This window comes from Apodemus sylvaticus, chromosome 5 (assembly GCF_947179515.1).
Source record: "Apodemus sylvaticus chromosome 5, mApoSyl1.1, whole genome shotgun sequence".
NCBI classification, from domain to species: domain Eukaryota; kingdom Metazoa; phylum Chordata; class Mammalia; order Rodentia; family Muridae; genus Apodemus; species Apodemus sylvaticus.
Genome location: NC_067476.1, coordinates 112,886,049 through 112,958,137, shown reverse-complemented (window position 1 = coordinate 112,958,137; position 72,089 = coordinate 112,886,049). Strand labels below are relative to the sequence as shown.

Here is a 72,089-nt window from a genome sequence, read left to right as displayed (position 1 = left end):
AAGCCATGACCTCAGCCTTCTTTATTTACAGACAGTGTCTGAGTTACCCACTTTCGCTTTGAATTTACTTAAATCCAGACAGACCTTAAATTTCGTCCCCTTTGCCACTTCCAGAGTAGCTGGGGTTGCAGGTTTGTGCTGTCAAAACATCCTCAGATCTTTATAAACATAATGACAAGTGAATGTACCACTATTAATCAGTTCTCTGTGATTGGACAGTAACTTATTTTTTCAGTAACAATGATATAGCTGAATCTTCCATAACTATTACTCTATATTTGGCTAATTAAATGGAATTTGAGTCAAAGGATGCAACATTTTAATTATCAAGAAAATTGATTAATTACCTTGAAAGTTTGAGTCTTTTTGCCCTGTTACATATTAGACACAACTGACAGTTTACTAGGTGCTCCTTAGAATTGTTAATTATCAAGAATAAAGTCTACTGTGGCAGTTGAAAGATGGTATGTAAATTATATATGTATTGTTCTTATTTTGTAGTATGAAGTTAATTTCATCTGTTGTGTTAAGGAAAGGATTGTGGAGACAGTCACCATGCTGACTTGTGTTTTTATGATCACCACTGGGTAGATGACTCGTTCAGGAGCGGGAGCACTTTGGGAATTCCTATTCTTGATTTCTTTTTAATAACCACAAATCAGACAATAATGACTTAGATTGTATGGAAATACTTTTCTTCGAATTTTCCAAGTTAGTAGGAGTAATATTTATGATTTAAAGTAAAAAGTTAGAAGGAAATTGCTGAGTCCAGGTGCACCTACCAGTAATCTCTGTCTCAGGAACTAGTTGCTTATGGGAAGAGCCTGCTCTGAAAGGAACAAAATGAAAGGGAAAATTTGCACTGAATATCACTTGGAGCCTTTTAAATATCACCTAGTTTTGAAAATCAGATGCATTTAAAATGATGAACTTGGTCCACATCCACCAGGAGGAGGCAGCATTGCTCTGTGGGGAAGATGTGGGCCGCATGTGTGTGCCTGGATGCCAGGGCTTGGGGTTGGTGTCTGTCTCCACTTCTCTTTTCATCTTTTTTCCCTTCCCTCCTTTCCTTACAACATTTTTTCCCCTTGCTTTAGGAGTCAGATCTGTAGCTTTAAACTTAGTTATGGAGCTGGTTACTCTTGTGTATATTATATCTTTTTTCTGTTTAGTAAACCAGTGTTTAGCTGGGTGTCAAAGGAAAAACACACCCATTGCCGGAATTCCTTATTAAGGGCTATAAGCATTGCTTCACTTACAGAGTGGGTCAGACTAACAGACTTAATCAGTTTTGGTGTGGGATTTTTTAGTAAAGTTGAGCATACACATATTCTGTGATTTAGCATTTTCATACTAAAATATATGCCCAATAGAAAACTGTTGACATAGTCTCAAAAAGACATGAGAATATATACAATGCTGTATTCACAAATTGGACACTGCCTAAATACATGTCAATATTAAATTAGGCAACTTGTATATTTGTACAGTGGAGTATTTTACACAGTGGGTTTGCAGCAAGTTTGAATCTTCTCTACAAATCAAGTAACAGATGTCAAAGTCCAAACTCAAAACATGAACAATGAAATTCTTTGTTTTTAATATACACAACAGAAAATTTATTAAAATTTCTTTTTTAAATAATTTTTTATTGAATATATTCTTCATTTACATTTCAAATGTTATATCCTTTCCTGGTTTTCCCCCTCCCAGAAAACTCCCAACCCATCCTCCCACCCCCTGCTTCCAAGAAGATGCCTTTCCACCCAACCCACTCCTACCTACCCCCCTCTCGATTTCCCCATGCTGGGGCATCTATCGAGCCTTCATAGTACCAAGGACCTCTCCTCCCACCAATGCCTGACAAGGCATTCCTCCACCACAACTGCGGCTGGAACCATGTGTGCCCCTTGGTTGATGGCTTAGTCCCTGGGAGCCCTGGGGCATCTGGTTGGCTGACATTGTCGTTCTTCCCATGGGACTGCAAACCCCTTCAGCTCTTCCAGTCCTCCCTCCAACTCCTCCATTGGAGACCCTGTGCTCAGTTCAGTGGTTGGCTGCTAGCATCTGCCTCTGTATCTGTAAAGCTCTGGCAGGGCCCCTCAGGAAACAACCGTAACAGGCTCCTTCCGGCTCAAACTTCTTGTCCATAGTAGTGTTGGGGTTTGGTGACTGTTTATAGAATGAATCCCCAGGTAGGACAGTCTCTGGGTGGCCTTTCCTTCAGTCTCTGCTCCACACTTTGTCTCCATAATTGTTCCTCTGAGTATTTTGTTCCCTCTTTCTGAAAAACCAAAGCATCCACACTTGGGTTTTCCTTCTTCTTGAGCTTCCTGTGGTCTGTAAATTGTATCTTGGGTAATCCGAGCTTTTGGGCTAATATCTACTTATCAGTGAGTGTATACCATGTGCGTTCTTTTGTGATTGGATTACCTCACTTAGGATGATATTTTCTAGTTCCGTTTGCCTAAGAATTTCATGAATATTGTTTTTAATAGCTGAATAGTACTCCATTGTGTAGATAATGCTACATTTTCTGCATCCATTACTCTGTTAAGGGACATCTGGGTTCTTTCCAGCTTCTGGCTATTATAAATAAGGCAGCTATGAACATAGTGGAGCATGGGTCCTAATTACAGGTAGAAGCATCTTCTGGGTATATGCCCAGGAGTGGTATAGCTGGATCCTCAGGTAGTACTATGTCTAATTTTCTGAGGAACTGCCAAACTGATTTCCAGAGGGGTTGTACCAGCTTGCAATCCCACCAGCAATGGAGAAGTGTTCCTCTTTCTCCACATCTTCGCCAGCATCTGCTGTCCTGAGTTTTTAATCTTAGTCAAACAATGAAATTCTGTTCACAAGGTATAAGAACTAACTTCTATAATGGAGGAGCCTTGACTGTGGGTATCATGACACAGCACATTCAGGGGGCTGATGATGCTTTATTCTTTTTTTAATTTTAATTTTAATTTTTTTGGTTTTTTTGAGACAGGGTTTCTCTGTGTAGCCCTGGCTGTTCTGGAACTCACTCTGTAGACCAGGATGGCCTCGAACTCAGAAATCCACCTGTCTCTGCCTCCCAAGTGCTGGGATTAAAGGCGTGTGCCACCACTGCCTGGCAATGCTTTATTCTTGATCTGAGTCCTGCCTCCCCTTTGGGGGGAGTGTGTGTGTTAGTCTGTGATGGATGGTTGGTTTGCTATATAACTCAGGTTGCCCTCAAACTCATCTTCCTGTTTCAGCCTCCTGAGTGCTGTTCATTTTTGACATGAATACATTTCTGCTGGTACAGAAGCCCTGTAGGGATTGAAGAGCATGACATCCTCTTGGGGCAACCTAAAGAGGATGACACTGGCTGGTAGTTGTCTGCTCTTGCTATGTGCTCCTAATATAAAAGAACACATTTATCCATGCGCATTTATTGAGCACCTACTGTGTGTGCTAGACACCATTCTTTTCTAGTCAACTCTGCTGGGCACACAAGAGTGAACAAATAGAATTCCCTGTGCTCGAGGAGCTTGTGTTTTAGTGGAAAATAAACAAATATGTAAATGAGCAGTGCTGAGTCATAGTGATCACCGCGGAGGAGATGGATGGTCTAGAAGACAGTTCTGCTTCATTAGAGTGACTGGAAAGGGCTGTCTTCACGAAGAACAAAATGAGCAGATGCCTGTAGGAAGCCAGGGGACAGGCCATGTGTGTATGAGCGGAGCTGAGAGAACTTTTCATTCAGTGTTTCCTGTCAGCTCCAAATCCATGCACCCATTTTTTTCTTTTCAGGGCAGTTGTTCAGGTTTGTCAGTAGAGGGTGCTGGAGAGACGTTGTCAGAAGAGACTTGTCTCTTTGCAGCCTGGGTGATTTCTCTGGCACCAAAATTTGGCTAGAAAGGGAGCTTTTGTAACACACAGTGGGCACCGGCACTAGGCAGCGTTCCTTGGCACACTTGGGTGGTGGTGTCACGGGGTCTGTGGGAGGTCCCTCAACAATGCTTTTCTGGCAGATTTGCAGCAAGTTCTGATAAGGAGATGCCACAGTGGCTTCTATATTGAGCCACACACACAGCCTCCCTGTCCAGCTAGGCCTGTTAGTGGTGGACAGGAATATGTTCTTCCTTGGACACTGTCAGCCACAGCCACGGCAGCTGCTCTAGGGACCTGCACGTTTCTCTTCCCTGGTGCTCTCTCTTTCTTACTAATGAATCACCATAGAGCTCCTGTTTCCCGAGGACCCCTGGCTGAGGCCACCACCCAGCTTCACGGAAGTAAAATGATAGGCACAGCTGAAGTCAGAGGAGCCGGGAACCATGAGGGCGTGCTTTCCCTGCGAGTGGGATGGTTACAGGATGGGTACCCATGAGATAGAGTTTCCCAAGAAGGGATGGGGAGGCTGAGGGACACGATAAGGTCCGTTGATGAGGTCACTGTAAAATTCCCAGCATGCTGATGGCATGGGTCCCAATGGAGGTGGTGATGACAGATGGGAACAGGTTCTGGGTGTCTGAGAAGGTAAATGGGCAGCATTTACGGTTGGAATTATTGAGGTGAAGAAAAAATAGGGACAGTATAAACTCAAGGGTTTTCACCTTAGCAGATGGAAGAATGGAGTTTCCATTTGTATTTAGATGGGACAGGAATCCAAGATTCAGTGTTGGATAGATATAGGATCTTCATCTTAAAGTGGGTTGACCTGGGAGTTTTGGATTTTTTTTTAACTATTGTATAAAAGCCATGTGTTTAGTAAAAATGACACTTCAGATTTCAAATTTTGACCTGCTCCTAGTCTAGTGTGTGATCCTGTCTGAAGTGTTGACAGCCTTCAGCTGCACAGTCACCAGGGCAACCAACCACGGGGCAGCGCACCGAGCTGCATGCCTGGGCTTTGGAAGTTAGGGCATTAAATGTCTTTTTAATTTCTGAAACAAATGGAAGCAAAGTTGAAGTTTACTAATGAATAGTTCTAAACAGATTTAAAAATGAGTGCACAGGTCAAGAGCAGCATGATCTGGTGATATTTTTGCCGTGAATTGCTTGGGTGGTAACTGCAAAACAACTTGAGGGACATTGATTTACATTCCACATACTAGACTGGGGAGCATTCATTTAAGGAATCCTGTTTGACTTTGGTAAAAACAATGAAAATGAAGGGTGGTTTAGGCTGGAGCTGAGGTCTCCTGGGCAGACTGAGCACCAGCTGTGAGGAGAAAAGGACACAGCACATGGCAGGTTCAGAGCTGGGAAGATACAGAGAAGCCAATGTCACACCTAGTCTAAGGTTTCCATAGCAGCTGGGACAACTAGATAAACCAGTCAGCAATCTCAAAGAGCTGGAAGAAGAAAGCCAAAGAAATGCTTGTTTATACTGAAGATAAAGGGAACTTCATCCAGCTCTACTGCTGGGATGCATTCTTAGTCCACAGATCTCAATAAGTCTGTGAGACTGTGAGCTGCCTTGAGTCTCTTGGTATACCAGTTGGCTACTCCTCCTTCAGTAATGTGAGGTCTTGAAAGTAAGAAGGAAGGATGATGTCAGCTGGGAAACAGCCTGAACTTTAAATGTGTACTTGAGACCTAGCAAAGGATGTAAGATTTACTGGCTGTCTTCAATTATACACTTGCCTATATACGTTATCATCTCAGGCATTTTTGTCAAAGCAACAGAAAATTGATTGACATCAATTAATACACAAGTCTTTTAGCCACCCAGGATTTTAGAATTAGCAGCCAAAGACTTCAGTTATTATGAATGTGTTGATCTGCCAAAACTATAGGACCCAACCACAGCATTACACCCATTCTTCTAAAACACCCATGGGACATTCTTGAGAATAGATCATGCTAGGCACTCAAATAAACCCCTATTATTTTTAAAAATTAATGTTCCTGTTTTGAAATGATTATAAATTTACATTTAACTGAAGGAAAAAAAAAAGGAACTCCCTAGTATCCGTTACACAGCTTGGCCCAGTGGTGACATCTTAAAGCTGAGGACTATTACAGCTAAGGTGCTATGTTTGATGCAGTCAGAGTAGGATAGTCCCAGGAGGCTCCTTTGTATCCACACACACTCCTCCCACTGTGTCATAGACCTGGGCAGCTGGAGTCAGTTTCCATTCCTATTATTTTCTCATTTTAAGATGGTTTTATTTTTTTAATTTTTTTATTGAATGTCGTCTTTATTTACATTGCCAATGGTAAAACTTTTGTCGATTTTCCCCCTCCCCAAAGACCCCCAACCCCTCCTCCCTCCCCCTGCCTCCACATTTATGCCCCTCCACCCGGCACACTCCTACCTCCCCCGCCTCGGTTTCCCTTTGTTGGGGCCTCTGTTGAGCCTTGACCTGACCAAGGACCATTCCTCCCACTGATCCCCAACAAGGCCTTCCTCTGCCACATTTTTGGCTGGAACCATGTGTGCCCCTTGGTTGGTGGTTCAGTCCCTGGGAGTCTTGGGGTGTCTGGGTGGCCAAAATCACTATTCTTCCCATGGGGCTGTAAACCCCTTCAGCTCTTCTGGACCACCCTCCAGCTCCTCCATTGGGGACCCCATGCCCAGACCAATAGTTGGTTGCTAGCATCTGCCTCTGTATTTGTAAGGCTCTGGCAGGGCCCCTCTGGAGACAACCATGGATGGCATGCTCTTTTTGGTATACACTTCTTGTCATCCATAGTAGTGTTGGGGTTTGGTGACTGTTTGTAGGATGAATCCCCCGGTAGGGCAGGCTCTGGGTGGCCTTTACTTCAGTCTCTGATCCACATATTGTCTCCTTTATTGCTCCTGTGAGTATTTTGTTCCCTTTCTTAGAGGAACCAAAGCACCCTCACTTAAGTCCTCCTTCTTCTTAAGCTTTCTGTGCTGAGTGAATTGTAACTTGTTTATTTTGAGCTTTTGGGCTAACAGCCGCTTATTAGTGAGTGCATGCCATGTGTGTTCTTGTGTGATTGGGTTACCTCGCTCAGGATGAAACTTTCTAGTCTCATCCATTTGTCTAAGATTTTCATGAATTCATTGTTTTTAATAGCTGAATAGTACTCCATTGTGTAAATATACCACAGTTTCTGTATCCATTCCTTTGTTGAGGGACATCTGGGTTCTTTCCATCTTCTGGCTATTATAAATAAGGCAGCTATGAACACAGTGGAGCATGTGTCCTTATTACAGGTAGGAGCATCTTCTGGGTATATGCTCAGGAGTGGTATAGCTGGATCCTCAGGTAGTACTATGTCTAATTTTCTGAGGAACTGCCAAACTGATTTCCAGAGTGGTTGTACCAGTCTGCAATCCCACCAACAATGGTTTTTCCCCACATCCTCTCTAGCATCTGCTGTCCCCTGAGTTTTTCATCTCAGCCATTCTGACAGGTGTGAGGTGGAATCTCAGTGTTGTTTTGATTTGCATTTCCCTGATAACTAAGGAATGCTGCACATTTCTTTAGGTGCTTCAGAGCCATTCGAGTGTCCTCAGTTGAGAATTCACTGTTTAGCTCTGTACCCCATTTTTTAATAGGGTTATTTGACTCTCTGGAGACTAACTTCTTGAGTTCTTTGTATATATTAGATATTAGCCCTCTATCAGATGTAGGGTTAATAAAGATCTTTTCCCAGTTTGTTGGTTGCCGTTTTGTCCTATTGACCATGGCCTTTGCCTTACTGAAGCTTTGAAGTTTTATGAGGTCCCATTTGTCGATTCTTGTTCTTAGAGCATAAGCCATTGGTGTTCTGTTCAGGAACTTTCCCCCTGTGCCCATGTGCCCAAGATTCCTCCCCACTTTCTCCTCTATAAGCTTCAGTGTGTCTGGTTTTATGTGTAGATCCTAGATCCACTTGGACTTGAGCTTTGTACAAGGAGATAAGAATGGGTCCATTTGCAGTTTTCTGCATGCAGATCTCTAGTTGATCCAGCACTATTTGTTAAAAATGCTGTCTTTTTTCCACCGAATGTTTTTAGTTCCTTTGTCAAATATCAAGTGACTGTACGTGTGTGGGTTTAAGATGGTTTTAAATGGTATCATAAAGGATGTAACCTTTTAGAAATTTTTTAAGGCGGGATCTCAAATACTCCAGGTGGCCTTGAACTTGCTATGTAGTCAAGCATGACCATGCAGTTATCATTTTCCAAATGCTAGGATTACAAGCATAGTCGTGCTGCATACATCCCATGTATGCAGGACTAGAGAGTAAACCTAGGGATTTGTGCATACTAGGTAAGTATTCTATCAACTGAATGGCAGTCTCAGGTCTAAGACTAGCTTTTACAACAAAACTTGGCATAATTCTATGTCATTCTTTTAGGTGTTATTGATGTCAATAGATCCTTTTCAAGGCTGAGTAATATTCCACATCATGGGTATACTACAAGTAGTTTAAAACCACTTAACTTAAATACTTGAAGGACAGACACGTAGATTGTTATTCTAGTTTGGGGTTATTTTGAACAAGGTTGCTGCAAGCATCCACACACAGATTTTCGTGTGAATACCATTTCACACTAAACAAACAGAATTACAATTGTTGAGAATTGGTTCTAATGCTTTATCTTAACTTGGCTTCTAAAGGGCAGTGGTGGTGCACGCCTTTAATCCCAGCACTTGGGAGGCAGAGGCAGGTGGATTTCTGAGTTTGAGGCCAGCCTGGTCTACAGAGTGAGTTCCAGGACAGCCAGGACTACACAGAGAAACCCTGTCTCGAAAAACAAAAAACAAAACAACAACAAAAAAATTGACTCCCAAAGCCATGCTCCAGTCCTGAGGGTCCCTGCCTCCAGCTGGCTTTGATTGGTAATAAAGAATTGCCATACAGCCAATGGCTGGGCAGGAAGATGGAGGCAGGACTTTTAGATTGCACAGGCAAGGGACCACGAGAGAGAGAGGAGAGACAGAATCAGCAGAAAAGATAAAACTTAAAAGGCCTGCTGTCATGTAAGGATCCTTCCCTGTTTGAGTCTGGGTCAGAGATGAAGTGTAGATTTTAAAGGATGTTAACTCAGGAATATCAGAGGGGAGTGTTTGCTAGCCTTGGGGAGGTTTAGAAGTGCCCAGTCTTTAACTCGGCAAGGCATATCAAAATTAGCTGACGAGCGTGTGTGTGTGTGTGTGTGTGTGTGTGTGTGTGTGTGTGTGTGTCCTTCATTCGAGAATCCAGAGAGCTCTTGGGCAGGTACAGCACGTGTGCAACCCCCCGGGAGGCAAAGCAGTTTAGCTAATTCACCACTACATACAATGGATAGGCTGTTTGTGCGAAGTTGGGACTTTTTCTAGGGCCCTGGCTAGGCCTGCAAATTCATCCCCCTCCCTCAAAGACTCAGCTTTAGAAGAATGCTCACAGGAAACAAAGACCCAGAGAATCTGGCTCTTTCCTCTGCAGCTCAGATCTACCATTGAGCACCTGGAGCAAAGCATTCATCTTTAATTCTTGCTTCACCTCTAGATTTCCTGTTGACTTCTAGTTTAGAATGCTTCCCCTTAGTGGTAGTTTTTATCCTAAGGTATTGTTTTCATTGTCTTCTAGCTTTTTATATATTTCTTCTGTGTGTACACATGGTGCATGAGTGTTTGTGTGTGTGTGTGTGTGCACGTGTGTGCGTGCGCGCACAATGGTTGGGATGATCCTCAACCATTCTTCATCTCGCTCTTCTGACAGGGTCTCTCTCTGAACCTGGCTGCTGCCCTAGAGTTGGTGTTGCAGGCTCATGCTTCTTGGTCTTCATGCTTGCACAAGTGCTCCACTGACTGAGCGTTCTGTCATCTTTCAGTTGTTCGAACATATTTAAGACAGGATTTTGTGTGGGCTTGATGTCCAGACTTCCTCCAGGGGAAGGAAGGTTTCTGAGGCTTTTGTTTTGGATTTGTACCATATTCTGTTGCTTCTGTGTCAGCCCTTCTTCATCCCTGGCCCAGACTTTTAGCTATATCATGGTGAATCTGGCACAAGCTCCCATCTCCCCAGTGTATACCGCTGTAGGTTTTTGTTGCTAGTTCAGAACTTTCTTGACCTAGTTCTGCCCAGCCGTGTGTAGAGATCCTGGAACCTTGCTGTATCAGCTGGTATGTGCCTTGGATGGGGCAACTCCCAGGTTTTACTGTGGTCCTCTGTGAGCTGAGGCACACCTTCATTCTTTGGCAGGAAGACTGCTACTTTTCATTAGCCCCTACTTCCTGCTTGTGCACACCTGCAAGGTCAGCTAGAGGTGGGGTGTTTGCTCAGGACTTCCTAGTCTTTCCTGGGCGGTGCCCAGTCCTGAGCTTTTGTGCAGTGCTGGGCACGTTGGCTCCCCATATCCCAGGCCTATGTTGGAGCGCTCGAGGGTCCCCTATGGGCAGCTGGTTTCCATCGTTTTGCTTTTAAAAAATTTGATCCGATTTTTGTTGATTCCAGCTTTGGGTAGCTGCTGTGCTTTCTTATAAGAAACAGTAATGATAATGCAGCTTTTCCTTGCTTTCAGCTTTTCCTGGGCACAAATGTAGGTGGAAGTGGCTCACCATCCACTGCCATTGGACTAGCTCAGGCCCGTGGCAATGGAGGAACACAGCCACCACAGAAGGCTCGAGTCCCAAGTGTAACCTCTTTCGGCTCACACACTCTCAGACTGAAGCTGTTCTGCAGACTTTTCCTAGGGGAAAGTGAGCAGGGGACACTGCAGACTGGGCTGTATCCCTTAACTCTGTCCTAGTAAAGCAGGAGTTTGGAACCTAACCTCATCCAGAGATATCTTAAAGTCTGAGGGATTCTTGGGGCTCCATTGTTGATAACTTTAAATTTGAGAAGTGCTCCATTGACCTAAATTAAACACTTCTGTCTGCCCCGGAAAATGTGAACCCTGTAGGAAGAAGGAAAACAAAGTCGCAGCCATTGCAGTCTGCAAGTATCACATGTGATAACCTGCCCTACACATGTGCCCATAGGCTGGCATGTCCACCTAGCCTCAGTGACCAGGAGAGCTCACTCCATAGACACCTATGAAGAGATAGACATGTACCCTCTGGTGATGTGCATGGGTTCTGGGCCTAGGCAACCTTAATTCATTGGCTGCTCCTCGGCTGGGAACCTCTTACCCTGTGGGAATCTGGCCAACAACACCCATAGGATGTAAAAGAGAAATAAGAGTGTGGCCTGTCTATTTGGCACGTGGGAAGCATGGAGTGCTGTTGTTACACGGTTCATCGTCTAGCCTTCTACGTCTCTGCTGGTGCAAATCAGCTTTCCAAAGCCTAAGAGTCTGTCTACCTAACATGGCTTCTACAGGTCCACACAACAGGCAGCCAACTGCAGCACTGTGGTGGCTCAGGTTCAATTTGACTGGGTTTTGGAGTGCCTAGAACTCTGAACAAACATTCTGGATGCCTCTGGTGAGGTTTGAGTCTGTGGACTAAGTAAAATAGGCAGCCCTCCTCAATGTGGGTGGGCTTTATCTTATGAGGAGAAGGTGTTGGGTGGGACAAAAGGACAGACTGAGTAAGAGGGCAGCCTCTTGAAAGACTGCCTTTGGGCAACCAGTTGCCATGTTATGAGGAATCGATTCCCAGGACATGCGGAGGGATTGTGGGGTGTTCAGCTGGGGGTGGGGATCATCGGCCCTGCCCCAGTGGTTGCTGAGCTGAGCAGAGAACATCTCTCCCCTTCAAACTCCGTCTAGAGTGCAGATGTACGAGCACTTGGTCATCACTTTAAGCCTTAAATTATGGGTTGCTTTGAAGACAGCAAATGGGTCATGGCAGAAGTCACCTAGCTGGGACATTAGTGAGGGTTCTGCCATCACAGCAACACTGCTAACAGCCTTTCCACATTTCCTCCATTCTAATCTCTAAGGGCAAAGTTCTGGCTCATGGCTATCTGGGTCAGGATGCTCCACCTGGGCTGTGCTGGGGCACACTATAGAAGGCTTAGTGGTTCTCAGCCTGGGGAAGAGGGAGGGATGTTGAGATCAAAGATTGCCCAAGAGTCTCTCTGTGGAAAATGACCTTGCTATCCAGAGAGCCCCTGTGAGCCTGCCACACCATTGGGGGCTCTAGAGCTTTTAAGGCGTGGGGCTTATTTGGAAATCTGGCAGACCTCCAAAGTGGGTGAGATCCTGGTCTCTCTTCTTACCACCTTTTCACTTTCTGGTCACCATGAATAAGGAATTTTGCTCCATCATGGGCTCCCTCCCATCATGCACTGGCTCAGCACGGGCCCTAGATTGGTGAGGCCAAATGAACATGAAGGGAAATTGCCAAAACCACCAGCAAAGGTTAGTGTCTCCTTTTCTTAAATTTTTAAATTTTATTTTGTCTTATGTGTTTAAGTGTTTTGACTGCATGCATGCCTGTGTATCATGTACAAGCCTATTCCTTTTTGAGGTCAGAAGAGGTTATTGATCCTTTGGAACTGCAGTTACAGATGCTTGTAAGTCAGAGTTGGTGCTGGGAATTATACCAAGGCTGTTTAGCTGATAAGCAGCTTGTGCTTAAATACTGAGTTATCTGTCCAGCTTCCAATCCCTGTAAACCCCCCCCCTTCTCTCTGTGTGTATGTGTATTGATTATCTCTGGAATTTTTTTATAGTACAGGAAACTAAGCAAACCCTAAACTTTCCTCTGCCTGGAACAGGTTTCCTAAGTCTCTGTGAAGCCGACTTCTGACACCGCAGACTGCCTTTTAGATATGCTATAGGTCTGGGGTCACTCAGAGATTCACTAATCTGACAATTAATAAATTTTTAACAAGTAAGAGGCTTTATTAAATACGGCCAGCACCATGGATACTGGCTAGGTTCACACGCTCAGAATATGAGGCCGAGAAATACATTAGTTGGGTGTATAAAGGCAAAACTCACTAGGCTACACACTTCCTGCCTTTGTGCAATCAGAGACAAGCAGTCATCCCAACATCTTGCCCACATGTGATCAAGCACACATCCTGTGCCTTTGGGGCAACCAAGCTTGTTTACAGAAGCAAAACACAAGGCTTGTTATCTTACATGAACAACAGCCCCCAGGATTCCAGGAAGTCATCTGTCCTTGGGCAAGTGGGGCTTACAGGGTAGAGGCATTTTTGTTTTATAGATCGCTTAAATACAGTAATTTAAACTTAAAACACAGCATTAGCTGTCATAGGTGCTGTGTGATTCTATGCAAGTGACAGCCATTTTCTACTGACTTTTTCTCTTCTCGTTTGCAAAGCGAGAACAATAGGACCTTCTTTATAGAGCTGCTATGCAGGAAAGGCGAACATTTGTAAGGACCCTGAAGTAGCTCCCAGCATGCACACTAGTTCAATCACTGCTTTTATCGTAATTGAGACTCCAGCCTTCTCAGAGTCTTTCTCTGGCTCTTCTCTCTAAAAATGGGAGGGACTGCCACACTCAGGGAGGGGCTGTCACTGTTCTCTTTTCGACATTCAATTATTTGATTCATTCCAAATTCAATTCAAAATTCTAAATCCAATTAGTTGATTTATTCAATGCTTTGTTTATGCGTTTACTTTTATTTCTAACTTTGTGTGCCATACTGTGGAAAACGTCTTGATTGAACACCTGTCTCCATGGGCTAGAGAGTGAGGGACATTCAGAACTATCTTGTCCTTGGATTTACACAGCATGCAGTGTGGGGACCGGACACAGCCTAAACCGCTTTCACTGGGGATAATTGCTCTCTGGTAAGTCACACTGAAGTAGATGCAGTTGTCTATTTAGGGACACCCCATTTGTAGAGCCCTGTCCTACTCAGCGTCATGTTCCTAGGCAAATCAGTGATGGCTTCCATCAGAGGAACACAGCCCTGCCAGGCAGCCCGGTCACTCCTACAGCCATTCTGGCTCTGGAGCTACCTGAGGTGAGGTGATAGGGATGCATTGCCCAGGGCTGTCATAGGGCCTCCATTGGGGTTCGACTTCTCCCTCTGCTCAGTCAAGCTCTCCCAACCCTCGCCATGTGTGTTGGACCCCAGGTTACTCCTTAGTATCTTGTATCCTAAACTCCACCTTTGAGTGGCTTCCTGGGAAGCTCGACCCACAGCAGCTGAGCTTGGGCACGACTTGTTGGGGATCCAGGAGACCTCTTCCACTGTTATGCAATGACCCCTGCTGTGGAGGGGTGTCCCTTTCACTAGGAGTGGCAGGTGACCTACTGTTGAGGGCTGGTACTTTCACAGTTTCTCTCTCTTTGGGGACATGCATCAGAGAAGAGGACCCCATATGACAGAAGAGACAGGCCTGCTGAGATGTTTTGTCAACTTGCTACAAACCTAGGCATACCTGGAAGAGAGAATTTTGAGGAGCTGTCTTGATCAGATTGTTCTGGGAGAAGTCTGTGGGACATTTCCTTGATGAATGATTGATGTGGAAGGGCCCAGCTCACTGTGGATAGTCCCACCCCTGGGCCAGTGGTCCTGGGCTGAGCCAGCCTTGAGAGCGAGTGAGCAGCACTCCTTCACGTTCTCTGCTTTATTTCCTGCCTCCAGGTTCTTGTTCTCCTTCAGCTGCAGCCTTGACTTCCCTCACTGATGGGCTGCAGTGTGGAACTGTGAGCTGAAATCAACACTTTGCCCCTGTGTCGCTTTGGTCATGGTGTTTATCACAGCAATGGAAGCCCTGACTAAGCTACTCTGTGAGGACTACATTGCAGACATGGCTTCTCTCAGTGAGAAGGATGGGGGCAGGCAGGGGAGGCAGCATGTTTCTTCAGTATTTCTGCCCCATGTCCTTCAAAAGAAAGGAAGGTAATGCTTAGAGACTTGGTCCATGACACCCAGTGACTGGGACAGCAGGTATGGGTCCCAGTCTGAAGTATTGATTTGAAGAGAACGGCTAAAGCCCAGGCCTAGAACCAGAACTCACTGAGGCTAGGACTCAATCTAGGATTGGGATTCAGTCAAGGGGTTAGAATCAGATCCTTGTGCGAAGTGGGAACTGTATATAATCTGGTGTCAGAACTGTCTGTGGAGAGTGGTCCAAGGGGCAGTATCAATATGGATTCAGTTTGGTACTAGCCAGGGCTTGATTTGAGGGCAAGAGCTAGGATTTGCTTTAATATCAGGGTTAGGATCCAGCCCAAGATTGAATCATGGTTCAATCTAGAATCCTTACACAGCTGGGAGTTTATTAACCCTAGTCCTGGTTGAGCTGGATCCTAGCATTTGAGTTAACTTGCTGTTCTGTGGAAGACTTGGCCAACTCTAACCCTGGATAGACTTGGCCGGAAGTCTGTGGTTTTTGTTTTTGTTTTTTTCCTTTCTAACTCTGTATTGATTCTTTGTGAGTTTCACTCCATGCATCCCAGTCCCACTCATCTTCTGGTCCCGTCATACCTTCCCCTTGCCCTTGCAAAAAGAAAATAAAAAACAAAACAAAACAAAGCATAAAAAAATCTCATTGTAGAAGCTGTAGTGTGACACAGTGTGTCCCACAGTATACCCTTTTGTTCATACATCTCTATTTGCAAATGTTCACTGCAGTGAGTCCTTGGTCTGGTTCGAGGCCTCTAGCATCTGCTACACCATCAATACTGCTCCTCGCTGGGACTCCTCTTGGATAGCCTGCTGTTGCCCTGTGTCATGGAGATCCTGCAGCTTTGGTTCTGCAGGACCGGCCCCTTCACGTGCTCCAGCCGTTCATAGATGTTGGGGTGGGCCAACTTAAAGCCCTGGATCTAGGGCTGGGTGGTAGCTGAGTTGGTCAGCCACCTTTTCTCTCTCACCGGCACCCCCAAAGCAAGCTCTCCAGCACAGTCCTGGCTAACTCACCCAGCAAGGGGCGGGTCAGCTCTTCTGCTCTCATGTCCTGAGGCTGGCTCAGCAGCACCCATTTGACTGGAGACAGCTCTACTGTGCTTGCTGCCTGTGCTGCAGGGGTGGGGCTAGCTCTGGCACTCTCACAACCTGACCTGGGTCCAGCTCTCCTGACAGCCTTAGGTAGGTAGAAAGAGGGCAGTGTTTCCCCTACCATGCCACCTCACAGCAGGTGAGTGGCAGGGCCAGCTCTCCCATACTCATGCCCTTGGAGCTGGCTCTCTTGTGCCCCTGCCACCAGGGCCACTCTACTGTCCTGTCTAGGAAAGGTGCAGGGCCCACTCTCCCGAATGCAGTCTGCAGCCTGTTTTAAATGTTTGTTGTGACACATATTTGTTTGTGCACTGTTAACTTCAATGCTTTTGAATCAATATTGAATAGTTATAACAGAGGCCTCCTGACTTGCAAAGTAAAAAAAAAAAAAACCAACAAAAACAAAACAAAACAAAACAAAACAAAAAACCTTAGGCTGGGCCTTCACATTGGCTTAGCAACCTCTATAGTAAAGCTTTCAGAAGGGAGGGGGCTTGGGTGTGTGGAAGACCAGATACCTCACTTATCTCAGTGTTCAGAGATTTCACGGAAGCAGAAGGTCTTCAGGGGATAGAATGACTTAAAGGAAGCAGAAAGCCTGAGTCTCACATAAAGTCTTAGTCTGGCCAGTCAAGGCTAGAACATTTCGAGAGGCCAGTTTGGCCCATCAAAGCTCTATCTCAGGTCAGCTGGAAAGCACCAAGGGAAAAGGAGTTGTGTGGGAGAAAGCACCCGGCAGGGGGTCTTTGGAAGACAAACACCATCCTGCTGAGTTCAGTTCCAGGACTGTGTGTGCCCCCACCCTCCGGCTGGCACAGTCCTTCAGCAGGGCTAGGCAGTTTCCCTGTTTACTCCGGCCCCCTTGGCCTCTACCAGCGTGGATAATAACCAGGTTACTAATCAGTCAGGTGGATAATAACCAGGTTGCTAATCAGTCAACATACTGTGGCTCAGGTTGGCCTGGAACTCATTATGAAGCCCAGGTTGGGCCTTGAACTTCTTCTTTTTCAAGTGTCTTGAAACATCTACACATCTGGTCTCCAAGTCTCACCTCACACACCTCACACTTTGTAGAGTTGTTTGAAAAGTACCTGTATGGAGGGACCACAGGAATGACAGAGCGAATGCCTGTGTTTGCTTGACTTTCAGCATAAACTATTCTCATCTGTGTTAAAAAAAAGATTTATTTGATTTTAATTGCATGTGTTTGGGAGGATGCAGGTAAGTGTGGGTGCTCACAGACCGGAAGTGTGGGAGCCCTGGAGTGTGCTAGGACCCAAACTCAGGCCCTCGAGAAGATCGGAAAGTACTCTTAACTGTTGAGCATCTCTCCAGTTCCCTTATTTTCGTTTGTTTTTTGTTTTTGTTTTTTGTTTTTGTTTTTTGTTTTTGTTTTTTGTTTGTTTGTTTTGTTTTTTCAAGACAAGGTTTCTCTGTGTAGCCCTGGATGTCCTGGAACTCACTCTGTCGACCAGGCTGGCCTCGAACTCAGAAATCTGCCTGCCTCTGCCTCCCAAGTGCTGGGGTTAAAGGTGTGTGCTACCGCTGCCCGACTCATCTTCATTTGTATCCAAGCAGCACTGAGTTGCAGATGTGTCTGTTCTGTTGTTCAATGTTCTTAAACTGTAGCTTAATTTTAATTTGTCTGTTTGTCTAGAAAATTTCAGTGCTGAATTTCATATCCAGTGTCATATTCTTCATGGCCTGGTTGTGTCTACGCTGGTCTTTATTCCAGGCATCCATGTCCTGCTTTGACTCCAAGTATAGAATCTGCATAGTACAAGCCATTCTAGTTCCAAGAAAGAGTGGCTGAGTGATCCGGGGTGGCCCTGTGAGCTCCAGGATGGCCAGAACTGGAGTATAGCCATGCTGCCGAGTTTGAAGGAGAACTCCTTTGTTTCAGCTGTTTTCAGGCAGTTTTAGCCCCACCACCCAAATCCAGAGTCAGTGTGTTCACTTAGGGAAGAATCTCCTGTTGCTTAAAATCCAATGCTTTTTAAAGAACATGAGTTTGGTGGAACACTTGGGTGAATCACTTGTTCCTCAACCTTGCTTCTGCTTTGTCTTATGGCTTCAGAAAGGTTCCTCTATAATGGGGTGCTTTGGCTTGGAGAATTCTTAGGTCCAAATGTGGCCAGGACATTTGAAGAGATGATAGGAAAGCAAGAGGTGGTGAGTTACCTGGGCTGAGCTGGCAGAGCTCTCGGGAAGCTGGGACATGCCACTCTTCCAGCAGAAGGGTGACGAGAGTTGGAGGGTCCCTCTGCTCTTACATCAGCCACTTGTCCTGAAGGTGACGTACTACTGAGACCAGCACCTCCATCCATGCAATGGGAAGGACCTTGCCTAAGCTCATGGAGAGCAAAGGCAGAAGCAGGGCTAACCTGAGACTCCTGGCTTTATAGGAGGAGCAAACAGATGGACAGAGTCCTCCCCCAAGTTCCTCGTGGCCCATCACTTGGCTGTAGCCACATGGATAATCACAAAGCCCTTGATGTCGGGGAACTGTGGGCTGACAAGGTCCACCTGCAGCTGCCTTGGGCCGCTCTTGGAGGGGGTTATGTTGAATTGGATCAAGGCCTTCTCCTGAGGCTGCAAGCTGGGCACCCTTGAGATAAGAGTAGGGAAAGGCCGTCAGTTAGTCCTCCTTCCCTGAGTCAGGCTGTGCACCCCAGACCCCCAGGGTCAACACTTCCAGCTTAACCCTCCGTTTATCATGCACATTCCTCCCCTGCAGCCATGTTAGTCTCCTCCCTCACTGGCCCTCACACCTCGTTCTTCCCTCCTTGGCTTTGGCTCTAACCTTCCTTCCATCTTGCCACCCTTCTTTTTCCCAGCATGCCAGGGGCCCAAAACCAGAATTCTCTTATTAAGGACGCCTTCTCTTTACATAAGGGACCTCTGCCTGGGAACCCTGTCTTCCTTCTCCAAGCCAGAAAAACTCCTCACATTATCATTTAGGGACCAGCTCAAATGTCAGTGGCACCAGAACTTTTCCCTCACCTTATCCCAATGTCACCCAAGGGCTGTCTGTGGTACCCTAGACCATGAGACTCATCCCTTATACTCTTCTCATGGTGACAGCCATCTTAGTGTCCCTAACAAGTCCACATCATTCAGAGCACAGATGGGCTCATTCACACACATCAAGGGCTGTATGAATGACATAAATGAATGCATAGGTCAATGAGGGAACACATTTAACAATGGTTGGCTAGATGAATGAACCAGTCAAAACTGAGCTGAAGGGGTATATAACTGAGGAGTGACAATATGAACCAAAGAGTGGATAATGAGTGAATGAAGGACAGCACACGGGGATGCAGAGCTGGCTCAGAGGCTAAGAGCACCGGCTGCTCTCTAGAGAGTGTGGGTTTGATTCCCAGCACTGCTGTGGCTGTTCACAAGCAAATGGGACTCCAGATCCACGGGATCCGGATTCTTTCTTCTGGACTCTTCTGGAGACCATGCACAAACATGGCACACAGGCATGCAGGCAGGCACAATGCCTTTATATATAAATAAAAAATAAATAGACAAAGGCAGCAAGCAAACATAAAGCAAGTGGATAAAGACTGGAGCAGTCATATGCATGAAGGACAGATCTGCTACGTAAGTTAAGTAAGGGTGACAAGGACAAAGGCTGATGTCAGCAGCAGGTGTGTCCCTGAAGCCCAGAGTCCCCCTGCTACCCTCTCAGTACCTTTTTCTTGGCCTGGCCCTGTCAATCAATAGCCCATCACTTACTTGATACTGAGCTGTCCTTGGAGAAGGCCACTGCCTTCTACCATCAGCATACAGTCCTTTACGCTCTCTGAGAGGGGGTTGGTCACCAAGACTTCAACAGTGACTGCCACTCCTACCACTGCTGGCCCCAGCACCTGGAGAGGCAGCACCCACAAGTTACCCAGCATCCTCCTCATGCCCACCTCCCTAGAGTTCATGGTTCTGGCTAGACCAGAGAATGTGGGCTTAGCCAAAGCCACCTCTGCCTCCACATACCCTGCTAGAAAAAAAGTCACCTCTCCCTCCACATACCCCACAATCATCATGACCCTGGAGAGACGAAGCTGGTGCCCAAGGCTCAGACCACAGGCTTGGATGTCCTCCACCAGCTTTGCCAACAGCAGGGTGGTAGATGTGGGCGGAGTTACCTTGATGGTGAGGAAGTCTTCCAGGGTAATATCCTTCTCCACCAGGAGCTTCTCCCCTTTACTGACAAGGCACATGGCAGCCAACAGGATCTTCTTATCCTCTGTCAGGTCTTCTTTGTATTGAGAGTAAGATATTGTGACTGGGATCTTCATCTCTGAAAGGTAGAGCAGTTAAGAATGCTAACTCAAGGCTCAGAGAAGGTATTCTCTTACCTAAAGGCACACAGCAAGAAAGACCCCTCACATACAACTGGATTTAAATCCAGGCCAGTCAGTACCACATGTCTCTCCAAGAGTGCCCAGACATCTGCACAAACTCTTCATATTTAGCCAAGATACACCATCTGCCCATCCCACTTGGAATTTATTCATTCTTTATTGAGTGCTTATTATATATCAGGTCCAGAGAAGAGCAAGATCAAACAATGGCCTTCATCTTCAAGCTCATGGGGGCAACTCCCCTGTAATGTCTCCAAATATTGCTTGAGCATGAATGGTTGGCTTTAGCCAGCCCCACCTGCTATGGGCAGATGTCACTGATTTTCCTTGCCAATTCTCTCAAACTTGACCTTCCATGGCCTGGATCTTCTGTGTCTCTCCCTTATCAATCGCACACACCTTAGGCATTCTCTTCTTGTGTAGCTCACTACAAACCATAGCTAACTCTTGGTTCTATTGGATTATCTTGACTGCTATATACCTCATGTGTGTGTGGGCATGTTTACATATTCAGCCCAGACTATAATAGATTATTGTTCTGCTGCTTTATTTTTTCCTTTATTTCAGACCCCAGAAACATTTGAGATTTCACATAGGGAAGGTTCTTAAATGTTTCCATTAGCTCAAAGCTTTGCATATAGCATGCTGCTCCTATATGCTAGGATTTAGTTGATCTGTATATTAAGATACTGTAAGGTACATTATTTTGGTAAATTGTCGTGTGTTCCTTAGCTACTGAGAAGCTCGCTGTAGAAACTTGGTTGTCCCCTTCCCATTTCAGACATAAACATGTTGGTCTCAGAGTGTCCTTCAAGGTCTGGAGTGGCTGCCCAATCCCTCCCTTGTGACAGGGAGCAGGGAGAACAGCAAATTATCCGAAGAGTAAAACACAGTGTCTTTGAGAAGACGTGGAAGGCAAATCATTTCCAACAGACATTACCACTGTTTATCACGCAATCTGAAAAAGCCCGGGTGGGAAAAAGAAGCCACACACTCAGCCATGGGTCACTCAGCCATGGAGAGAAAGCACAGCTGGGCACTTCACTTGTCAGCCTCAACTTCCCCAGTTGGTTTCTGCTGGATGTTGTGAGCATAAAAATTGGTGCCGGTGTCTCTATCTGCCACTATTTGTTCTTTCATTTGGACACCTTGTCAGAGGGGACAATATTCTGTCCTAGACTCTCTTGATTGGGTATTCCAGCTGGTCACCTTAAAGGGGCTTGCTCAGTTGGTTTCTTCTGGATGTTTAAAACATTTTTTTTCAGGTTTTATTTACTGTGTATGGTTGTTCACACCACTTGCATGCCTAGTGCTGGCCGAAGACAGATGGCATCAGATCCCCTGCACCTGAGCTACAGATCAGTATGAGCTACCATGTGGGTCCTGGAAATCAAACCTGGGTCCTCTGGAAGAGCAGCCACTGGTCTTAACTGCTGAACCAACTCTCCAGCCCCTTTGCTGGGATTTTTTGAGTATTTAATTTGATCTCTCTCTCTCTCTCTCTCTCTCTCTCTCTCTTGCTTACTTAATAAATTCACTCATTAAAACAGAAAGTACGCTATGGTAGATAACTCTGAACTACACAAAACAGATGCTAACGTGTTTTCTGGCTCCCTTACTTCATTGGGTTACTACTAGAAGAATCTTTGTTACAGCAATAATAACACTTTTGAAAAAAATTATTAAAGGACTAAGGTACCCTGGGAACCTAGAAGCACTTTCAGGGATAAACTAATACAACCCTTAGAACTGACCCTGGGCAGATGTTATAACTATTATGTTCAACTTACAGTAATGTCTAAAGAACATATGTTCATTAGATAGTAGGCATTATGCCAAATACTTTATATTTATCATTACTTCTTTCATGGTCATAGGTCATGGCTCTCCAAGAGTGGTCCTGAGACCAGCATTATCAGAATCAACTGAAAACCCATTGGAATACAAATCCCTGAGCTCTGTCTTGGAGAATAAACATATGCCACCAATGACATGTTTGGGCAGAGCATTGACATCAGTCCAGAACCCTGAGAAAGGTGGCCCCTCACAATGTGCAGCCCCCCTAAGTCATGGACTCCACCCACAGCTAAGAAGTGCCGAGGCTTTCCCCCAAGCAATGGCTCTCCACAGCACCTCAGTCAGCTGGAAGTCATAGACAATTATTTAATATTCATTTAACACAGCAGATACACTTTCTTCTCAAGCTCGTATAGAACATTCACCAAGACAGATCCTATTCTTTGCCATCAATATCATTATTAACTGTATAAAATACAGATAATGCAGTGTGTGCCCTCAGACCATGGGAAATCTAACAGAAAACAATAACAAAGAGAACTGGAAAAATCTAAAATGCTAAGAGATTAAATGAGTTATTACTTAAAAAATTAGTCTTGCTTAAAAATAATCTGGACGGTGGTGGCGCACACCTGTAATCCCAGCACTCTGGGAGGCAGAGGCAGGCAGATTTCTGAGCTTGAGGCCAGCCTGGTCTACAGAGTGAGTTCCAGGACAGCCAGGGCAATACAGAGAAACCCTGTCTCGAAAAAAACAAATCCAAAAAACAAAAACAAAACAAACAAAAACAAAAGCAAAAAAGTCTTGCTATTTAATTCAGGCTGGCTTTGAACTTATGCTCTTCCTGCTTAAGATTCCTGACCACTAGAATTATATGTTTTCTCCACCGTGCCCAGCTCAGTACTCTTCTAAAAGAACACTGGTCAAAGAAGAAATATCAAGATAGACTTTAAATAGTTAGAACAAAATGAAAATGAAAATGCTTTGTGAGGAATGTCAAAAGTAGTGCTGAGGAGGACATTTTTATTATTCAGTCATGAAAAGGGGCAGATTTAAATTCATTAATCTAAGTGTCCATAGGAAACAAGAAAATTAGCCCATATATGCTAGGAAAAAAGAAAAGGAATAAAAAGAGCTGGGCCTGATGGGTCTGTAATCTTAGCTGCTTGGGGGCCTGAAGTAGGTGGCCCACAAGTTCAAAATGCTGTTGGACCTATAGGTTTACTCAAGGATAGTCTGAGCAAACCAGCTCATGGGAACAGACCCTGTTCCAAAATAAAATGAAAACGTGGAGGGGCAGGGGTAGTGCTCAGTGCAAGGTTCCTGCAAAGCAGAAAGCCCCATATTCAGTCTGTAGCATTACAACAACCAAACAAGCAAACAAACAAACAACCAGCCAACCAGCCAACCAACCAGCAAGCCAGTCAGTCAACCCACCAACCAACCAACCAACCAACCAACCAACCAACCAACCAACCAGCCAGCCAGCCAGCCAGCCTGAATTATACAAAAAGAGAACAGTACAAAGGAAAGATAAAGAGAATGATACTAATTAGAGTAGAAACCAATGAACATTAAAGCTAAAAAAAAGTTAGTATTGAAAATCAACCAAACCTAAATTTAGTTCTTTGGGGGGAAAAAAACCACCTTGAATTTATCTAAAATTTTAAACCAAGTAAAGTGATATCTATGAAGAGCTTATAAAATGAGCTATAATTTAATATGAAGAGTGCACAGCATGGTGATATTTAATTAGGACTATGCTTTTCAAAAGGCAAACAGGCAGTGCACATTTAGAAGGAGAGCTTGCCAGCAGTCCATAGGTAGGGGTGAGATAAGAGGCTATTTTCTCTTTTGCTTTTTAAGTTCTTTAATGAATATGTATTATTTTGAACATGAAAAATGCTAAAAGCCAGGAGATGCTAATTTATTCTATTACAAAGTATTATTTTGTGATTTGGATTTTGTGAAAAGAAATGACAGAACTAAAGCTGTGTGGCACCCTTCGTGGCTTTTTATGCCCGTCTAAGCCCACAACAGGAGCTGGGCCAGAGAGGTGACAGCAGCTGACTTTGTATAGCTGTATCCTTAGACTTCAGACAGCATGTGAGAGAAGAGACAGGGACTGACACATGATACTCATAGACACACACAACACACGGTTAGGAAGGGTGTGGGGACAGACACAGACATGGGAGGCATACAGAGACGGAGAGAGCAGTGACGCCTAGCTAGGGTGACAGGGACCATATGTGGGTAGAGTCAGGTAGAGACAGGTGACATGAGGGGGAGGCGAGCAGGGATGGAAGAGTGAGCAAGCAGGGTCCAGGCCACACAAGAAGCATGAGGTGTTCAAGGCTCACGAAGAACATCCTTGTCCGATTAACGACAACAAAAAACAAAACAAAAAACAAAAACTCAAACAACACACACACACACAAAAACAAACAAAAAACAAACAAAAATAAAGAAAAGGAAAAAAAGCAGCAATGAGGCCAGTTAAAATTATTAAATATCTTCTAAAGGCCCAGGGCCCATGATGGCATTTCTCAGTGAAATGTCAAGTGTGGATCTTAGGCAAATACCCATCAAGGGAGCACCACTGGCATGGGATGGGCCACCCACTGTGCAGCCTGTAGACGAACAGCTGAGTGCTGAGGTGCTGGGCTCTGGCAGGTTCTGGGCCTGGAACTCGAATCTCCCAGGCCTCCCCTCCTCCCCCGGGTTCCACTAAGCCAGGCTGCCTGGGTTTGGGTCATGCCTGCCACCACCTGTACCAGGTGTGAATGTGAACCCTGGGTGAGGGCTTACTTCTCCAAAGGATGGAGTTATTGCTGGCACCTAGGATGCCTGTGGACACTAGAAAAGTGACACAGCTTGTCCTGGGCACCGTGTCGTGCTCCCACCATGTGCTCGTTTGGTCTGTAAATAATCACATTAGTTGTGATGACTAGGGCATAAGTCACCTCACCCTCAAGGCCAGTTTGTCACCTGTCACTTGTATTGCCATCATAATACAGTGAGTCACATGACCATGATTTCCTCCTCTGACACTCAGTTTTCTTATCTGTAAAGTGGGGGCAAGAGGCAAGCACTGACCACAAAGTTTAGGCTGTTCTTCCGGGGATGAATGTAAATCTGGGAAACCCCTCGCTGCTGCTCCTCCCCCAGTCAACCTGGAAAAGGAGGCATTGGTCAGAGCCCACTAGAACTCCCTGACCTTACCTTCCAGCGGTCCCAGCTTCACGGTGTGGGATTCGCGCAGGATCTCTGCTACCGGCTTTCGGGTATAGAGAATGGTGGCCCCGCTCACATTGACTCTGACCCGCTGGGCCCTGGCGGTGAGGTTGGTCAAGCACAGAGCCAACTTCAGGTCCTGGCCGAGCAACGGTGGCTCTAGCACTTTGAACTTGCCGGTGATGCTGGGTTTGGTGACAGGTTCCAGGAGGTCATCGCGCCAGACCCCACGCACGCTGGCCCTGCGGATCCGCCGCCGCCTCCCCCAGGTTTCCACGCTGAGCAGTTTCTTCACAGCTTTGCTGTACACCTGCCTCTCCTTCCGTGACCCTGCAGGGCACCCTCACATTAGGAGCAGGCTGGACTCTCTCTTCCAACCCGGTCCAGGCTTGGCTGTTCTAGGAAAACCCATCAACTGTCACCACCTTAAATTCCCTAGGCTCTTGGAGGGCGCAGACAGGAAGCCCAAGAGACATAGGGAGCCCTTTGCCAAATGTCCACGTTTGCTTCTCTATTTAAATATACTCACAAAAAAATTTAAATAGTTGTTAGTACATCAGATCAGGAAATTTCACACACACACACACACACACACACGAAAAAAATCAGATTTTTCAGCATCTCTGACAGCTGGATGTCAAGAGACTCAATTGCCATCATATAATGGGATGCTGATTTCAGGCTAAGGCCAACTCAGGACAAAAATAAATAATAAAAAATAAATAAATCCCAGGATTGCACATTTTTGAATTCCAGAAAGTCTTTGTAGAGGGCCGACCAGCTTTTCTTGCCTTCCCTGATGGTCCAGGAAGAGGAAAAAGGGTGGTGATCCCTGCAGAGATGGTAACTAAGGTGATGCTGGTGTTGGTGGGATATGGATGCTGGTGTCTGTGGGATATGGATGCTGGTGTCGGTGGGATATGGATGCTGGTGTCTGTGGGATATGGATGCTGGTGTCTGTCGGTGGGATATGGATGCTGGTGTCTGTGGGATATGGATGCTGGTGTCTGTGGGATATGGATGCTGGTGTCTGTGAGATGGATGCTGGTGTCTGTGGGATATGGATGCTGGTGTCAGTGGGATATGGATGCTGGTGTCTGTGGGATATGGATGCTGGTGTCTGTGGGATATGGATGCTGGTGTCTGGGAGATGGATGCTGGTGTCTGTGGGATATGGATGCTGGTGTCTGTGGGATATGGATGCCGGTGTCTGTGGGATATGGATGCCGGTGTCTGTGGGATATGGATGCCGGTGTCTGTGCGATATGGATGCTGGTGTCTGTGGGATATGGATGCTGGTGTCTGTGGGATATGGATGCTGGTGTCTGTGGGATATGGATGCTGGTGTCTGTGGGATATAGATGCTGGTGTCTGTGGGATATGGATGCTGGTGTCTGTGGGATATGGATGCTGGTGTCTGTGGGATATGGATGCTGGTGTCTGTGGGATATGGATGCTGGTGTCTGTGGGATATAGATGCTGGTGTTTGTGGGATATGGATGCTGGTGTCTGTGGGATATGGATGCTGGTGTCTGTGGGATATGGATGCTGGTGTCTGTGGGATATGGATGCTGGTGTCTGTGGGATATGGATGCTGGTGTCTGTGGGATATGGATGCTGGTGTCTGTGGGATATGGATGCTGGTGTCTGTGGGATATGGATGCTGGTGTCTGTGGGATATGGATGCTGGAGAGAATGGAGCCAAGGTTTGGGGTGTTTTCAACAGCAGAGTGACTGGTAAACATCAAACTCCCCACCACAAGAGGGAAGAGGCCCCATGGCAGTCTCAGCCGATAAAAGGAGCCTCAGATTATCTGGTCGGGGGCACTACCTAGAGGACATGCTACACGGACACAGCAGCTCTGGAGAGACTCCAAGGCCAATCTGCCCTCCTTTCCGTAACTAGCTAGTGTCACTGCTCTGGTTCATGTTCAGGAAGCAGCAGAGACAAACTGATTCTAGTTTGAAGAAGATCTTAAATCACTCAGAAGCATGCCTTAACAAGCAGGCATGGCTAGGCATAGGCCAAATTCACCACCCTCTCCAGGTTTGCTTCCCTGGGAAAAGGAGACCTTCAGGGTACAGTGTTGGAGGCAGCAATGGAAAAACAGCCATTTGTCTTGGTTGTTGTTCAAGAACAAAAGGTTCTTCCATAAACTAGGGGCTAGGCTGTGGCAGAGGCCTGGGAGGTGACAGAATCCAGTGTCACTAGGCCTAGTCTGTGTCTTCTACATGTGCCATCTCTAGCACCTGCTACTGTCCCGTGATGACTTTCTGCATATACCTTGAGGAAACGTCACTGGTACGACTGTGCACGGGAACCTGACCCAGAAGAGAGGCACAGCAGGCAGGGGAGGCAGACAATGGCGGCACAAATGATGCTGAACTGAAGCTCCTGTCACTAACCTCACATCTGGAAAGGATCTGGCCCCAGATTTCCCTTGGGCTGTCTGTAGCTCACAGACCATCGTGGGGAGGCAGATAAAGACCCTCACCTTCTGGATACTTGTAGAGGCCTGTGATGTCCACGCGAGAGTCACTGCCCACGGCCTTGGTACTGATGCACCTGCCGATCTTCTTGGTGTCCGAGTACACACGCTCCCGCCTCTTGTCCTCATGCCACAGCCAGGTGATATAGTCGGCATTGACCTCGGCAAAGACGAAGGGGCCGTCATGGGCTAGATGCACATCGCCCTCACGGATGGCCGTGACCGAGGCAGGGCCACACTGGAACACACCTGGGCAGAAGGGCGATCATGAGCAGTGTTCTGCCAAGCGGGGCTGGGCACACTCAATGGTCCCTACCTTCGCTCTCCTCTTGTGGTGTGGCATCCAGAACCTGCCAGCCATCATAGGATGGGCCCAGGTCCTGCCGTGCAAACCAGCTCTCATTCCAGACGTGGAAATTCCTGCCAGAGACACATGGGCAAGGAGGCAGCTGAGTACATGCAGAGGCCCAGAGAAGGGGAGTCCCTATTGCAAACCAGTCAGTGCTGGGTCTCACCTCATGAACCACTTATTCACCTGGTCTGATAGACACATTCACATTTGTGTGTGCATGTATGTATGCCACCTATGAACAGCCTGCTTTCAAAATAAAAGAAATACAACTGCAAATAAGGCCAAAGATCTTGCCTTGTGCCACTCACACTGTCTGGCTAACGAAGGCCAGGCTGGTCTGTAGCTCCTCATGTAGGCCAGGCTGAGCTTGGATCTTCTTCCTTTCTGAGCCCCTGGAGTGCTAGAATCACAATCCTGTGCTGCCTTGCCAGGCCAAAAGGCAGGATATCATAGTAGTAGTTGTTATGCATGTTTTTACGTATGTGTATGTGAGTGAGTGTATGTCTGTATGTACATGTGTGTACCTGTGAATATATGTGCATTGCATATCTGTATAAGTGTGTGTTTATGCGTCTTCATCTTTGCATACTTGTGTCTTTTTGTGTTTATGCATATTCCTACTTGCATGTTGCTGTATGTTTTGTTTTTGCGTGCTTACATGCATGTACGTGTGTGTCTATGTATGTCTCTGTGTATTTATGTATGTTTTTCTGTTTGTGAATATGTGTGTAATTCTGTGTATAGCCTTGTGTATATATGTGTGTCTATCCATTTTAATGAAGGAGGCAGATAGGGAGCCTCAAATACTATAATAAATTCTGTGCAGAAAATTAGGGGCTTGTACTAGAGAATGGCTGCTGGAAACCTACTCTAGGTAAAAGATAACTAACGTGAGGTCTATATGCAGATGAATTAGCCAGAGAAAGACCAAAGGGAACAGCCTTCTGGGTAAGGGAACAGTATATACAAAGGCCAGGAAACAGGAACTTCTTAGTGTGTTTATCTCGGGCCTGACAGATGGAAGGGTGGGGTAGGGTACAGGCTGTGCAGACATTGTGTGGGCCTTGGTGAGGCCATCTTGACTATGTTCATCTTCCTATGTTCACAGTGAGATCATGAGATTAGGAGTGGTGGTGTCACCTGGAGAGCCACACAGGAAGCAAGCATCAGAAAGAATCCAGACTCCTGTTCTACTAAGCTGGGGTTAAGGGGCAATGAAACTCCCCTGGGGAGGCCATTCTCATGGAAAAAATACATTGATAACCATCTGGGAGCTAAAGGGAGGTGACAACCTCAGGAGGAAATATCTGTGTAAGGAGAGGAGAGAGGGGGATCGAGCCCTTAGCACTGGGTCGGGTGGCTCCTGACCCCGGTTCTCAGTGGCCTGGGACCTACCACATGCTGTCTTCTGTCAGGTCCTCCAGGGTTCGGCCGTAAGAGTCCACATATTTGTCCACACTCAGATTGCCATCGGTGTCATGGGCTGAGTTGAAGTTGGACACCACCCTGGTTGCGATCCCCAGACACCTGAGGACTGAGGAGCGGAGAGCCTGCTGCAGGCTACGCTGTCTCTGGCCTCAGTCCCCAGTCTCTCTGCTGCTGAGCTCCTCCCTCAGAACCAAGTCCTCTGTGCTCTCTCAGAGGGCTTCTGTGAGTGCTACTGTCACCCTTGTCTTGGTAGGCAGGCTCTAGGTCCACAGGACAACGCTGTGTCTTTCTGAGGGAATCTGAGGACCACAGGGATTGACTGGCAACACCCAATGAGACAGGCAGAGGGAGGCTTTATGCCAAACAAAAGACCGAAATGCTGAATAAATGAACTGTTTGGTTCCTCTCTTCCTTAACCAGATCTCTATTTCCTCTTCATTAATGCAAACTGATTATAACATACGCAATTCTATGTAAGCCCATGCAAATTTAAGATGTGTATGTGTGCTTGGAAGTCTTTCCATACCTGTGCACATGACTCCCGCGAAGACCCAGCACTGACCATATTTGACTGGTTTGTACCTGCCCTTGAACCACTTCTGCAGGATGGCCACACTGCCACGCCAGTTCAGTGGGCTGGTGCCACCACCATATTTGCCCTGCCATTGGCCTTGTACCACACCTTGGTCATTGTTGCTGTTCACCTGAGCAGAGAAGGTATAAGTCAGTCACTGGGCAGGCGTCTCCTCTCATTGTAAACTCATCTTCAAGCTTTGGAATCCCAAGCCAATAGGGTGACTCTGTGCCTTTAAGTTGCCTGAAAATTAGGGTAATCTGCTTTCTTAAAATACCATGTATGTGTGTGTGTGTCTGGAGTGTAGATTACATTATTAGCATGCAAGTGGCCTAGGATTTGATCTAAGCACCTCCCCATACACAAAATTAAAACAGCCTACTTTTAATATTATTTACACTTTTCAATTATCTTCAATTTGGATAGTCTGTTGTCAAAAGTCATCTATGATTTGGGAATATTTCCTGCTTCAAATATCTGTATGTGAGCTAAATTAGGGACCATTAGTGGTACTGTAACCATAGTTGCAGTGAGGTACCTGTTGAACACTACTGTGCATCAAGCACTGTCCCAAGGATTTTATGTCTAGAGGATTAACTTGCTTTAGGTCTGCAGTATAAAACCCTTTATCCTCCTGTATTTTTTTCAGAGGAGAAAAGTGAAGTTCAGAGATTCAGGGACCTGCTCAAATCGATTATGAATTCGGGGCTTAGACTCACAGACTATGTGTCTGTCACCGGGCTGCGGTATGCCCAGTCTGGGACCTTTCACTGGTGTTGACTCTCTGGCCTCCATTATCATTCTAAAGTCCTGGGGAACTGAGACCATCTAAGAAGTACAGCTTTACTTTTAGAATCCCAAGTCCCCAAGCACGACCTCAACACTTGTACAGTTGTAGGCTCTCTCAGAGGCCCAGGGAATCTGCTGTGAGACTGTATCTCCTAGACATGACCTGGAAGCGTCACCTATGATTCCTCAACAGAATGGCTGCCTAAACTAGTACAGCAGCCATAGACATGCTAGCACGCAAGGGGGAAATCTCATGGAGCCCACCTAAGACTAAGAACTCCAGACAACTACGAGTGGGGGCGGGGGACAGTCTTTCCCTAGGGATGAGTTCCCTAATCCATTATCCAGTGCCAAGTCGTCAGCCCTGAAATCATATATACACAAGCAACACTAAACAGACTGAGCAGGCTGTATTTATATATTATATATTTAAGCATTGTATATTCACACATACATGTACACATATCAATAACAATGGGGAAAAGAGGCAATGATTTTGAGAGGGAGAAAGCTGAGGTACGTGAGAGGTATCAGAGGGCTGAAAGAGAGGGCATAGTGATGTAATTGTATTTTAATTAAAAAAAAAACAAAGCCAATTCAAATAGTAGACTCTCTTCCTTCTTTTTGTGGCATGTGGCCTCTAGCTTACGATCAGTTAAAGTGGGCACTCCTTCCCTGGAGAAGTGGGATCTGGGCTCCTACCCCTTTGTCAGAAATGTCCTTGCTTTGTTGCTTTGATCACAGAAGCGAGATTCCTGGCTAGTCCCAGTTTCTAGTCCCCTCCAGCCTAGAGGGTGGAGTGAGGTCTGGGAAATCCAGCAGGCATGGGGTGAGCAGAAAACAAAGAGCCACCGACTGCCAGAGTCAGAGGCTGAAGATAATACCTAACCACATGGGCATCTGTGGTCATCTGGGAACCCCAAACTGCAGCATCCAGGAGCCATTCCCATGGTGTCCTGCCAAATTCTTGGCCTACTGAATGGGCTGTAACACGGGGTGTTTGATAGCATAGAGTTGGGGCATGGTTAGTTATGCAGCAATGAAGAAAGCAAGAGGTGAGACTGAGTGAGACTCTTGGGGTGCGGTGCTGAGACTGGTTTGGGGGATCCTTGAAGGCAGGCTGTAAGGATGGCGATGGTCTCCTTACCATGGCACTGATAATCCTGGTGACATAGACTGGGTCGTGGCGGTGGGACACATCGGTGGCTGGGTCATCCTGGTGACTAGGACTTCGGTCCAGGATGGAGAGGCAGATGTTCAGGATGTTTTCTTCAAACTGCTCCCAGAGAAGCTGTGCTCAGAGGTAGAGTCTTATCCAGGCCCTCCCCCAACCCTGTCTCATCTGTTGCACATGTCTGTACCAGTTTACACCAACTCCTCCTGGGGACATTAAATTCCTTCTTCAAAGGGTCATCTTGGAACCTTCAACCTTCCCATGTTCTTCCCATGACTCCTCATGATGGTCCCTGATCCACACATCCATCTTACTGACACACTCTACATGTTTCTACATGTTTCATGTACTCTTGGATCAGCTGACGACACTTAACAACTAGGATTTTCCACGCAAATGTCCTTTGAGAATCCAGAAGGTTTAACAGCCCTGGGCTCCTGTGGTATAGAAGTGTAGCTAAGGGTGCTAACTCTTTCAATGGATTCTAAACTTCCAAGGTATTACTGCTGACCTGGGGCCCTTGATGCTTTTGAGCCTGAGCCTGTTCTTAGGTGGACAGTCAAGTCCCAGAGTCCTTTAGGAGAGTCTACACTCCCTTGATTTCTTACTCCCACTTGCTCGGGCTGCTCCCCTCCCCCATCTAGGTCTTCCCTAACTCCGACAGGGATCTGAACCTACTATCTATCATCCCAGATGTGAATCCTTTCACCTTCTACTGAACTGCCTATCCTTGCGTCTGAACTGAATGTGTGTGTGTGTGTGTGTGTGTGTGTGTGTATCACTTTTCTTTGTCGTTCCTTGGACAATGCAGTGCAGCTGTCTAGTATTTCTACTGCTTTAGGCGTTAGTGACTTAGAGAGGCCTGAACACATACAGGTGTTCAGGCTCCATAAAAATCTCTATCTCTTAGAGAAGGGACTTGAGCATCTGTGGGTTTTGGGGCCTGCAGTGGGTATAGAACCAGTTCTCTACAGATAGTGGAGGGGGCTCTCAAGGCAGAGTCCTAAACCCACAGTGTCAGCACGATTTGGGTACTTATTTAGAGCACAGATTTCTAGGCCTGCTTCCACACCACCTGTAACTTTAGACCTCCAGTGACTTATGCTCGTGCTTGACAATCCCTGACTGAAGCGACTTATATGTCCACACAGAACTGACTTCTACTTCCAAACTGTATCTAACTTAGCTCCCCCTTTCCAAGGGTTCAGGACAGGCCTTGGCACAGGGGATGGTAGCTGGGTGAATGAATGAATGGGTTTGCTTGCCTTAAGAGTTGGCCCAGCTTGCCTCTCCTAGGAAGAGATGGGCAGACAGAAGTCTCCTAGTCTGCCTTTACCACACCCCAGGCCCGGTCTACCCCATCTGGTTGTGCCCCTGACACCCCAGCCTTGTCCACCCCATTTAGTTGTGCCCCAACACCCCAGCCCCGGTCCACCCAGTCTGGTTGTGCCCCTGAAGACTGCCCCGTCCACCCTGTCTGGTTGCTCCCCTGAAGACCTGCCCGTAGTTCCAGCCCTGGGCTCGGATGTGCTTCTCCACTCCTCGGAAGATGACGCCACTGTCGTTAAGCACATACTCCTGCCTCTCCTCCTCTGAGTCCAGAAACACATCGTCCTCTGAAAAGCAGTCAGCAGACCCCATGTGGGTGGGGGCTTTGTTCTTACTGTCCTGGGAGGATCTTAGCAATATGGCAGAGCCTAGAGGCTGACCTGGTCTGGACAGGGCAGGGGGCTTACTGGCTCTATGCCTCTCTCTGCTAAGACTCACTTTTTCTGGATATTTCTGGATTTTTCCCCCCAAGCAGGGCTAAGCCCTTGAATCCTGGTATGTCTGATGTTCCACCTGGCAAGGGTAGCCACATATTTTCCCAACATTCGTAAGGTCCCGATCTTAGCTACTCCTTGCTGAGGCCTGGGATGTGACTTGTATGTTGCAGTGCCAGCCAATTGAATTTCTGTCACTTCTACAAGAGTCAGGTCCTGTTATTCCTACCGCTCCAGGATGGAAACGGCCTCACTGAGGGATGCAGCTTAGTAGACCTGACTGACACCCCACCACCGCTGCTACTACCATAACCCACCCTTGAGCCTCTCCATTTTTCTCAGCTCCCGACTGGCCTCTTGCATGAGAAACCTCCAGCTTCCTGCCTCTCTCCAATGACTTTATTGTCATGCCTGATTTTGGGGACCTCTGCCTGATCCCAGCCCTTGGGCTTTGTTTTCCTATCCCTTGACTTGCTTCTGAGCACCCCCTCCATTCCCCCCACCCGACCCCCGTAGGCCTGCCTCAGTCTCAGATGTGGCAGTTCCTACCTGGGCACCAGGGATTAAACAGGAGAATAAACTGGCCCAGCTTCCGGTCACTGTGTTTCCGGCGGGAAGAGGGCCTGGCACTCAGCAGGTATCGGCCAATGACTGCATTGGAAGGGCTGGAGAGACTGACGGTGATTGTATTCTCTGTCTGCTCCTCTTTTACAGCTGTCCAGGTGTCACCTATTTCTAGCTCTGCTGTCTGGAATATGGCTTTGGTGTGGAGAGCCTCAGATGCGTGGGGTCCTGGCAGGGAGGAGAAGGGATCAAGAGACTCTGTCTCCTAAAAGTGTTCACTTAGAGAAGAGGAAAATCTATAGTCTAGAAGCCCAGACTTTATCCCCCAATATGGGGGAGGCAGTAAAAGGAGGAACTGGCCAAGCTCAGGAAGCTCTGGGACAGAGTAGGCCCTGGCTCTCAACCATCCTTGGGCTGAGAAGAAAGTAGTGCTGGCCTTTTATCTAGCTGGGAAAGAAAAGACGAATTTGGATTCCAAAAGTGCCTGACTATTTTCCATGCTCATAATGAGCCCTGGATTCCTCTCCATACACAGGGCTCCAGAGAGGTCACCTCACCCAGCTGGCTGTTGTGGGCAGGTGGCATTTCCTACCTTTCCCATAGAGACTGCTATCAGAGGCCCTCAAGATTGGGCCCACTTCCCAAAGACTCACTTTTCGTATAGCCCAGGCTACTGACTAAAGGATCTCAAGTTACTGGTCATAAAAAGGGTAGTCTGTGGACCACCAGGGCTTCAGGCAAGGCCAGTTACCTGTCTCCACGGTGAAGATGAGGGCCTCGTCGCTGTCCAGGACTCTACTCAGATCCAGGGTGAGACTGAATAACTGGCCCCTTCGAACCACCAGCTCAGGGCAAGGGTAATCTTGGGTGTGGTGGGCAGCACCATTTTCTGAATGCTGCCAGTCCACCTTGGTGATCCTGACCCCTGAGCAGGAAGTAGAGAGAAGTGAGGCAGCTTCCTCTGTACCTGACTCTGTCGTCCATCTACTTCATCGTGCCAGTGTGGATCCATCTGCTCATGGCATGCTAGTGGATCTTGTTATCAACAGTACTTAGAGTTCTTGTGATACTAGGCCTAGGATCTCAGTAGAGGTAGGCAGATCTCTGAGAGTGTGCTCTACACATAGTGTGTTCTACACAGTGTGTTCCTGGGCTATGTAGTGAGATGCTGACATAAAACAACAACAACCCTCAGAAAACTGGACATGAGACTCCCAGAGGACCCTGCTATACCTCTCCTGGGCATATACCCAAAGGATTCCCCGGCATGCAATAAAGACACATGCTCTATTATGTTCATAGCAGCCTTATTTATAATAGCCAGAAGCTGGAAAGAACCCAGATGCCCCTCAAAGGAGGAATGGATACAGAAAATGTGGTATATTTACACAATGGAATACTACTCAGCAATTAGAAACAATGAATTCACAAAAATTTTAGGCAAATGGTTTGATCTGGAAAATATCATCCTAAGTGAGGTAACCCAATCACAAAAGAATACACATGGAATGCAATCTCTGATAAGTGGATATTAATTAGCCCAGAAGCCCTGAATACCCAAGGCACAAATTGCATAACAAATGACTCCCATGTAGAAGTATGGAGAGGGTCCTGATCCTGGAAAGGATTGATCTAGCATGGGAAGGGAATATAAGGACAGAGAAAAAGGAGGGAGGTGATTGGAGAAGGGATGGAGAGAAGAAGGTTTATGGGACATAGGGAGAGGAGGGATCTGGGAAAGGGGAAATCATTTGGAATGTAAACAAAGAATATAGAAAATAAAAATATTAAAAACAACAACAACAACACCCCAAAACCCCAAGCTTCAAACAAACTAGCAAAACAAACAAACAAACAAAAAAACCAAACCAAAAACCAACCAACTCCCCCACCCCCATACAAACAGGATGGGGATAATGATGCCACAGGGGAGGCCATGAGGACAACTTCTTCTCATTTAGAGCACTCAAAACATGAGAAATAAACAATGATTTGTTATTACGTCCCAAATGAGCAGGGACATCACCTGAGTTGAATCCAAACTTGGCTAATTACTGTTTAGGATACATGCTGTTAGGGGCACAGGAACTGACAGGACAATGACAAAAGGGCAGTCTAAAGAGTGACAAACAAAAGTTCTTTGGGAAGGTAGCATTGAGGATAAATCTTCAGTTGGTAGAGCCACTCTAGGTGACAGAGTGATGAATCTGACCCCAATCCCAGAATCCTCATTCTCTGTCTATTTAAGGTCTATTTGTTTAGGTATAGAGTGACCTGCTGAAAACTGGGGACCCAACAGTCTACAGTGATTTTTTGACAGTTTGAGGAAAACCTGCTGGGGGGGGATTGTCACAAGCAACAGACCACCAAAACTTGGAGGGAGACGAGGAACAGGCTGTGGTACTTGTATATCCATGTACAGTCATATTAATACATTCCTTCTTCTATTCCTGGCCCCCTGTTTCCTGTCCACCTCAAGAGGAACAGATCTCTTCTGTCACATATTCCTGACCCGAAGATGTTGCCCTCAGGCACATGTAGAGCCAAACTGAATCCTCTATTGCAGGATATTTGATCATACTGTGAATCTCGAGATTCTGTTGTTTACTGGAAAAGCCTGCTTTTAGTTCTGGTGTGGCTCAGCCTTAGTACACACCTTTAACCCCAAACCATGAAGGTAAAATTTAGTTTGTAGAGGGAAGCAGCCATGTTTGAAGGTGATGTCTAAACGAGTGACAGCCAAAGTAATGAATCAGAGAAAGATTTGACAGAACAGGATATTCCCAGTTCTCACTAGAACAGAGAGAAAGGAGAGGCGACTTAAGAGAGAGCAGAGCAGAGAAAGAGTAGAGAGGTAGTTTTACCAGGACAGTTATACAGAGACAGGTTGCAGAGAGAGAGAGAGAGAGAGAGAGAGAGAGAGAGAGAGAGAGAGAGAGAGAGAGAGAGAGAGAACAAGCTAGACACAGGTGAAGGCAGAAGGACCCAGAGAACAAGAAGGAGCCAGAAGATTAGAACATATTGCCAAGGTTAGTTTGAGGCCAAGCAGAGCAATTCAGTCAGAGGCTGGGAGAAAAGCCAGACTGAATAACAGCTCGGAGAGGAGTGTGAGCAAGAACAGCCAGGTTGAAGCAGTCATCCAGAGTTCAGAAAGAACAAGAAAGGGCGAGCTCTGTAGCAGCAAGTCTCAGAGGCTGAAAACATTCTAGGCCTAGATAAGACTATACAGAGGCTAGAAGTTTCCAGGACTAGTTCTAGGTTAGCAGAAGGAGGCAGTGAGCTTCCAAAATGACAATTACATCAGGTGAATAAAAGTTACCTTTTTACATCTGACCCCCCCCCCAATGCAATTGGAGAGAGAGAGAAAGTCCACCAATATTGCCGAAAACAGAGGACATTTGACAGAAACATCGAAGGGGGCAGGAGGCATCTGACAGAAAGCTGCAGAGGAGAAATTTGCCTGGGATTGTCTCTAGAGAAAGCATCAGTTCTTTGAGTTTGACTTGGGAGACTCCAAAGAAGTGGTGGGAGCTTCAAGCCCAGAGCAAGGAATGACACAGGGTCTCTGAGACAGTGAGTTACAGTAAGCAACAACAAAGGAGAATTTTAATTATATAGATGGACTCTTCCTGGATTAAAAAATGAAACTCCATTTCAGATCCCTTAAACAAAGGGTAGGAGTTGAGGGGATAGAAATGCCCTTTCTCACCAGGCGTGGTGGTGCACGCCTGTAATCCCAGCACCCTGGGAGGCAGAGGCAGGTGGATTTCTGAGTTTGAGGCCAGGCTGGTCTGCAGAGTGAGTTCTAGGACATCCAGGACCACACAGAGAAACCCTGTCTTGAAAAACCAACAAAACAAAACAAAACAACCCCCCCCAAAACCCCTTTCTCTTCAATTTGTATGTTTATTTTTATGTGTTGGCTTTTGTGCTTGGTAAGTTATAACTGTGTTGGGGCAGACCCTAAACCCTGTTTTAAAAAATTATTTTATACCCTGAGTGTGTCCTGCAAATAAAATCAGTAAACAAAGAAAAAAAGAGAGAAAAGAAAAAAGAAAAGAAAGACAAAGCCATTGCTGTACTCATTGCAATTTTAACCACGGAAGTAAACTCCTCCCAACTTTTAATTTCAATCTTTATATTTTTTCCTTCAAAAAAGGTTAAAAATTAGCTGTACAGCAAGAAAATTAGCTATGATAGTATAAAGGTTTGAGAGACAAAAGACTGAGGATGTAAAAGAGCAGGAAGTGTTTAATTGTGAACCCATGGTACCTAATGAAATTGAGGATCAAGATAGACAGCCTGCTGACAATGCTGAGAAGCCAGGCACTCACTGGTGTGGGGCCTGGCATGGAATGCAAGTGCCTAAAGTGTCTAGTTTATGTGTGGACTTAGAAAGATCTCATTTCACCTTGATAAACAGAAAGGGGAAATAAGATCAGCTGAAAGACACTAGATTATAGAAAAACTGCTAAATTAGATCAACCTGTATACTTTAAAGATGTTTTAACATCAGGATGGGAGTCAGTCAGGGAATGCGTTACATTAGGGAAGGGTTTTTTTTTTTTCTTCTGTATTTCCACAGGTGGTGAAAGACTATGGATCCATCAAAATTGATAAAGATCCAACCTAAGTATGAGAGGCTTCTACATTAAAGACACAGGAAGGAAGAAATCCAGAAAGGCAGCAACTCAGACAATGAGGACAACTTGCATAGGGGCAGCTCAACAAACTGAGTGAAAAAGGACAGATTGCTTGTCAGACTGGCAGATGGAAAACCTTGCTGCTATAACAATCTGTTGCTGAAGACATATGATCAATTCTGCAGTTATGAAGGGTCATCGCACCGACAGACCTTCATAAGGACATTCAGACTGTTAAATTCACAGGATTGATAATTGTATCTGTTGTAAAAGTTAAACTGTGTACAATTTTTAGTTCAAACCAAAAAGGGAAATGTTGCAGGATATTTGATCACACGCTGAACCCTGAGATTGTGTTGTTTACTGGAAAAACCTGTTTCTAGTTGTGGTGTGGCTTAACCTTAGTGCATACCTTTAATCCCTCTGGCTGGAATACAGATGTACCTTTAGTACACACCTTTAATCCCAAACAATGAAGCTAAAGTTAGTTTGTAGAAGAAGGCACCTGTTTTTGAAAGTGATGTCTGATTGAGTAGCAGACAAAGTGACAAATTAGAGAAATATTTGACAGAATAGGGTACACCAAACTTATGAGAAGAGAGAGGAAGGGGAAGTTATAAGAGGGAGCAGGAGAGGGAGGGAGAGAGAGAGAGAGAGAGAGAGAGAGAGAGAGAGAGAGAGAGAGAGAGCAGTTTTACCTGGAGAGCTTTACAGACAGTAGAAGAGAAAACAAGCTAGACATAGATGAAGGTAGAAAGACCCAGAGAATGAGAAGAAGTCAGATTAGAACAGGTTGCCAAAGTTAGTATGAGGCCAAGCAGAGAAATTCATTGAGAATCTGGGAGAAGCCAGACTGAACCATTCAATTTAGAGAGGAGTTTGAGCCAGAACAGCTGAGTTGACCCAGCCAGTTAGAGTTCAGAAAGAACTAGAAAGGGTGATCTTACTGAGCAGTAAGTCTTAGAGGCTGAAAACATTCTAGGCCTAGCTAAGGTTGTATGGAGGCTAGAAGCCTCCAGGACTAGGCCTAGGTTAGCAGACAGAGGCAATAAACCTTCAACATGACAATTACATCAGGAGAATAAAAGATACTTTTATAATCCTCTGAAACATGAACCAAAATAAACCTTCCCTCCTTTATGTCAGGTATTTAGTTATTGTTGGGGCCTTCCAAAATGCTCTGTCATGAATGGTGACACTGTTTGAGTTGGATTTGGTCCCCACTACACCCCACAGGAAGCAGTAAGTCTGCATTTGTGGCTGGTGACCCGTGGTACTTTACATGTCGCCTGACCAGAAGGCCATGCATTCTAACCAAGTTGCAATAAGCATTCATATACTTAACTATATTGAACTAAAATTGATTTTTTATTTACCTTTTGTAGTATTAATTAGAGTGTGACAATTTTAAAATGATAACTGGACTCAGTAATATGCATCAAATTAGTTTTAAGAAATTAGTGACAAGAGAGTATTAGCAATACATTGCTGTTTAACCATTTTCCTTAACCCAGAGTTTAGCTGAAGGAAGCCAGAATTGCTGTCTTATACTCTGTGCCAGTTTTTTTCATGTCATCTTGACAGAAACTATAGTTGTCTGGGAAACTAGAACCTTAATCGAAGAATTGCCTCCAGCATATTGGCCAGTATCATGCCATACATATCATATCATACATGTCATATGGGAATTTTATTCATTGTTAATTGATATAGGAGGACCCCTCCCACATATGTTCTAGCATCCTTAGGTAGGTGGGTCTGGGCTGTATAAGAAAGGTAGCTAAGCAAGTCAGGGGAAACAAGCCAGTAAGCAGAGGTATGGTCTCTCTGTTCCTATCTCTGGGTTCTTGACTTCAGCTTCTGCTTGGTTTCCCTTGATGATGGGCTGTGACCTGGAATTGTAAGCTAATAATGTAAACCGGTTCCTTCCTGAGTTGGTTTTGGTCAGTGTTTTACCACAGCGACAGAAAGTAAATTAGAACGTGTGGTTTCTGTGAGTCAGGAATTTGCTCAGTGCTCATCTGGCCAATGCATACCTAGAGTTCCTTATGGGTGCAGTCACACATCAGCTGGACTGGTCTTATCTGAAGGCCTGTTTGGGGCTAGAGGACCAACTTCCAATGTGCTTAGCTTACAAGGTTGGAGAACTGGATCTAAGTTGAGGATTTTAGTTCTTCTCCACCTGGGACTTTCCCTGGGCCTAAGTATTTTATACTTAAGACACGTGGTTTCTCTCTAGGCAAGTGATTTAAGAGACCAAGGAGGAGGCTACCAAACCTTCTGCACTATGAGCTAAGAAGTCTACTACTCTGTTACTTAAGACACTTACAACAGGTTGCACAGATTCAAGGATAGGAAACACTCTACCTCTTGATATATCACTCACATTTTAAAAAGAACATAGAATGTGAGAAATGTAATGATATGATATGAAATTGAAATAATATTATTATGGGTCAGATATAAAATGTGCCCCACCCAATGTGTTGGCAGCTCTGTCCCCAGCTGGTGGTGTTATTTTGGTTCTGGTGCTGAAGGTTCTGGAAGTTTTTGTTTTGTTTTTTGGACTTTTTGGTTTTTTTGAGACAGGGTTTCTCTGTTTAGTCCTGGCTGTCCTGAAACTCACTTTGTAGATCAGGCTGGCCTCGAACTCAGAAATTCACTTGCCTCTGCCTCCCAGAGTGCTGGGATTACAGGTGTGCGCCACCACCGCCCGGCAGTTCTGGAAGTTTTAGGAGGTGGGTTTTAGGTAGAGGACATAGGTCACTCACTGAGTGGTGTATGGGTTCTTGGGAGTATCTTGTTCTTCTTGTGTCTGTTTCTTGTCTTCATAGGGGTAAAAATATCCTCTGCCAAATTCTCAGACACCGTGACTTTCTGCTCAAATGTGGTAAAAATGTCATTCAAAATGAATCTCTCTTCCTTTAAGTTAATCTGTCAAGTATTTTGTCATAGCTACAAGAAATCACTAATAGAAATGTCTTTAAATAGTTATTTCCTGCCTAAGGGTACCTGACTCCTGCTTCTATCAGGAATATACTAATTGTGGGCAGAGACACTGAATAGGCTTTATTTAGCTGGACTTCCTGTGAAACAGTAGTTTTCTAAGTATTTTCGAAATGTGGTCTTCTTAATCTTCACTAACCATTTGAGGGACCTCTTGTCTCTCAAATTCTCAAATGGAAACAAGAAGAGCCACAGAACTTTGCAGTCGGTGGGGAGTGGACTCAGGCAGTCAAGTCTGTACTTTTTTGGGGGGGGGGAGGGGTTGAGACAGGGTTGCTCTGTGTAGCCCTGGCTGTCCTGGAACTCACTCTGTAGACCAGGCTGGCCTCGAACTCAGAAATCCACCTGTCTCTGCCTCCCAAGTGCTGGGATTAAAGACGTGTGCCACCACTGCCCAGCTCAAGTCTGCACTTTTATGGAACCCCTGTACTCTGCTGTCTTTACTTTTGATGCCACAAGCACTACCCAGAAATCCAAGACTCTAGAATATAAGAGGAGCCTGCATCATAGGCAATAGAACAGTGGTCTGGCAAGTGCCATGGTCAGAAGATAGGTGTTGAGATCTCAGTGAGAAGTGTCCCCCGTAGTCTCAGGCATCCGAACACTTGGTTGTCAGTTGGTGACATTGTTTAGGAAGCATTAAGTGGCACAGTCTTGCTGGAGGAATTATGTCATCAGAGATGGGCTTTGAAATGAAAAGCATTGATCCACTTTGAGATCACTTTCTCTGCTTCATCCTTGTGTTTAGAGGTGTAAGCTCTCAGGTTCCTACTCTGGCTGTCATGCCTGCTACGTGCTGCCATGCTTCTCTGATGTGATGGACTCTGATATTTCTGGAGCCAACATCAATTAAACCCTTTCTTCTATAAGTTGCTTTGGGCAATGGTGTTTTTTTCAATTACAACCAAAGAAAAGTAACTAAAACAGAAATTAGTACCAGACAGTGGGCCGTTGCTGTGAAGAACCTGACCATGCTGTTCTCTAGGAAGAATGTGGAATATCTTGGAACTTTAAACTAGAAAAGCTATTGAATGTGTAGGCAGAGATCAGACTCTTCTGGCAGGATCTCTGAAGACAGCATGCTGACAGTAATGTGGATTGTAGAGACCTAGCTCAAGAGGTTTAGGAAGGAGTAACCATTTTAAGAGCAACTGTGCTAGAGGCCATTCACGTGATATTTTGGCAAAGAATCTGTCTGCCTTCTGCCCTTATCCTGAGAACTTTGTCTGAAGCTAAATTAAAACAAAATGCTCTCATTGGTGGAGAAAATTTCGAGATTGCATGACATTGGATCTGTGTTATGGTAATTATTTATAACCCTTATGCAGGTCTACAATGAGAAAGAACAAGTAGACCAAAAATAAATACAAAATGCATAGTTTGGAGAAAAAAGGAGCACTAAGGTGCTTAATGTTATAGCCAGGACATGTGCTAGAAGAGAGGCTGTAATTGTTGAGAACAGCACAGTTAAGGAGAGGTTTGCACTGCACTGGAATAAAGGGGAGCCCCCCCCCTCACCTCGGGGGAAGACCCCACCCAGCTAAGCTTCTAACCTGTGAAAGAACACAGCATTTCTCTTTCCCCAGAAAGGAACTGGATAAAAATGTTGGTGCTGATGTGATTTAAGAGGACCAGGGTCTATCCCATACTGGATCCAGACTTGGCAGTGTTGCTCATATAGTACTGGCTTTATGGGCACGAAGGATGGAAGAATAAATAGGTTATGGGTTATTCCTATGTAGTCTCAGAGAGCTTCTGGGGTCAGATAATATGGTAGGGGAGTCTCTGAAGGCCCTGAGGGAGAAGAGGCCCTCATAGGCCACTGCATTAAGCTGTGAGAGTGAAGCCTGGATTGCATTGGAGATCAAAGATGTTGGAAATGTGAGGGCTGTGGGACATCTGTCTGGAAGAGATGCATACAGGGAATGAACCAGCCTGAGAGAGATATATGTGTTGCAGGGAGAAAAACTGAGAGGGTAGACCTATCTAAGACCTTTGACAATAGACATGGAACTACAGGACTTGATGGCTTCCTAACTGGGTTCTGGTTTTGCTTTGGTCCAGTATTTCCTTCTATGTCCCCATTCACCCCTATTGGAGTGGTAATGCATATTCTATGCTATTATATGTCGGGAGTATATAATTTGCTTTTCTATTTTACAGGGGTTACAATTAAAAGATTACTTTCAGTTTCAGAAGAGACTCTGGACCTTTACAGAGTGTCAGGGCTTTTAAAGTTACATCACACACATCTGCATTAGGGTGGTAACAAGCTTAAGGGAACCAAGGAGTGGAATGTGGTGGCTTGAAGGAGAGATGCCCTCCATAGACTCAGGCATTGGAACACTTGGACCCTCACTGGTGTCACTGTTGAGGAAGTTTAGGAGACGTGGCCTTGCTTGCAGAAGTATGTCACTGGGAGTGAGCCTTAATATTAAGGTCCTCACACTACTTCTAGTTTTCTCTCTCTTCTTTGTGCTTTGTTGAGCATCTGAGCTCCCTCAGCTCCCTGCTCTGGCTGCCGTCACTGCTCTGGCTGCTGCTCCCAGGCTGACTCACTGTTAGCCTGGTTCCCCACTACCAAATTTCCCTTACCACTGGCAGAAGGGACAAATGGCCACCTGTGTACCTGTTAGTGTAACAAAGCATGCTGGCCTGCAGGCTCCCTCAGCATCACACAAACCTGAGGTACAATTCAAAGTCCAGGCTAGCATCCCAGCCTCCCTTCCCCCCATCCCAACTCCTCCAGCTCGCAGGCCTCCTTCCCCAGCTATTTGTTTTCCTTATAACCCCGCTATTTCTCAATATTTGGCCACATCGCCTTCTCCCTTCCCCCAACCACCACATCTCTCCTTTATTCCACCCTCTCCTGCCTGTCTCCGAATAGGACTCAGATATCTCAGAAGGTTATAGGTGCTGGTTTGATCTGTGACAAAGAAATAGGAAACCAACACAGATTCCCACGACCCAAGGCTTATGCACCCTCATCAAATCCCACCCCCTTTATACCCACCCTGAGGCATGACAGGGCTAAGATAATTACCTCCTGTACTGGCATGTTGTGTGTCAACTTGACACAGTTTGGAGTTATCACAGAGAAAGGAACTTCAGTTGGGGAAGTGCCTCCATAAGATCCAGCTGAGGGGCATTTTCTCAATTAGTGATCAAGGGGGGAGGGCCCCTTGTGGGTGGTGCCATCCCTGGGCTGGTATTCTTGGGTTGATAAGAAAGCAGGCTGAGCAAGCCAGGGGAAACAAGCCAGTAAGAAACATCCCTCCATGGCCTCTGCATCAGCTCCTGCTTCCTGACCTGCTTGAGTTCCAGTCCTGACTTCCTTTGGTGATGAACAGCACTGTGGAAAGTGTAAGATGAATAAACCCCTTCCTCCACAACTTGCTTCTTGGTCATGATATTTGGACAGTAATAGAAACCATGACTAAGACACCTCCCAATAACCTTATTCCCTACTCCTGTCTCTCATAGCTTCCCAGATCAGAGTCAAGTTTCTCTCTCTCTCTCTCTCTCTCTCTCTCTCTCTCTCTCTTCCTCCCTCCCTTCCTCTCTCCATCCTTCTCTCTTTGACATTATTTCATGCAATCCAGGATGCCCTCCAATTCACTGTATAATCAAGGATGATCTTGAATTATTTTTATATTATATTTTTAAATTTTGTGATATTACAATATAATCATATCATTTCTTCCAGTTTCCTTCCACCAGATTCTCATATATGCCCTTTGGTCTCTCAAATTCAGGGCCTCTTTTTCTTTAATTGTTTCCATCTATCTATCTACCTATCTGTCTGTCGTCTGTCTGTCTGTCTATATTTATCTGTGTGCATGTGTGATGTGTGTATGGGTAGGCATGTGCATGTATAATGAGTATGGGGGCACAGCACACATGTGGAGGTCAGAGGCTACTTTACAGGGTTGGCTGTCTCCTTACATGGGTTCTGGGAATCGAACTTTGGTTTCCAGGCTTGCACACTAAGCACCATTACTGACTGTACCCACCAAGCTGCTTCACTGGTCTTCCACTGAATTCTTGTAGCCCTTGAAGAAGTGGCTTACCCACCCCATGTTAGTAAGCCCTTCATCTTGCTGATAATATCTGCATTCCTTCAGCTTCTCAACTTCTCCTGCAATTCTGTCCCTCCTTTTATGCCTCGGTGCTTGTGAAGAGATTGTAAGCTTCCTGTCATCTCGTGGCAGCTGTAAACCTCTCCACAGCCCAGGTCAGCATTTCTGTATCTGTATGATCTGGCCCTGCAGTTGCTCCTGAGGTGACCCAAGTCCTCCAGACCCATCAGCATCATACCCTCCTGACTTGCCCCATCACAGTGAGATGATAGTCAGGACACAGTGAGCAGGGAGGCAGGGAAAACGCCACCATTCTGGTGATTACAATCCTGTCCTGAGGTCCTCCCCTAGCTAGGGGAACAGGGAGACCCAGATCTGAAGGGAAACACCTGATGGAGCAGTGAGGAGAAGGAAGCAGACACATCTGCAGGGCGTGGTTTGTCAAAATCACTCAGATCGCTTGCCATTCATCTTAGCCTAGATATTGCTATCTGAAACCAAAGCTTGTCTGTAACCCAGGTTCAAGGATGCTTTAGACTTGTTTGCTTATGTTTTTCTCCTCCGTACTAAAAGATTCATGAAGCTCATCCCTGGCTTCCAACCTCCCTGGGCCTTAGGAGTCCAGGTTAGGGCTTGGGAATTAACAGAGGTGCCATGAATATTAGATTAGGTAAGTAGATAGAAGTGGATAAATCCCAGTCTCTCTCTCTCTCTCTCTCTCTCTCTCTCTCTCTCTCTCTCTCTCCTTGTATGGGATAGGACCAGAATCCCGCCCCCTTTATCAGCTGCCCATCCCATAGCTCCTGATGCAAGAAGTCCTATGATAAGTTCTATCTTTCTCCTTAACTTCTTACTTTTGAAAAGTCATGGGACAAGCAGCAAGCTATATACGTATCCTCTGGCAAGAGTGGCAGAACTGTTGTGAAGTCCTGGTGGGACCTGGGCAAACTCCTTCCTCTCTTCTGGGCCTCAGTGGTTCAGTCTATGAAATGACCCAGTAGGACCTTACAGTTTGGGGAGTCTGTGGCTAGCTGCTCAAACAAGTACCTCTGGTCCTCAAGTGCTCCTGGATCTTCTAATCAATGTGCAGATGTGAAGATGGTTATACAGCTCCTCTCCAGGTGCCAGGGAGGGGCTGAGATGGGCAATACCTTATCTGGAAACTTCTCTGGTGGACTGAACCTAAGGCCTGAGGACAACTCGGAAACATTACCAGCCCCTAGGCCTTCTCCCTCAGGGATGCACAGGGTGAGCATCCAATACCAGGCCCAGACCCTGGGTCAGAGCCTGTGCCCACCAGGCAGAGAGATAGGAGCATAGTAAGAACACCACAAGCCCCTCAGACACCCCTCCTCCCCACAGACACCCCTCCTCCCCACAGACACCCCTCCTCCCCACAGTTTTCCTGTGTTTCCCCTTTTGCTCTTTCTTTGAATTTGGGTCAGGCACTATGAACTCAGAGGTATCCAGTTGAGTTCCAATTGAGGTTTCATTCCTTCTGGGATGTGTGAGCTGAAGCAGGCTAGTGCATCCCTCTGAAACTCAGGCTCCTGGTGGAAGAAGCAGTTTGTTGATAATCCTGCCACTGAGCATAGAGGATTAAATGAGATAATCCACAGTATTCAGAACATCACCTGACACATCCTAGAAACTCAGCAAACATGTTGTTAATCGCTTTACTGTCTTCAGTGTTTGTGCAATACCTCCTGGCTGCCACTGCAGTGTTCGACTAGTTAACGCCATTGTGAGTCATGTGGCCCTGTGAAAATAGGTGGGCCTGAGCAGTTTAGATTTCCTTTCCTGGGAAGTGGTGGCTATAACACCTTCCTTCTATGGCTTGAGAAGCATTGAGTAAGGTAGGCAACGACCGACTGTACCAGTTAAGCAAGGAGATTTTGAGAGTGGAAGGAGAAGCCATTAACAAACACTGTAGAACAGCAGGTTCCAACTAGAGGGGTTGTATTTCCTGTGTATGAGGCACTTAGCACAGTTCTGGACCCACAGTTATGAGCATGGAGCTTTTAAGATTGTCATCTCCTTCCCAAAACACACTTTCCTTCTCTTTGCCTTCCTACCCACAACTCATACACACACACACACACATTGGACTGGCTTTCTCTTCATTCTGTCTTATTCAGCCCTGGCTGAGGTTTCTGCCTGCCTGCCTTGGACTGATGCTTGGCTCAATCCATTCTGTTGCTATGGAGACACTGGGCTCAAAGTGGTCAAGAGACATTTTCTCTCGTTTGAATGTTAACATGTCATTTCTCCAGCTCCAGGGACAAGAATTCTAGAAACAGGCCATCACACTTCAGGTTACTCCCGTTTTGCCCCTCACCCCCTCATATTTGTCCCTGCCCACCTCATCCCTGCCTCTTCTAGCTTATGTATTTACCAGCTGTCCCTAAGGATCAGCATAACAGGAAGGCACACACACACACACACACACACACACACACACACACACATAGTTGTGTCCCACTCACCTGATCTCTGCCGTGATCGCCACGCCTACCCTAGATTCTCACACCACAATGACACCACAGAGCTAAGTGACAATTCTCTGTCTCAGCCTGGCATGGCACCTAGTGAGCCTGAACACAGAAACCCTCCTGAAGCTGGTGACATCTTCCAGACTCGGGCCTCCGCATAATTGCCTTTTAATGGGCCCCATTATAACTCTGCCCTTAGTATGCATCAGTAGCGCCTGAGCTCCTAGCTACATGATTAGCTGGAGAGTTGCCTAAGGCCTTCCTGTGGCTACTGCTTAATCGCCCTTTCCTTCCTGGTGCTGTTGGAAACCAGTGTCTCTCATATAAGTAGGCAGTGGGCCATTACATTCAACCGATGGTTACTAAGAGCCAATTCTACATGGAGTATTTCACCACCTCAAACTTCTGATCTGAAAGTTTGTTATAATTCATCAATGGCTAAAGGGTCTCATTGCATTTGATAATACTGATAGTATTATATACTGGTAGCAGTACTGAAGAGTCATACTTAAGAGAATTCTGGGACCATATACAGTCTCTGCAGGAAAGGGCCCTGAGATCAACTAGAGATGTCTGCCTGGCCGGGGCAGGAGGGAGGGTCTTTTTTTGTAATTGACATACTTGCTGTCAGGCTCTGGTATCTAATGGATCCATGCTCTACAGAGTGAACACTCCAAAAAAGGAAGGAGGTCCAGACAGCCTGAGGAATTGAATTCAATAACGCATTCAGTTTATACGCTGGGTATTTTATCCCTCACTCCCATATTTAATTTCATGTGTGTGTATGTATGTTTATGATGTGTGCATGTATGTTTGCATTTGTGTGAGTTAGTCCCGGCATACATGTTGGATATTAAAGGACATCTTCGGATGCCAGTTCTCACCTTCTGCACTGTTGGGGACTAAGTGTCTGTTGTCTGCTGCTATGTGTGCCAGGCTGGCTGGTCCGTGAGCCTCTGGGGCTTCTCCTGTTCCCTTCTCTGTCTCAGTGTAGAATGTTGGGAATAATGAATGTGTGTCACTGTGGCTGGCTTCACATGCCTTCTGAGTTCTGGGGATTTGAACTCAGGCTCCTCTGTTTGCACAGCAAGCCTTTACTTATTGGGCATCTCTCTAGCCCTTTACCCCCGTGTTTTATAGATGGAGACAAGTAGTCACCTATCAAAAAAGTTACAGATCTGACAGTGAAGCCCCAGCATTGACTTTGTTGAACAGTGGAAAATAGAAGGTATAAAGCTGGGACCATCCCTTAGAGATCTCGGACTGTGGGTTCCTGGTTCTGCTGCGCTCCTTACTGGGCTCCAGAACCTAACAGGTGAACTGTTCCTATTCTCCATGTTGAAGCTGTGTTGTGGGGACACATTTTCTGAATCTACTGTATTTTAGGCCCAAATGAGCTATTGTGAGGCAGAGTGAAGGAGGATCCCCTCCTAGCAGGCCTGTGAAATCATCTGTATTATATCTCCTATAGTTCAGATGAGGCATCAAGGGTAAATCTCATCTAAAGGTCATTTGATTATTTTTACCTCAGAGAAAATTGTTCTTGCTCTCAAGAGCATGGGCTCAAATTAGGAGAGGACGTAGCTCACGAGTTTCCTCATGAAGTTTTTTTCTATGTCTCATCTGGCCCATGGTCCCCAGATATATATATATATATATATATATATATATATATAGAGAGAGAGAGAGAGAGAGAGAGAGAGTGTGTGTGTGTGTGTGTGTGTGTGTGTGTAAATGTGAATTCTTCCCTCTTGTTTCAGTTCCTGCCTCTTTCAGTTCAACAGATATTGTGGGACAGGTCTGACCCTCGCTGAACTGTGGCCATAACTGACAGGGTGGTTTGGGGTTAGTGCTTCCATTTCTTTATGACTATGGGAGAATATCTTGTGGACTAACCAAATCTAAAATCCTAACAAGCAATGATCAACGCTTCATCCCAAACAGCACCCCTCTTGTCCCGCAAGTGTGAAAGCTCCTCGCAGGGACACCGATCGCCTGAGGTCCCCAGCCCCTGCCCACTCACCTGCCATGCAACACCTAGATGAACGCCTGGTCCCTGTGCAGCAGTGTGTAGCTCGTCAGGATCTCCAGTCAGATCCACATCGATGAAGAACATCACGGGCACTCCGACTAGGCAGTGAAGTCGGAGTTCCAGAGAAGAGGCGTGGCCTCCTCGCCCCAGCAGTGACATCCTTGAGACACATAATCACCCAGTAATTGCTTTGGTTTGCACCTAGAAGGTGTCCGGCGTGGGAGTGGATCCAGCCAAGATGTCTTTGAAACATGGAGTTGAGGGCTGCACTACAGGAGGAACAGGCCCAGGAAGGTCACAAGACTAATGAGAAGCGGATCGGGGAGAATGGGAGGAGCTAATGGTTACTCTGGCCAGCCATTCTTACCACTTACAGCCCTCAAGTACATGGGAACTCAGAGCCACTTGAAGGACCATGATAGGAAAGCTGCAGTGTCCAGACCAGAGTCCAGGAATCATGATACCTAGTTCAGGTTGTCTCTTCTCCTTCAGGAAAGATGAGAAGAGTCCTGGGACCACAACTGCCCTTTAGATCCACAGGTGCTGGGTTGTGATCTTACAGGGACGCCACCCATCACTCCACACCCTACACAATCCCTGCACATACCCAGCACAGGCCTTGCTTGTACTGAGGAACCCTGAGCTCTAGGAAGATAGCTTTGAACCCACACAGCCTCATCTGAAGCTCGGGTTCTCTCCATCTTTGAAGAATTCCTTAGTAAATGAATACACACTCCTCTTATTACTGGGGGTCCCAAGGGGGCTCCTAAGGTAACCAGTGAACAGAGATAGATGCTTTGCAAGCCGGACTCAGCTGTTCCTCCCCAAGCAGATGCCGAGTGCTTTGTTACCACTGGGAATCTGGGAGTTGGGGCGTCCCTCTAGTGCATCTATTTCCTTCAATGTATGCAAACATTCCTACCTATACGGTGGGAGGCCTGAGCTTTGAGGTAGAAGACAAGTGTCATGACTGTCTGATATACCTCCCTGGAAAAGTCATGTTTAGCTTTGGGTATCTTGTAAGACTTCCCTAGCACAGCTCGCCTGCTGGGAGGAGGGAATCCGTGACCTGGATCCTTGGGAAGATATAAATAAGAGAGAAAAGCTTATTCTTTGATTAAAAGCCAAGGCTGCTCTGCTAATTCTCTGAGCTGGCTCCAAATTGCATGTCTGTGGCTTGGGCAAACTCCCTCCCTTCCCAGAACCTTAGGGGATCTATAGCTATAAACTGAGTGGATAGTATTAGCTTTTAGGACCATTCTAGATCCAAGATTCTGAGCCCCAGAACTCTGCCATGCTAGCTCTCTAGAATTTTATGTGCAATTAAATAGAGGAATTTTAGTTTTATAGAAGCTGGTTGGAAGTTTCTCTTTGTAAGGCGAATCTTTGATGGATGACTTGAGCTCTCAGAGTCCTGGTGTGGGCTGAGCCAAGGCAGGAGGGGCAGTATCTGTGAGAGACACTCAGGGAGGGTAAGTGGACAATGGTGTACCCATGACCATACCCTGTGATGACTATGCCAGGGGTCACCCAAACATCCAGGAAAGGATTTAAAAGGTCAAAAGCATTATTATTATTAATCTTTTTTAGAAAGTGGCAAAGAGGTTGAGCTCTGCTTGGTGCAATGCAAACACATTTAATGGGCCATTTTAGTTCCACGTTGCCTTATAATTAACTGATTCCTGGTGATAGCCCAAGGAGGCTCCTCTGCTAATGCCCTGCAGCCTGCCACCTAGGCAGAGTCGGGGCTCTAATAAAGCTGCTTCAGCCTGGCAGGATCAGGCTCCTCCCCACTAATGACAGTCTTACTCAGGGCCCTTTTATGTTCCATCCCAGGTTTGCCTAGACAAGGTCTCCCAGGAGATGAGCCCTTTATGATGACTAACCTGCTTGGATGGGAGCTGCACTCAGATTGGGGGACAGTAGCACAGTTTGGTTGAGTGCTTGCCTGTTATTTTGGGGGGGGGGGAATAAATGGCTGTGTAACCCTCAATAAATTACCTTTTTGGTAAGTAATTTGTACAGGCATTGGTGACCTCACCTGTCAAATAAGGATCCAAGCTATGTTTTACAGTCCCAACATTCTTTGATTCTAAAATCGGGCTGGAGATGAGAAAACAGTAGCCAAAGACTAGGCCCAGCTCTGAGGAGCCCAGTGCAAACACCTGGAGCAGAACCAGCACACAGCAGGTGCATGCCGTACAGAAACCTGGGCCTAGGGAGCAATCAGGTGTTTTAAAAGCAGTTAAATCATTCTTGTTACCATGAAGAAACACATACTCATATAGAAAATACAAGCAATATGGAGACAGAGGAAACATGCATATGTATCACCACAAACATATAAATGCGTTTATAGAAACCTAATTGCACAAAGAAGCTATTTGTAAGATGGCTTTTTTAGTTAATCACACAGCAGGCTCTTCATTGTGAAAGCACAGACTGAAGACAAGCAGTGTCAGCGTCCACCCGTGTGCATTTATGTGATGTAGCCGGCCCTTCCCTAACTATGGGGATTTAGGTTGTTTCTAGTTTTCTGTCTTTGGAAGAAGTGTAGTCTTTGCTCCTGTGTTTTTGTGCATTTTTAAGACAAGGATTTATTTTTATTTATGTGTATCTTTCTCTCCCTCTGTGTATGTCCTTTTGTGTCCCTTTGTTCTCATCAGATGTATTCATGCAAGAAACTACAATCCAGACATTCAGTAGAAGGAGGCTGGTGGCTACATGCTGACATGAAATAGTGTCCCAGATACACTGTGAAATTAAAAACAGAAAGTAAGGTGCTAAGAAGGGAAACGAAGGCTGGAAGTAGGCTGAAGTGATATTTGAACTCTTAGAAATATTGTACTGTGAGTATATACTATTTTTTTCAAAAAGAATATGTAAAAGAGTAACAGCATCACAGTGTGCTTGGCTTTCTTTGCACATTTATTTGCAAAGCACCATTTTTCACTCAGAACTCCTGTCCTGCATGCACCACAGCATACTTCATCCCTACAGAGTCTATTGTAAACCCTTGACTCTGGCCTTCAGTACCTTTTACAACACATTTCTACTGCTTACCAAATCTCTTTGTTTCTCTGTATGAATAGTCTGCCTCCCACAGGGGCAGCAGCATCTGCTACATCATCTCCATCAGCACCATGGCCCGTAGCTGCTGAATGAGCTATTTCCAAAAGTAATATTTAATCTTACGTTCCACAGTAGAGCCAGACTTGGTGGCTTATGTCTGTAATCCCAGCATGCAGGAGGAAACAAGGTAATTGCTGAGTTAAAACCATTGTCGGGGCCACACCTGTAAGACACAATCTTGAAAATGGAGGAGGAGGAGGAGGAAGAGGAGAAAGAGGAGGAGGAGGAGGAGGAGGAGGAGGAGGAGGAGGAGGAGGAGGAGGAGGAGGAGGAGGAGGAGGAGGAGGAGGAGGAGGAGAAGGAGGAAACACTGTAATACTACCAGCTGAGTTTGAGGCAGGATATCACAGCCAACAGTAGGTATCAGAGTATAGCTAGTACTTGGCAGAGTAGGCAAAGATTATTTGTTCAGAGACACTTGTGTCATGTGATTTGCTTGAGATCTTTGCTCTGAAGTCAGATTACCTGACTCAAATTTCAGCTCCATCCACCACCCTGTTGGTAAATAATTTTAGTGCCTCAATTTCTTCACTTGTAAGGTAGAGGATAAAAACATTGACCATTCAGGGTTTTCCTGAGAATTACATTCCTCTGAAGTCGAACACTTAGAGGGATGCTAGACATATAATCAATATCTGGAGGCATCCTTTCTGGGCGGTCTAGTTTTGGGATTTGCAGTGCTTCGAGCTAAGCCCAGAGATCTCCCAGGCCTCCGTGTGGCTCCCTGCAGATTCCACGGAGCCTGTAGAACCTCAGCACTGCTGTTTTCACTTTCTCTCCTCACTTCCTGTGCTGGCTTTTCTACACAAATTTGTTCTATCTTTAAAGTCAGAGGAAGAGAAACCAGCAAAGAAACCTTTCGCACGTTTGTTCCGCTCTCTTATCAAGGTGCCTCAGGTTAGTCCCTCTGCCCCATGTTTGCCCTTGCATGTTTGCCCTGCCCTTTTGTGCAGAAAATGCTAGCGTTGCTGAGCATCCCTCCTGAAAGCCTGGCCTGGTTGCAACAACTTCCAGGGCTCTTAGCTGTTTGAAGCTCCCTTCACCTGTCTGTCAACAAACCTCATATTGCAATGGGTTATTTCGCCCCGCTTGAATCTGACAGAGGCCGGAATAAAGACTTTGTATTTTACAGTCCTTCCATTTCCTCCCAACACCGAACTCTACATTTCACAGGCAGCAGATTGTGCAAAAATTCTTCCATCTTGTTGAGGAGAGTAGAGAGAAACAAGGGCTTCTTAATGGGCAAAGGAAGATGAAAGAGGAATTTCTCCAGGGAGCCTGCGCGGTCCCTCCTCTTGGGTCACATGCTTAATCAAAGCAAGCACCTTGGAAAAACTAATACTTTTCTTGAGTTACTCACTTCTAAGCTTATGGTTGTTTTGATTGTTATGGAGTGAGCTCTGTAGTATTTCCAGGGTCCATAATATTTAACCTGCGCTGTCTTATGTGAGAGGCTGAGCTTTTTTAGTGTGTGGTCCTTGAGCCCACAGTCTCTGTATCTCTGAGCAACTAGGAGGAATGCAGGCCATATCATAGACCCTTTGCTGTAGTTTGGATCTTGTCCTCAAAAGGCCCATGAATTAAAGGCTTAGTGTCCAGCTCTTGCTGACTATTGGGAAGACGTAGAGAGCCAGAGCCTAGTGGATGGTCTTCAGATCACTGTGTTCCTTGAAGGGCTTAGTGGGACCCAGCCCTTCCTCTTTTCTGTCCTTGTCCTCCACAGTCATATTCTTGAGGTGGGTGGTCTTTAGCTATGTGCTCTTGCCATGATGAGATGCCTTGTAGCAGGCATATAGCAACGGAAGCAACCGATCATAGACTGAAACAGCCCAAAACAGGAGCCAGAACATCCCTCTCTGTTTAAAAAGTTGATTATCTTAAAAATTTGTTATAGTAACAGAAGGTTGTCTAAGCCAGAATCTTCATTTTAGTAATTCATGGGATCATTAGTATACACATTAAAGTTTAGAAAGCTGTAGTCGTTAGAAAAAAAAATCCAAGTACTTAAGACTTTATGAAATTCTACCACAATTAAAGTGTTTGGGTTTTGTCTTTAAAAAAATTCTCCTATGAATGAAATTTTCTAGTGGCTACATAATTTGTGGAATTGCCAAACAAACAAGCAAACAAACAAACTGAATGGAGACTTCTCTTATGGAAATCAAAATGATCTCAATTAAACCGTCCATTGAAAGTGCTATTTAAAAAGCCAAAACACCCTCCTCAATACAACAAAAAACCAAAAACAAGGTAAACAAACCACTGAGCCATTTCTCTAGCCCCTCAATACATTTTTGGAGTGGCTGGCTCAAACCTGGTTCCCTTATGGGACTTCAGTGTGGTCTGTTTAAGGGAAAAGTCACATTGACCCAAATCACAATGGGGGAGAGCTGAGGCTAAACACAAGAGCATCCCCAGATGGGTGATCTCACACTCTGAAGGGGTACCCTAGGATCCATGGTGCTGGGAACTCCAGTTCCAACCTCTGAGGCTCTAACAGCCATAAGCCTGTGGCTGCCTATGTGCAGACTCCAAAATCTGAGCAGCCAGTTGCTGTGTACTCCAGCCAGGAGTCACCTAAATCATCTCGGGGACTCATTCTCACAAGACTGTGAGTCAGAGGACACATCTTGACTAGTCTAGTAGCAGGCCATCCTCTCTCTGGATCTTTGCTAATCCAGCTGTAAAACGAAGATGATACTGTTCTCTCCAGCTCTGGATGAAGTCATTAGACAACCAATAAAAGACTATGAAGCCTTAAGTCCTTCCTTCATTGCCTTGTTCCAAGAACCATGATCCTGCTGGATAATTGAGATAACCAGAGTTCAGACTTTAGGGAGAGATTTGACCATTCAGAGGAAAGCCAAGGCCCCCTTGTAGTGTCCTCAGCAGTCCTGTCCCTCCCGTGTGTGTGTGTGTGTGTGTGTGTGTATGTGTGTATGTGTGTATGTAGTTATGAAGAAGGAGAAAAGAGGTGTCTTTGCTCCATCCCATGTCAAGGCATTGCCAGATTTCCTGTCTCTCCGTCTATCAACCATCGTCATGAACCTCAAGCTGCTGTAGTAGCTATACCCACCCCACTCCTACATTTTCACTTTGTATGCTTAGGAAACTCCTTATGATCCTCACCATTCATCCATTTCCATTCATTTCCATCCAAACCTATTTAATGAAGACTTTTCTGTGCCCATAAAAGGGTTAATCATTGGACTATAAAATGTCTGTGTTTTCTATTAATGTCTAGATGTCATCTGATTCTAAAACTTCATCTAAGTTCACATTAGTTCATGCATCCCATGATGGAAACAGTGTATTTGAAGTATTTTTTACCTCAATCTCCTGTTAACAGGGTTACCCATCAAAGTCAAAATTTCCAGTAATTCAGAGATAGGGACGAGGAGATCACTTATAATGCACTGTTGTCCAGACAGACTGTTTGGTTAGGTGTTTTGGTTTTATGTTTTTGTTTGGAGTAGTATTTCCTAAACCAACGTGGTCTTAAAAAGTAGGTGCTGTCAAGAAAAGGTCTAGTAAATTCTAATCAACAACAAGAGATATGCCTAATAGACTTGACAGTGAGTATAACTATAAGCAATAAGGTCATTAGACATACCATTTAACAAATGTTCTTTCCACCATTTCTATTGGAGAAGCCCATCCCTGATTATGGTGGGAAGAGAAAAGGAGACCAGGAGGAGAAACAGTCAAGTTCTTTGCCTGATCTCATTTCTCTAAGGCAAATTCTAAGAGCTGGGAAAATAGCAGTAGCTACAAAGTTTTAGTGAAAAGTCAAAATGAAGAGGGCTCTTGTTGAATGGCTACAGTAGGAAAAATGAGCAGTGAGTGCCTTCTTTGGAGTTGGTGTGAGGATAGAGGTTGTGGGGGAAGTGCTGGAAGAAAACGCTATAATAATTTATTTAGCAAATGTACATTTGGGATTTGTATATTTTGGACTGGTGGATGGCTCAGTAGGTAAGGGTGTAGGTAAAAGATCCACATGGTAGAGGAGACAATCAGTTCCTGAAAACTGTCCTCTGACCTCCACACAGGCACTATGTTATGCAGACAGTTCACCCCAGGCTCCACATACAGAAATAAAGTAGTGTGAAAAAAAGATTGCATATTTCATTTAGTATGAATTTAACAGTCAAGAGTAATGCCTGGCAATTTATCTTGAAATGGAAAAAAAAAGGTGTTTGGATGGCTGAATGCACAGGTGGTAAAACAAGTGTAGGGTGATGTTAATGGGACCTTAGATGGTGGGCATATGATAGTTACTATTAAATTCTTCTAGCTTTGATCTTTGAAATGTTTTGTAATAAAATGAAGGACGGGATTTGGCTTCACGAAGTGTCATGTTGTTATCTGTCTAGTCTTTTTGCAAAATTAAAAAGTGTGTGTGCGTGTGTGTGTGTGTGTGTGTGTGTGTGTGTGTGTGTATGTATGTATGTTTGCCAAGGCCAGAGGACGATGTTTGGTATCCTGTGCTATCACTTTCTGCCTTATTGTCCTGAGATAGAATCTTTCTTGCTGAACTTGATGCTCACCATTTAGGCTAAGCTAGTTGGCCAGTGAGTTCCTAGATCTACCTGTCTCTTCCTGCTTCCCTTGATGGGGCTACAAGCACGCCTGGCCACGTCCTTCTATTTTTATGTGGCTGCTTGGGACTCACACTCAGGCTCTCACACTCTTACCCAGGGAGCCATGTCCCTAGCCTCGGCCCAGCCCCTTTGAATACCTTTGCTGGATGCTGTAAATTTCTAGTTTCAGAGTTACTATCCAATATTAGAACCCAGAAGCTCAGGTCCCAGTTTCTCTTGTGTGTAGAACTGTTGGGATTTGACTTGTGCTTCTTAAATCAGGCCCAGGCAAGCAGGAGTCCCTGCAGAAGTCTGCAATGAAAGGATATTGACGCTAGTTTTGCTGGCACTGATGGAGCACGGACAGGAAGGATAGGAGCTGCTACTAGTCTCCTCTCTTTTTCAGGCCAATTGTGAGGTTCAGAGCATCACCCTGGGGGCTGTAAGCTGCTGCTGCTTCTGTGGATCTGTGGCTCCTAGTCACCCTCTTCAGACAAGTCTTTCTGTGCATCTAGGTTGGTCTCAACTCAAGATCTTCCTTGCTGAGCCTCTCAAGGGATGAGAGTCCAGATATTAACCAGCACAACTGGGCCTTCTCATTCTCTCCATAGACAACTTATCCATGTAGGCCTGGGACAAAACTCATGTCCTCAGCTGAAGGCATTCAAATATTGCCACATACCAAGGGAGAAGGAGTAAAGTAACTGTCTGCTGGCTAGGAAAGGTCTCCGTTTGCAACAGAAACCATGCAGACTGAGAACTTCTCAACTGGAGGCCCAGGGGAGGGGCCACAGCCTCCAGGCCTAGGAGCCAACATTATGGCCTGAAGGCAAGGTAGAACTAGGCATTCATCAAACGTTACCAGTCGAGGATCAGAGAAGGTAAATACCTCTGTAAAGAGATCACACGGGTCTTAATCATATGAACTCCCCCGATGCAGTCCTGGAGAAGAGCAAGCCTTGCAGCTGAGCATCCATGTTGTCAGGACTGCATTGTCTGCAAGACCTGTGGAAGTGTCAAAGGTGCAGTTAATGCAGGTTGAACTTTTTTCCCTGGGACTCAGTAGGACCAGGACTCATAAAGATTAGATCAGTGGTTTAAAAGTATGTTCTTCACCCCTTTCACAAGTTACTACAATTTACTGTGTGCTGTGCTGTGCGCCAGAGGCTGCTGTGATCTGCTTCTCCTGAGTTATTGGACGTCTGAGTTGTTTCTACTTGTGAGCCCTCAAAGTCGCAAAGCTGTTAGTGAACTCAGGCAGCTTGAGTTTAGAGCACATTCTTTTCACCAGTGCTTAATAATTGTTCTTTATTCTTAACCATGCGGTCACAGTTAGCTTTCTAGTCCAGTAATTCTTTTAAAGTGCATTTGTTTCTTTTATCTATAGATAGCATTGCTGTAGCTAAAGACAGTCTCACCAGAAACACGAGGAGACCATGCTCTGTTCTTCTGTTCTAGCTATTGCTTTGTTTAAGATTCTGCAGTTTATCTTCTTACCAAACACACACACACACACACACATACACACACACACATACACACACACACACACACACACACACAAACATACATACATACAGGCACACACAGACACACAGAGACATACATACATACATATATATATATACTACATACATACAGACAGGCACACACACACACACACACACACACACACACACACACAAACACACACTGTGCTGGGCAAGGTGCTACAGACTGGTGGGAAGTTAGATGCAGTCCTGCAATTTCCTTGTTGGGAATCCTGCCATTTCTTATGTATTCTTTTCTGAAAGTTTTTTTTTAGTATCAGCTTTTGTCAAGAAGATAATGGGTGGGGGGAAGATAAAAACCAGTAACATACAATCCCTAGCCTAAACACGGTACTCAACGCGATAAGAAAGGAACAGATAAGCACATAATAATTATAACAACACACTAGACAATGGCCATTTCTAAGAGCCTCATAAGCAGCTCAGCATTGGGAAGGAACATTTTTTTATCAAAGGTTTCCTAGCAAACAGAATACAAGTAACTTAATTCTGCTGGACAAATAATGCTCTTCCTCTGAGTCCTAAAGTCATAAATGTTTATTATTATTATTATTATTATTATTATTATTAATTTCTCAGATTGAATTGGTTGGGAAAATACTCTTACAATCTAACTCCTGTTATTTCCTGTCCTTCGAGAAAATTTCAGGCTCTTAAGAGAGATGAAAATGAAGAAAAGAAGAAACATTTAGATTTGAGAGTCTTTCAGCTCAGTGTCCAGAAAAACATGAAGTCGCACATAGCCTCATGCACCAGACAGCCAGTGCTAATTGTCTGGACACAAAATACGTCCCCAGAGCTTTGTCGGACAGAGAAATAAAGAAGCATGGGCATCAGAAACTGGAATGACTGTTAGTGGCCATTTCTTGAAGTCTCACCAAATGACAGGAGAATTCTAGTATTCTATAAATAGCACTGTGTGTGTGTGTGTGTGTGTGTGTGTGTGTGTGTGTGTGTGTATGTGTGTGTGTGTGTGAGAGAGAGAGAGAGATTAAAGATAACTTAAAGTCTGCTGCAGCGTATCCAGAAGAGGGACTTAGTATGTTCCCAATACAAAGAAATGATAAATATTTGAAATAATGAATTTGCTTTTTTATCTGATACATTATCAAAATGTATCAAAATACATTATGTATGTATCAAAATACCATATTGTACCCCAGAAATACTTCATGAACAATTCTTATGTATTGGTTAAAAATAAAAAAGAATTGCTTCCATAAAGGGAATGAATGCACAAAGATAGAGAGCCTGGGAAGCAGAGGGACGTCCAGGAAATGGTTTAGCAAATATGGAAAATGATTCTTAACCTGATAACGGGGAGGTCCAGGCACTGATGCAATCTTACCCAGTATGCACAGAAGAATCCTCTTTAAAAACCTCTGGAATTTGATTATTCTGTAAGTGAAGGTTAGAGTGGGGCTGGGGCTTATGGTAATAAAATAAAAAGAAATTGCCCAAAAGTCTGTTCTGAAACAGCCAATCCCAGGGATTCTCACTCTGTCAGCCAAATGACTTTTTCTTTCTCAGCTCAACAAAGATCCACAGCTGAGTGTTTTTAAAGAGTAAAGCAGAACCGAAGGTCTGATCCTGAAGCACAGTAAGAGCTGTTACAAGCTGGGATGTCACACTGAAAATGGAAGGGCATCTTCACAGTGGCTGCTGAGACACTGACTATCTGTGTTTTGCCTACAGGTTATAGCCATGGTGCTGCAGCCAGAAACAAAGCCCTCACAGGAGTCTGACGAAATAAAAAAGGAAGACTGGTGAACATTGCCAGTTAAAGCATCCCTAGCTAAACAGCTCTGATTAACAGTCAGCCCACAGTCAGCCTACAAGGATGCTCTGATTCAACAAGTATGCCCTGAGGACGTCTAATCACCTTTGTGGTCCCACTCTTAAATGTGGACAGGCAGCACTTACTAGACATCAGAAGATTCTAACATGAAAGATGAAAAAAAAAAAAAAAGAAATAGGAACAACAAAATGAAAAACCGAGAGGAAACAGCTTATTTGATGAGAAGAATCTTCATAAAAATTATTCTTAGTATCTAGCGTGTGAAAAAAATACCACTAACATGAAGCAAGTAAATAAGCTAAGTAAACATTCAAACAAACACCTCTAGGAGATTACAGGCATGACACCCAGGACACAGATAATGCACAGTAAGAAGAGGTATTACTTGGCAAACACACACACACACACACACACACACACAGAGGATTAACAGTGGTTCTCAACCTTCCTAATTCTGAGATCTGTTAATAAAGATCCTCATGTTGTGGTGACCCTCCCAAACATAAAATTATTTTTGTTGCTACTTCTTAACTATAATTTTGCGACTGTTATGAGTTATAATGTAAACATTTTTGGAGATAGAGGTTTGCCAAAGAGGTTGCGACCCACAGGTTGAGAACCATTGGATTAGAAGACAGTCTGGTGTGGGACAATGCTCAGTTGATAAATGTGCTGGCTGTGCAAGACTGATCCCAAGCTCAATTTCCAGAACCCATGAAAAAAATCTAAATATGGTAGTGTACAGCTAACCCTAGCATTCCTATGGAGGGATGGAAAGTGGAAACAGAACAATTGGCCAGCATTTCACAGGCTGGTCAGCCTGGTGTAGTAATGCAGAAGCCAGAGAGATGCTACCTTAGAAACAAGAAGAGAAGAACTGACTTCAGAAGTTGTCCCCTGGCCTCCACACATGCAACATACAGTTATGAAGTAGCAACAAAAATGTCTTCCTCCCCCACCTCTCTCTAACACATGCACACACACAACAATCTGTACTCTTCAAGATTTAATCGTGTGTGTGTGTGTGTGTGTGTGTGTGTGTGTGTCTGACTGTCTGTCTGTCGGGGGTTATGGGGAGAGAGAATGAAAGAAATAAATTATCAACAAAATCTCTCTCTTCTTCTTTCAGTTCTGGAGATTGACCTCTAGCTCTCACAGGCCAGGCAACTATACTTCCACTGGGTTATGTCACTAGTCCCCATTTAACTTTTAAATTTGAGACAAGGTCTCCCTAGGTTGCTTTGGCTGGCCTGGAACTTGTAACCATCCTGCTTTAGTCTACATAGTGGTTGGGAGTGCAGGCTTATATCCCGGGGTCTGGTTTCAATGAAGTATTTTACAACAAAATATAGCCAAAATATGATGTTTGTTTTTGGTGGTGAGATGTGTTTCTTGGAGGCAGTAAAAAGATGGATTCTGCTTTAATTCGGTCTTCTAGTCTGTGTCGTTTTATTGAGGGAATTGAGACCAGTGATATTCAGAGTTACTATTAAAAGATGCACATGGATTGCTCTAGTTAGGAAAGAGCAACATGAGGGATTCTGACTCTTAGTGATAGAATTTCCCTACATATTGACTGAGGTGGTGGATATATGAACCTGAATATGATAAAATTCTCATATAATTAAGCACCCCATTGTTATGAGTAAAATTAGAATTTTACTATTAAGTTTGGTGGGTTGTATCAATGTTAACATGGTGGCTTACTTGGTGAGCTCTGGATTAGAAGGAAGCCCTATCTCAGTAAATAAAGTGGGGAGTGGTTGAGATAGAACCCGAGATCAACCTCTGGCTTCTACATGCATGTATACACATGCTTGTGTACCTGCACACATGTGTGCCCATATATGTGCAAAGATGTATACCGTATACACATGTACAAACACACAAATTAAAATAACAAATAACAGTGACTAAAATGGCAAACTTCATGCTTTCTAACAATAAAAAGGACTGGGAAACTGGAAAGGATGGAGATGTTTTCCATCTTGATTTAGTTGGTCACCAAATTTCATCAAATTGAACACTTAATAAGCTCTTGGATCTTCTTTCTCCTTATTTTACTTATCTTGACTAAGACATTTGTGAGTTTTATTTATGTTTTCGAATATGCTGATCTTCTAGTGGTGGAGCAGCTGCCTCAGTGGATCTGCAAGCATGAAGGCCTGAGTATGGATCCCTAGAGCCCACATCATTTCAGAGTGAAAGGGTGGATAAGGTATTCTAAGCAAATGGAGCTTTCTGACCTTATGGAATGGGCTCAGATATAAACAGCTCAAAAGTGGTGGAAAGTATACAAATGCATGTAGATTAAACAACACACTATCTAATCATATGCAGGACACTGAAGAAGTCAAGGATGGAATAAGACATTTCTTAAAATTGAATGAAAATGAAAATATAGCACATAAAAATCCGTGGTATGCAATTAAAGCATGAATAATACCATGAGGAATGTTTATGACACTAAAGGCCCATGTGAAAGTATGGGAGAGATCACAAGTAAACATATAACAGTAAGGTAATGTACAACTTAAGGCCTCAGGAGAAGGAGGACAAGTCAGACCTTTAACTAGCAGATGGGAAGAAATCTTCCAAATCAGGGCTGAAATTAACAAAGTAGGAATTAAAAAATTAGAAAGAATTAATGGAATGAAGATTGGCTTATTCAAGAAGATAAATAAAACTGACAAACTTCTAAGTCAAGCTAAGTAAAAGAAGGATGAAGAAGATCAGAATAAATAAAATGAGAGTTGAAAAGTGAGGTATTGGGCAGAGGGCACATTTTGGTTAGTGCCATTCCTGGGTTGGTGGTCTTAGGTTCTATGAGAGAGCAAGCTGATCAACCCAGGGGAAGCAAGCCAGTAAGAAACATCCCTCTATGACATCTGTATCATCTCCTGTATCCTGACCTGCTTGAGTTCTAATCCTGACCTTTAGTGATGAATAGCAATTTGGAAGTATAAGCTGAATAAACCTTTTTTCCTTAAAAAAAAAAAAAGAAAGAAAGAAAAGTGAGTTATTGCAGCAGATTCCAAAAGAAATAGAAAAGCAAAGAAGATTTCACAAACTCTTTATAAAGCTAGTGTTGCTCTGTTGTCGAAGTCAGGTAAAGACATCTCACACACACAAAGAAGTAAATTACAGAATGATCTTGATGAACATAAATAAAAAAATCATTAATAAAATATCCTGAAACTGAATTCAACATGGTATCAAAAAGATCATTCATCATGACCAAACTGAATTCCAATTATTCCAGCCATGTAGGGATGGTTTGACATACATAATAAATAAATAAAGATAATCAATCACTTTAATGTAATAAAGAGACAGAAGCCACAGGATCATCTCGGTAGATGTGGAAAAAGCTTTTGAAAGAAAATCCCATATCCATGGTCACAGTGATGAATGGACTAGGAGGCCTCCTTAAATGAAGGGCACATATGACAAACCTGTGGCTATTATAATACTAAATAGAGGAAGGCATCAAAGGCATGCCAATCCACGACCTGGAGCAATGCACAGGCAGACTCTGCATGCCTATTTAATACAGGGCTTGAAGACCTAGTCCAAACAACAAGAGAAGCAAACGGGAAAAGAAGAATCTGAAGAGTCCCCTTTGGCAGATGACATAGTTCTATCCACAAGAGGCCCTAAAGGCTCCACAAACAAACAACCCTTTAGAGCTGATAAACGCGTTCAGTAAAGCATCGGGATATAAAATTATTATTCAAGAATGGGTACCCTTCCTAATACCAATGACAAGTCTACTAACAAAGAAATCAGAGAAATGATCCCATTCACCACAGTCACCTGCAAACAATGAAATATCTAGAAATAAACCTAATTAAGGAAATAGAATGAAAATTTAAAGACAATGAAGAAAGAAATTGAGGGAGACACAGGAAGATGGAAAGAAATGCTCTGCTCACTCATTGCAAGAATTAATATCATGACATTGCCATCTTACCAAAAGCAATCTACAGATTTAAGACAATTACTATAGACTACTGTACTAAATATCTTCTGTGAAGAAGCACAAAGCCATTCTTCACAGACATAGGAAAAACAGTTAAAAACCTTCTATGGAGGCATGAAAGCCAAGGACAGCCAGGACCATCCTGAGGGAAGCACAAGGCCTCATCACTCCTGGGTTAAAGCTAGACTACTTTTTTGTGCATTAATTTTCTTTCTTTTTTTAATTTAAACATTTTTATTCTTTACAAAAGTTACATCCTGACTGCCATTTCCCCTGCTTCCACTTCTCATAGTCCACGCCCATCCCCCCACCCTCAATCCTGTCCCTTTGGCGGAGTCTTTAGTCTTCTGGGTGTGTGATCATGATGATTATGATATGATTGTGATTATCTATATGATCTGCAGAGGGGGCTACGCTGGTTTCTCCCTTTCCTCCCCATGTCCCTTTAATTTGTCTCTCTCCTAATCTTAGGAATGTCTTGAGATTCCACTCCTCCATTTAATATAATGTTGACTGTAGGCTTTTCACGTACAGTCTTTATTATGTTGAGATGTGTTCTTTCTATTCTGAGTTTCTTCAGGACTTTATTATAAAGGAACAGTGGATTTTGTCAAAAGCCTCTTTTGTGCCTATGAAGATGACCATGTGGTTTCTGTCCTTGAATCCATTTATGTAATTTATAATATCTACTTATGTATATAAATTGAGCCATTCCTGTGTTTCTGGAAATTAATTCAACTTGGATATGGGGAATGATCTCTGGGAGAAATCTTTGAATTTTTTTAATTAATTAAAATTTTATCCTTTAATCCTGTTTTATAGTCCAGACTTCATCCCCCTCCTGGTTTTCCCCCTGACTGCTCCCCATCCCATACCTTCTCCCCTTTCCAATCCCCCTCCACTCACCCCCACCCCATCAGGCATCCCCACTCCCTGGGGCTTCAAGTTTCTCTACGGTTAGGTGTATCTTCTCTCACTGAGGCCAGACCAGTCAGTTCTTTGTTGTATATGTATCAGGGGCCTCACATCAGCTGGAGTATGTTGCCTGGTTGGTGGCTCAGTGTCTGAGAGATCTCAGGGTCCAGGTCAGTTGAGACTGCTGGTCCTCTCCTGGGGCTGCCCTCCTCCTCAGCTTCTACTAGCTTTTCCTCAATTCAACCACGGGGGTCCCTGGTTTCTGCCTATTGGTTGTGTGCTAGTATCTGCCTGACTCTTTCAGCTGCTTGTTGGGTCTCTCAGAGGGCAGCCAAGCTAGGTTCTTGTCTGCAAGCATACCACAGAATCAGTGACAGTGTCAGGGTCCTGGGCCTCCCTTTGAGCTGGATTTTAATTTGGGCCTGTCACTGGACCTTCTTTCTCTCATGCTCTTCTCCATTTTTGTCCCTGCAGTTCCTTCAGACAAGAATAATTCTGGGTTAGAGCTTTTGACTGTGGGATGGCAACCACATCCAACCACTTGATGCTCTGCCCTTCCACTGGAGGTGGGCTCTACAAGTTCCCCCTTCCCACTATAGAGGGCTTCATCCAAGACTTCCCAGGTCTCTGGTACATTCTAGAGGATTCCCCCACCTCCCACAATGGACGAATAGATATAGAAAATGTGGTTCATTTACATAATGGAATACTACTCAGATATTAAGAACAAGGACATCATGAGTTTTGCAGGCAAATGGATGGAACTAGAGCATATCATGGGTGATATTACTCAGACCTAAAAGGACATGCATGATATGTACTCACTAATAAGTGGATATTAGCCAGAAAAGTACTGACTACCCAGGACACAACCTACAGAACTCAAGAAGGTTAGCAAGCTGAAGGACCCAAGTGAGGATGCCTCAATCCCACTTGAGAGGGAGAAGAAAGCTGTCACAGGGGGCAAAGGGAGGAAGGGACCTGGGTGGAAGAGAGGATAGGAATGGGAAGTGGGGGAACACGATCAGGTATTGGGGATGGGGAACAGGACTGAAGCCCCGAGGACCAGCAGAAAGAATGGAAACAGGCAACCTAGGGAGGTAGGGAGTTTTTGAATTATGTTTGTAACTATTTTGTTGAGAATTTTTGTGTTTATGTTATCAGGAAAAATGGTATGCAATTTTCCTTTTTTAAAAATTGTTTTTTGTTAATTATTTTTATACACTCCATATTTTATTCCCCACCCTGCCAACCCCTGTCTACTCTCCGACTGTTCCACATCCTATACCTCCTCCCCTCACTCTGTTTCCATGGGATGTCCATACCCGGCATTCCACCTGACCTCTAGACTCCCTGGGGCCTCCAATCTCTTGAGGGTTAGGTGCATCTTGTATCTCTCAAACACTGGACCACCAAACAGCAGCATACACCAGCTGATAGGAGGCCCCTAGCACGCATATAGTAGAGGACTGCCGGGTCTGTGTTCATTCAGAGAAGATGCAATTTTCATTTTTGTTGTGTCTTTATCTGGTCTTGGAATCAGGGTAATACTGGCATTTCACAATGAGCTTAGGTGGTTCCTTCGTTTTCTATTTTATAAGATATTTTGAGAAACATTGGTATTAGTTCCTCTTTGAAGGTATGGTAAAACTCTTCAGTGAACCAAGTGGCCCTAGGATGTTTCTCAGCTGGGAAGAATTTAAATACTTGTTAGCGATCCATTTAGATTGTTTGTCTCATTTTGGTTTAGTTTTGGCAGGATCTATGCCATTTTGAATATACTCTCTCTGTCCTGTGTGTCTTGTGTTTTGATTATAATATGACAAGTGACAGTTTGTCTCTGGTTCCAGCTGTTTGATGTCCTAACTGCCTTCTATGTCTGATTAGCAACTCTTTCTCTTACTCTGGGGAATGTTCCTTTCTAAAGCTTTTCATCTTTAGATTTTTGTCTGTTCTGAGTATCACTCTTTAGTCAGGGTTCTCTAGAGTCACAGAATTTATGGGTAGTCTCTATATAGTAAGGGAATTTGTTGGTGACTTACAGTCTGTAGTCCAACTTCCCAAGAATGATCAGGAGCAGCTATGAATGGAAATCCAAGGATCTAGTAGTTGCTCAGTCCCACGTGGCAAGCGGGCGAAGAAGAGTGAATCTTCCTTGTTCTAATATCTGTATGTAGGCCTCCAGCAGAAGGTGTGTCACAGATTAAAGGTGTGTGCCAGCCTCAGTCTCCTGGGATTAAAGGCGTGAACTACCTTGCCTGGGCCTAAGCTTTTCATGGCCACTATGCCTCAAGATCTCCATACCAAGATCCAGGTCAGCTTGGAATACCCAGGAAACAATTCACATAGCGAATGATGCCCAAGAAGAAGGAAGGAGAGGCCCCTGGTCCTGGAGAGGCTCAGTGCAGCAGTGTAGGGGAATACCAGGATAGGGAACCGGAAGGAATTGATTGGGGGATGGGGGAGGGAAGAGGGCTTATGGGACTTTCAGGGATGGGGGGATCCTGGAAAGGGGAAATCATTTGAAATGTAAATAAAGAATATATTAATAAAAAAAAAGAAAAGAAAAGAAACGTGTCTTCCAGCCTCAAGATCTGGATCACAGGTGAGCCCTCCAATTCTGGATTGTAGTTCATTCCAGATATAGTCAAGTTGACACCCAGGAACAGCCACCACACACACTCACCTAGAATTTCCACTGGTAACTTCCTATGCTTTTATTTTTGCCTGTGTTTGGTTGCCCCAGTTTCCTGACTCAGACTTTAATCTTGGACGTTTTGTTCTTCTGTGATCCATTCTGTTGCTAGGACTTTCTACAGAGCCTTTTTCTTTAGCATACTTTTTTTTTTTTGGTCAAATTCCTCTTTTATACTTCCTATCTCTTTATTTCACTTAGCTAATTGTGTCCTCAATAATGAGCTTAATTTTTCTTTGATTTCTTTGAACATGCTTACAATTATTCTTTTGGGTTTTCTGTCTGGAATTTTATATAACTGACTCTCATTAAATGCTATTATTGAAGGATTAGTAATTTTTGGAGGAGTTATGTCTTGGTTCTTTTTTGTTTATTACATTAATGTCTTGGGATTTTTGCATCTGGTGTTATTTCTTTGCTTTAAAAAAATCAGCTATCAGAAACTCTGTAATTTTATGAGGTCCCATTTGTCAATTCTTGCTCTTAGAGCATACGCTATTGGTGTTCTGTTCAGAAACTTTCTCCCTGTACCGATGTCCTCAAGGGTCTTCCCCAGTTTCTTTTCTATTAGCTTCAGAGTGTCTGGCTTTATGTGGAGGTCCTTGATCCATTTGGATTTGAGCTTAGTACAAGGAGACAAGGATGGATCAATCCGCATTCTTCTGCATGCTGACCTCCAGTTGAACCAGCACCATTTGTTGAAAAGGCTATCTTTTTTCCATTGGATGTTTTCAGCCTCTTTGTCGAGGATCAAGTGGCCATAGGTGTGTGGGTTCATTTCTGGATCTTCAATCCTGTTCCATTGATCCTCCTGCCTGTCACTGTACCAATACCATGCAGTTTTTAACACTATTGCTCTGTAGTATTGCTTGAGGTCAGGGATACTGATTCCCCCAGACTTTCTTTTGTTGCTGAGAATAGTTTTAGCTATCCTGGATTTTTTGTTATTCCAGATGAATTTGATAATTGCTCTTTCTAACTCCGTGAAGAATTGAGTTGGGATTTTGATGGGGATTGCATTGAATCTGTATATTGCTTTTGGCAAAATGGCCATTTTAACTATATTGATTCTACCGATCCACGAGCATGGGAGGTTTTCTGTAAGGCAAAGGACACCATCAAGAGGACAAATCGGCAACCAACAAATTGGGAAAAGATCTTCACCAATCCTACATCAGATAGAGGGCTAATATCCAATATATATAAAGAACTCAAGAAGTTAGACTCCAGAAAACCAAACAACCCTATTAAAAAATGGGGTACAGAGTTAAACAAAGAATTCTCACCTGAAGAACTTTGGATGGCGGAGAAACATCTTAAAAAATGCTCAACTTCATTAGTCATTAGGGAAATGCAAATCAAAACAACTCTGAGATTTCACCTTACACCAGTCAGAATGGCTAAGATTAAAAATTCAGGAGACAGCAGGTGTTGGAGAGGGTGTGGAGAAAGAGGAACACTCCTCCACTGCTGGTGGGGTTGCAAATTGGTACAACCACTCTGGAAAGCAGTCTGGCGGTTCCTCCGAAAACTGGGCACCTCACTTCCAGAAGATCCTGCTATACCACTCCTGGGCATATACCCAGAGGATTCCCCACCATGTAATAAGGATACATGCTCTACTATGTTCATAGCAGCCCTATTTATAATTGCCAGATGCTGGAAAGAACCCAGGTATCCCTCAACAGAAGAGTAGATGCAAAAAATGTGGTATATCTACACAATGGAGTACTATTCAGCCATTAGAAACAATGAATTCATGAAATTCTTAGGCAAATGGATGGAGCTAGAGAACATCATACTAAGTGAGGTAACCCAGACTCAAAAGGTGAATCATGGTATGCACTCACTAATAAGTGGATATTAACCTAGAAAACTGGAATACCCAAGACATAATCTACACATCAAATGAGGTACAAGAAGAAAGAAAGAGTGGCCCCTTGTTCTGGAAAGACTCAGTGAAGCAGTATTCAGCAAAACCAGAACGGGGAAGTGGGAAGGGATGGGTGGGAAGACAGGGGGGAGAGAAGGGGGCTTATGGGACTTTCGGGGAGTGGGGGGGCTAGAAAAGGGGAAATCATTTGAAATGTAAATAAAAAATATATCGAATAAAAAAAGGTTATAAAAAAATCAGCTATCATATGTAGCAGAGGATTGCCTTGTCTGGCATCAATATCAATGGGAAGGGAGGCCCTTGATCCTGTGGAGGCTAGATGCCCTAGTGTAGGGGAATCCTAGGGCAGGGTGGTTAGGCAGGAGTGGGTGGACGAGTGGGGGAGCACCCTCATAGAAGCAGGGGAGAGAGGATGTCATAGGGGGTTTGTGGAGGGGAAATCGGGAAGGGGGATTACATTTGAAATGTAAATAAATAAAGTATGCAGTAAAAAAAACCAGCTATCTTCTATCAACTGAGGTATTTGCAATGTTTGTGTCATATCCAAGTCACGTCAATTGTTTACTTTTCTCATTTTTATTAGATTTTTGAGAATTTTATACAATGCATTTTTCTCACGGCTTCCACAATTCCTGTTGGATTCATCCCAATTTATGTAGTTTTTCTTTTGCTAACATATCAAGGACTGGCCATACCCTCTTGGATATCCGGATCTCACTGGAGGGTGGGCTGCACCCTTAGGGTACACAGGCCTCGGGCATGCTGTCTTTTTTTTTTCTCTCTATTTAAACACAGCTTTAATGAGTTCCTTTATTAATACATTTTCCACTACTGAAATGTACACTCACACAATCTCATACAAAATACAACAAAGAAAAAGTCGTTTTAACATTAACTTTACAAATTAACATCTTTCTACAACCATGAAAGTTTAAAAAAACAAAATTTTAAAGTTGAACA

General features: G+C 44.7%; 1 protein-coding gene across 1 annotated transcript; it reads right to left on the bottom strand.

Moving 5' to 3' along the window:
• Nucleotides 1-18,245: 18,245 nt before the first annotated feature.
• Tgm6 (transglutaminase 6) lies at nucleotides 18,246-47,802 on the bottom strand. The gene is made up of 13 exons (XM_052181691.1): nucleotides 47,763-47,802; nucleotides 35,083-35,256; nucleotides 34,317-34,559; nucleotides 33,502-33,620; nucleotides 31,978-32,106; nucleotides 29,994-30,171; nucleotides 29,435-29,573; nucleotides 28,004-28,107; nucleotides 27,694-27,936; nucleotides 25,187-25,528; nucleotides 19,946-20,100; nucleotides 19,539-19,672; nucleotides 18,246-18,399 (listed from the first exon to the last, which is right to left on the bottom strand). Exons 1-13 carry the CDS (start codon nucleotides 47,800-47,802, stop codon nucleotides 18,246-18,248), a joined length of 2,154 nt encoding a protein of 717 aa, XP_052037651.1.
• Nucleotides 47,803-72,089: the final 24,287 nt, after the last annotated feature.

Bases quoted from the DNA above. Each gene is read 5' to 3' on its own strand.
- Tgm6 (XM_052181691.1), bottom strand. From the start codon at position 47,802: ATGGCGTTAACTAGTCGAACACTGCAGTGGCAGCCAGGAG. The intron at 25,529-27,693 runs GTGAGGGTCTTT...GGTGCCCTGCAG, and splicing joins CCTCTACAAGTATCCAGAAG to GGTCACGGAAGGAGAGGCAG. The intron at 18,400-19,538 runs GTAAGTGATGGG...TCTTATCTCAAG, and splicing joins CAAGGACAGCTCAGTATCAA to GGTGCCCAGCTTGCAGCCTC.